This window comes from Juglans microcarpa x Juglans regia, chromosome 2S (genome assembly GCF_004785595.1).
Source record: "Juglans microcarpa x Juglans regia isolate MS1-56 chromosome 2S, Jm3101_v1.0, whole genome shotgun sequence".
Classification (NCBI taxonomy): Eukaryota; Viridiplantae; Streptophyta; class Magnoliopsida; order Fagales; family Juglandaceae; genus Juglans; species Juglans microcarpa x Juglans regia.
The window spans coordinates 5,248,742-5,311,597 of NC_054597.1; the positions used below are offsets into that span (position 1 = coordinate 5,248,742).

At 35.1% G+C, this 62,856-nt stretch overlaps 5 protein-coding genes, 1 long non-coding RNA gene and 1 pseudogene across 6 annotated transcripts; 2 read left to right on the top strand and 5 right to left on the bottom strand.

Moving 5' to 3' along the window:
* Window positions 1-8,035: 8,035 nt before the first annotated feature.
* LOC121252391 lies at window positions 8,036-11,014 on the bottom strand (annotated as a pseudogene).
* An 8,707-nt stretch (window positions 11,015-19,721) lies between these two features.
* On the top strand, window positions 19,722-23,338 carry LOC121252754 (leucine-rich repeat receptor-like serine/threonine-protein kinase At1g17230). The gene is made up of 4 exons (XM_041152550.1): window positions 19,722-20,545; window positions 21,193-21,453; window positions 21,579-22,445; window positions 22,664-23,338. The coding sequence occupies exons 1-4, from the start codon at window positions 20,122-20,124 to the stop codon at window positions 23,143-23,145; spliced, it is 2,034 nt and encodes a 677-aa protein (XP_041008484.1). The 5' UTR covers window positions 19,722-20,121; the 3' UTR covers window positions 23,146-23,338.
* A 1,956-nt stretch (window positions 23,339-25,294) lies between these two features.
* On the bottom strand, window positions 25,295-26,885 carry LOC121252755. Its single transcript, XM_041152551.1, has 2 exons — window positions 26,235-26,885; window positions 25,295-26,127 (listed from the first exon to the last, which is right to left on the bottom strand). The coding sequence occupies exons 1-2, from the start codon at window positions 26,289-26,291 to the stop codon at window positions 25,528-25,530; spliced, it is 657 nt and encodes a 218-aa protein (XP_041008485.1). The 5' UTR covers window positions 26,292-26,885; the 3' UTR covers window positions 25,295-25,527.
* Window positions 26,886-35,587: 8,702 nt separating this feature from the next.
* On the bottom strand, window positions 35,588-36,895 carry LOC121252757. The gene is made up of 2 exons (XR_005938273.1): window positions 36,117-36,895; window positions 35,588-36,023 (listed from the first exon to the last, which is right to left on the bottom strand). It is a non-coding gene; the product is annotated as an uncharacterized LOC121252757 (long non-coding RNA).
* Window positions 36,896-40,641: 3,746 nt separating this feature from the next.
* Window positions 40,642-43,384, bottom strand: LOC121252756. Its single transcript, XM_041152552.1, is given in 2 exon segments — window positions 40,642-41,386; window positions 41,389-43,384. Coding segments are annotated over 2 exon segments (2,343 nt in total). The 5' UTR covers window positions 43,055-43,384; the 3' UTR covers window positions 40,642-40,709.
* Window positions 43,385-48,079: 4,695 nt separating this feature from the next.
* Window positions 48,080-54,252, top strand: LOC121252758 (peptidyl-prolyl cis-trans isomerase FKBP53). Its single transcript, XM_041152553.1, has 11 exons — window positions 48,080-48,301; window positions 48,513-48,587; window positions 49,175-49,410; window positions 49,504-49,643; window positions 51,043-51,394; window positions 51,747-51,938; window positions 52,519-52,777; window positions 53,342-53,429; window positions 53,510-53,551; window positions 53,652-53,700; window positions 53,928-54,252. Exons 1-11 carry the CDS (start codon window positions 48,290-48,292, stop codon window positions 54,004-54,006), a joined length of 1,524 nt encoding a protein of 507 aa, XP_041008487.1. The 5' UTR covers window positions 48,080-48,289; the 3' UTR covers window positions 54,007-54,252.
* A 947-nt stretch (window positions 54,253-55,199) lies between these two features.
* Window positions 55,200-60,203, bottom strand: LOC121252760 (enolase). The gene is made up of 17 exons (XM_041152554.1): window positions 60,035-60,203; window positions 59,817-59,880; window positions 58,981-59,045; window positions 58,623-58,670; window positions 58,435-58,521; window positions 58,271-58,351; window positions 58,078-58,179; window positions 57,913-57,993; window positions 57,750-57,824; window positions 57,369-57,431; window positions 57,167-57,247; window positions 56,790-56,984; window positions 56,658-56,708; window positions 56,315-56,403; window positions 56,141-56,192; window positions 55,755-55,811; window positions 55,200-55,533 (listed from the first exon to the last, which is right to left on the bottom strand). Exons 1-17 carry the CDS (start codon window positions 60,098-60,100, stop codon window positions 55,453-55,455), a joined length of 1,338 nt encoding a protein of 445 aa, XP_041008488.1. The 5' UTR covers window positions 60,101-60,203; the 3' UTR covers window positions 55,200-55,452.
* Window positions 60,204-62,856: the final 2,653 nt, after the last annotated feature.

Consider the following 62,856-nt stretch of genomic DNA (forward strand, 5'->3'; position numbering starts at 1 on the left):
GCAAGAACCACGGTGATGACATTTGATTTTAATTGCATAAGAAATAACCATATGAATTTAGAGTAATCATCTAGCATTGAAAGATAATAACAAAATCATTTCGTAGACAATATTGAAGCTGGACCCTATACATAAAAGAAAAGTAATTGAAAGGATGAAGAGGATCGAGTTAGAGAGGGGGGTGAGGTTGAGCATGGGCTTTGGCAGAGGAACAAGCTGTTCAATGCTGAATCACAATAGATGAGCTGAGAGGTAGACTGTTCTGTCGAAGTATGAGGGAGGTAGTGTGAAGAGAGGGATGGTCCAACCGAGAGTGCCAGAGTTGTGCATATGTTCTAAGACCAAGGAAAGCATGTGGAAAAGCTGTGGAAGACTTGGAAATGGGCTCTTCATCCATCTAAAGCACATATAAACCATCCTCAACGTGGCCCTGAAGAAGAACATTCTGGGTGCATGAATTCGTCACAAAAAACAAAGAAGGGTGAAATTAAAAAAAGACTTTATTATCATGAAAAAACTGACGCATTGAAAGAAGATTGCGAGAAATAGCTGGAACATGTAAAAGATTTTTTAAAAGAAATTTGCCATTATTGGAGCTGAACTGTGCCGAGCCAATACTGTGTATGGGAAGAGAGGAGCCATCACCAATGCTCACTTGCTCAGGGCCCTAATAAGTAGTTGCATCCAAATTGAGATTCTGAAAATCAGTGGTAAAATGGTGAGAAGCAGCTGAGTCAAGAAACCATGTGTTGAGCTGTAAGGCAAAGGGTGTGAGGGAGGTATTGTTTGCAGTAAAATAGGCTGGTGGTTGTATTTGGTAAGCCTAATCAAAATGATGGTAACAAGAGGCTGCTATGTGACCAACTTTAAGGCACACTTGACACACGGCTTTGGGAGTGAAAGATGAGTAGGGAGGTCTCGGACTAGGGAGTAAGCCCCTGCCATTGTTTCTACCATGGCCACAACCACGTGAAAGATTGTGACGACCACGACCAAAATATTGCGAGTTCATGGGTTTGGTAGTGCTGTTGGCAATAAGTGGAGTACTAGATAAAAGTGATTGGGTTTGATGAGCAAGTCTAGATTCATGGTTTAATCAATATCAATTACTACTGAGTAGATAAGCCATGTGCTTAATTTGAGTCTTCGCTCTGCTAGGGTTTCTGGTTCTCGTGTCTATGCTGCCTGCCGTCGGGGGCCTACCAGGCCCTTCGGCATCGTCTTCTCGACGGTCTTTTGCCGATATGGTGGCGCAATCTCCACTACCTCTTCCTGAGGTTGTGATTCCCCTGAGGCCTCTAAAAACTTTGGATGGTGAAATATATATCAATTTCACGACAGAAGAGATCGTGCGATCTGCTTCTCCATTTACATTCTCCTTGGTTCTCAAATTTCTGACACAGCGCCCCTCTCTGGATACGATTCGATCGATTATTCGAAGCAGATGGGGATTGGATTCTCAACCCGTGGTGTCTGCTATGCCTAAGCCGAGATCTGTCTTTCTTTGATTTTCTAATAAGCTGGATTTCAAGAAGGCATCTTGGCTGATTTCTGGAGACTTTAATATCATTCAGGCTGATTCGGAAAGAAGATGTGGTAGGCCAAGGGTGCAACTAGCTATGGAAGAATTTAATTCTTTTATTGACTCTGGTGGTTTATCTGAACTGGGATACTCTGGAAATATGTTCTCTTGGTGTAATGGTCATCTAGGATTGTCCCAAAGCTAGGCTAGATTGGACAGATCTCTCTTGAACTCAAATGCAGTTATGGATTTTCCTAATGCTCACACAATACTTGCCTCGGACCAATTCAGATCATGCTCCTATGGTCATATGGATGGATAAGGTGCTCAACTACTATGGTTTTCCTTCTTTTAAATTTTAGCAAATGTGGATTTCTCATAATTCTTTCTTTGACTGTGTTAAAAAAGCTTGGGATGAAAATGATATTAATGATAAGGGCCTTGTTAGATTGGCTAGAAAGTTAAAAAAAAACAAAGGGTTATTTGAGTGCTTGGAATAAAATGTACTTTGGTAGAACTGATGTTAATATCAATATGCTAGAGGCACGTATCGAAGCATTAGAGGAGTCTATACAACATGGGCACTCTGAAGATGATGAGACTGATTTATTGACTTCTCGTTTAGAGTTAAATATTTGGCAACAAAGAGAATCCACAGGCTAGCCCAACAATGTAAACAAGTGTGGTTAAAGAGTGGTGATGCTCATATCCAATTTTTCCGGGCTTTAAAAAGCCATAATCATACTATGTGCATGAGATGTCTCTCAGGGATGGTCGTAGGCTTTCTTCTACTAAAGATATTCACAATGAGGCTATTAATTATTTTTCAGACTTTCTTTCTTTTAAACAAAGTGGCCCGTTACCGGATTTGTCTCATCTTTTAAATCTGATGCTTTCTGAGGTTGATAATTTCAATTTTTGCAAGCTCCCTTCGATCCAAGAAATACAAGAATCCCTTTTCTCCATTTCGACTGATAGCAACCCTGGCCTTGATGGTTTTGGATCCGGTTTTTTTCGATCTTGCTGGGATATTGTTAGTAAAGATGTGGTGGATGCGGTTCAAGATTTTTTCAAGGGTACCTCTCTTCCAAGGTACTACTCGGCTACGTCTCTGGTTTTAATTCCAAAGGTGGATAACCCAACAAGCTTTGATAAGTTCCGACCTATTAGCCTGTGCACTGTGATTTATAAAGTTTGTTCCAAGATATTGGTTAAACGGCTATCTCCTATCCTTTCAAAATTTATCTCTCAAGAGCAAGGTGCATTTATTCTTAAAAGAAGTATTTTTGAAAATATTAATTTGACTCAGGAAATGATTCATTGTTTAAATAAGTCTAATCGAGGGGCAATGTGGTGTTGAAAATTAATATTGCCAAGGCTTATGATAGTATCAATTGAGATTTTCTATTACACATATTTAAATAGTTGGGTTTCTCGGAACGGGCTTGTGGCTGTATAAATCAATGTGTTCGCTCACCGTGATTTTCTGTGGTGATGAATGGAATTTCCAAAGGTTTCTTTTCAGCTGGTCGTGGTCTAAGGCAAAGTGACCCTATATCTCTCTGTCTTTTTATTATGGTGGAGGAAATTCTATCTCGCATGCTTAAGAAATTTTTTCTGGTTGGCAAAATTCTTCCATTCTATCATCCTCGAGGTACGCCTATTATCTCTCATCTTCTTTATGCTGATGACATTGTTATTTTTACTAATGGAAATAAAACGTCTATGAAATATATTTCTAATATATTAGCCATCTATGAAAGTTGGTCAGGCCAAAGAGTTAGTAAAGATAAATCTTCTATTATTTTTTCTAAAAATATTTCTACTCATCGAAGACGTTCTATTCTTAACATCACTGGATTTACTGAAGGCACTTTGCCTTTTAAATACCTAGGTATTCCCATTATTGCTGGAAGATTAAAGGCTATTCATCTTGATGATATGGTGAGTAATATCCGTCGCCGTGTAGGGGGATGGCAAAAAAATTTTTTTATCTATTGGGGATCAGCTTCTTTTGATTAAGCATGTCCTTGCTAGTATTCATATTCATACTTTATCTATTGTTCATGCTCCTCTTTTTGTTATTCATAATATTCATAAATGCATGAGTAATTTCTTTTGAGGTGCTAGCCAAAGAAAAAATAAGAAACATTGGTGTTCTTGGAAGAATATTTGTAAACCATGCCAGGAAGGAGGTCTAGGCATAAAGGATCTTCAGGATGTGCAAAAAACTCTTCATATGAAGTTTGCTTGGAAAGTCATTAAGGACAATTCCCTTTGGTTGAATTTTTTCCGGGGCAAATATATAAAAAAATAATCTTATTTCCATTGTCAATCAAGCAAAAGGAAGTAGATTTTGGAAAAGTATTATGTCTTGTATGTCGGATGTTCTTAAACACTCTAAATAGAAACTAAAGGATAGAAATATCTCTTTTTGGAGGGATAATTGGCTAGAAGAGGGCCCGCTTTGTGAGAAATTTTTCCATCTCTAATCTCCCTAATCTTCGTGTTAGGAATTGTAGAATTGATTCTGGTTGGGATGTGACGTTGCTCCAAAGTCTAGTTGGTGAGCGACAAGCGGCTGTGATCCTGCGTACACTATGCATTGCCAAAACTGGTGATGACGTTTTAGTTTGGAAAGGTAATCCAGATGGTGAGTTTTCTACTCATAGTGCTTGGGACATTTTGAGAGTTCGGTCCTCCAATCTACAATGGACCAATTGGGTTTGACACTCTTCTTTACCTCAGAATATTTCTGTTATAATCTGGAAAGCCTTTAATTCCTCTTTAAATGTCGATGACCGTTTGATTAAGGTGGGTATTCCTATTATTTCCAAATGTGATTGTTGTATGAATGGGTGTTATGAAGATCAAAATCATGTTCTGGCTGAGGGGGGATTTTGCTCGCGAGATATGGAAGAGAGCTGCCATGCTTGTTGGTATGCCATATTTTCCTCGACAGAGTTGGCATGACATTATTAATATGTGGTTTCACAAGGCATCTAGTCGTTCACAATGTGGACAAATTTTGGGTGTAATTCCTACTATCATCACTTGGAGATTATGGATAAGAAGATGTAAGTGCCGCATGGAGGGTCTTCAGGATTCTATAAATTCAGTTGGGAGAGATATTCTATTATGGATAGGGAAAGTAGGAGAAAAAATGAAAGCTGGTACCTCTCTATCTTATGATGATGAGAGGATTTTGCATAGTTTGCATATTCCTATAAAAAAGCCTAAAATGAAACCTATCTATAGTGTTAAATGGATAAAACCTCTGAGATGTTGAGTTAAACTTAATGTGGATGGTAGCTCCTTAGGGAACCTGGGATGTGCCGAAGCTGGAGGGGTTATTAGAGATGATAAAGACAATTTGATCAGGGGTTTTTCTGAGCATTTAGGCATGGGATCGAATAATTATGCTGAGGGAATGGGGCTCCTTTTTGGACTGCGGCTTGTGCATAATCTGGGCCTAACTCATGTTGATATTGAATTAGATTCCATAATTGTTGTTCAGTGGGTTCAGAAATCCCAGAGTAGACTTTGGTACTTTGAAGAATTTTGGGAGGAAATTCTTGGCTTTCTTGAAGATTTAAACTATTCTATTTTCCATGTGTTTAGATAAGGTAATGCTCAAGCTGATTTTTTGGCAAGAATGGGTGCGGAAGGTGCTAGTGCGACATGAGATAATTTTACTCATCTTCTTCATCTTTTAAAAGGAATGTTGAAGACAGACAAGTTGGGTCTCCCGTATATTCGATCTGGCTAATTCCCATATTGAGGTAACATTTGGTTTATTTGTTTTATAATCTTATATTTATTTGCATGTGCTTCGGTTTTGCAGGTTTTGTTTTGGTTTCCTTCTAGATTATCGGTTTGATATGTTTGTAATTATGGATATTTTGGTTGGCTTGAATAGTATTCAATTTTGATGCCTGGGTTTTGGGCTTTTATTTTAATTGTATCCCCCAAATATCTTGTTGTAACCACGGTTTTCCTCCGCCACAAGTGAGGGCAATCAATAAAATTTGGGGTATCGTCCTCTTTAAAAAAAAAAAAAAAAGTCTAGATTCATGGTTTAAAAGGTAGCTGAAAATTTGATAAGGGGAGAGATCATCCAGTCGAGTGGTGAGAGAGGTCACAAGAGATTCATACTCGGTACCAAGACCGGCAAGAAGATAGATAGCAAGTTCAGAATCATCCAAAGGGTATCTTGCGACACTTAAGGTGGAGGCTAGAGATCTGACTTTGTTGTAATAGTCATTCATAGATTTGGGTCCTTTCTTAATAGTGGCTAATCGAAACTTGGCGTGGATAAGATGAGTAGAGGACTTGGCAACAAACAGATTTTGCAGAGTCATCCAAACCTCACATGAGGTAGAACAATCCAGCACCTGAGTCAACACCGAATTAGAGAGAGGAATTTATGGTGGAAATGATTAATTTGTCTTGAAGCTGCCATTTAGCATGAACATGGTTCGACTTGTCATCGATGGTAGCAGGAGGTTGAGGAAAGGAGCCATCAACATACGGAAAGAGTTTATGTCCTTCCAAAAAGGGAATAGTTGGGCTTTCCATAAAAGAAAGTTTTCACTAGTAAGTTTAATATTGATGAAATGAGAAGCTGAGTTGAGGGGATTGATAGGAGTATCTGTAGAAGAAGCCATGGATAGTAGGGGAAAGAAAAAGAAAAGAGAATTGGGACATTGGTCCTTCGAGGCTCTATGATACCATAATAAAACTCAAGCAACACAGATGTTTGTAAAAATGTCTTAATGAAAACGTGTATTGAATACTATGATTTTTGAATACAATGACCTCTGTACAGTAATCAATATTTATAGTCAGATATCATAACAGAATACAATGCCTTGACCACTCATCTTGTGACACTTAATAGCCTAGTCACCCTTTTTCATAACAAGAAGATTCTATGGAATTATTCTCCAAGTTTCTGGAATGTGCTTCTGATTTACTGAGTGGTGATGCTACTGCTTTGATAAACAAAAGCACCATTTTACAATAGATGTAGTGTAAGCATAAAACATTAAAAAAAATGGGCAAAAGATCCAACAAATTGGATTCGGGCCCTTGATCCTTGGCTGGGCTAAAGAAAGGACTACTAAACAAAGCTGTTTGTAGTTTAACTGATGAACTACTCAAATGCAGGTTGAAGCTGTAACTGAGAAAGGATCATTGTAATATACTGTTTCAGTATTGATGATAGAATCACCACATCCTTTACCTCCAAACTCTTAGTTGGGTAGCTAGAGTTTGTTGGGCCAAATCGACGGCAGTGCACCAAGGATACTCATGCCAATGTCCGCACATGGGCTTCATGTATCAGCGTGGGCCAGATCTAGAAGATAGGCTAGAATACGTGCTGGTGCAAGAGATGCACAAACGGTTTGGGCAGTGCATAGGCACCGGTCTTTTGGTGACAACACTTCCACACGGTTTTGAAAATCGACAACTGGTGAACATGATGCTAGAGTGCGCGTAACAGTTTGATGATCGGAAGATAAAAGATCGGACATATTCCGACTTAGTAAAGGAGGGAAAAAAAGATTGCAAAGCCTGCTCTTCGATATTATTTCAAAAGGTCGCCCACCAAATTCCAAGTCTTCGATATTATTTCAAAAGATTGCAAAGCCTGCTCAAATTAATGATACCAACAAGCTCAAGCAGCACGCTTCTTCTTCTTTGTTTTTTGTTTGTTTGTTTATTGGCGTGTAATTGAAACCAATATCTAGGCCATTGATGAAGAGACACATGACTTTATAGGTTCCATTATATCTACTTTATAAAAAAAATAACTTTATAATATGACGTATCACATTAAGTCACGCTCAAATATTTCCAATAAAATGGAATCACCTGTCTTGAAGTCATTATATCCATGTAACTTTCTAAATAGAAGATAGTGCTAGCTAGCATAATCCATGATATTGCTTCTCCAGTCCAAATGATCGTTTGTTTGCAGTATTCTTCTAACAAGATTTTGAACCAGACGAGCTCAAAGCATCTTCGAAAAACAAATAAGGAACTTTTGCTATTTGGACGGAGATCACCTTCAGTTATATGTCAAAATCGAATGACCTAAACTCACTCTAACCTAGAAAGGTTCATCCAAAACATTGATGCCAACAGCACATCAAGTTAGACAGCCTAGCAGTTTGACAGTTCACACGATTTTGCTCACAAGTTCACAACTGTGTATATATAAAAAAATAAATATATGAGTAAACAAATATATATATATATATATATATAAAAAGACAAAATGTTCAAATAAGATGACTACTAGTCCTCAAAAAATATAATGGAACTAGAAATACAAAACAAATTTCTTGATTCCGTCTAATCTCTAAAATTAAAATAAGCATAACAAAATCTTCCCATAGTTATGAATTCGACGGTCTAAAAGCCAGATATCTGCCGGAAGACTTCCTTCCTTCAGAATACCCGTACCTCTCAACCATGCCTAAAAGTGTGCCGAGCTCCATGCTATAGTTAGGCAACAAGAGTGCTAGCAGTGGTTGACTCGCTGAAGAAATAAAGGTTGAGTCAGTGACATAATTTTTTTATAGGTAAACTAAAATTTTATAGATAAATAATAAAAGGCCCCGACCAAGTTCATAGGATGTATACAAGAGAGGACGTATAAAAGAGAGGTTGAATACAAGAGAGGATTCATGAGAGAGAGAGAGAGAGAGAGAGAGAGAGAGGAGACACAGAAACAATTTGGATGAAAATTCGGCCAGTTTGGATCTCAAACTCATCTCAACTCATCATTATAACTTTTCTAAATTCCAACACAAAATATAATAAATAATTCAACTTTTTCAAATTTCAAAATAATAATAATATTAAAAAATAATATTCTAATAATATTTTATTCAACTTTTAATTTTCATCTCAACTCAACTCAGTTCAACATCCAAACACAGTCCTGAGCAAATTGGATGAATATTGGAGTCATTAAAGAGAGTCGATTTAAAGAGCTAGATAGCTCCACAAGCATAGGCAACGCATGTCCAGAAAATAGATAGCGAGAGAGTGAGAGAGAGTTACAACATTCTACTTTTTTTATTTAGAAATAACCACAAGGAAACCAACATTCTCTTCTACGCTAATGCCAACAAATTTGAGTGTGCTTACCACAAAGAAGGAATCCCATATAACCCAAATCCAAGTCCATACGACAACCACTCCAGTCTATGAAGAATCTTCTTTGAATTGGATTTGTGAAATCAAGAAAGAGTGAAGAGGGTGTGGGGAAGTAAAAGACTAAAGCTTTTTTTTCTTTTTGAAGTTTTGAAAAAGAAATACTAGCTGTTGAGACTATTAGGGATAAGACTTGGATAAAAACCCAACCTGCATGCAATTATATATATATATATATATATATATATATATTTTTTTTTTTTACAAGCAACATGCAATTATATTTTCCAGAAGCTAAATTATAATCCGGCATGAAAATAACAAAAAATTGTATCTGATTGCACGCACCAAACTAAAATCAGAGCATCTAATCCCAATTTCAATCTTTCATTTAGTGGCTCAAACATGGCCATCAAAGTTAAAATCCTACACCAATCTTTTGATAGGTAAAATCCCACTCCAATCAAATAGACAATCCTATAAAAGGTGGGCTTTGTAATGAAGCTCTATGCAGATATTCATTGACCTCATCCTCACATAAATCTTGCTTTTTTCCCCATATTTTGTAGAAAAACAAAGGTGCAGAACAATTTCATAACTTTCTATCTATAATCAATCGTTATAATTATGCAAAGGGAAAGATCAGCCATGATCTATTCAACCCAGCATTTTCAATTTGGCCCAAAACCGAGAGACGGCTTCATAACAAGGAGCTTTAAAACATGGGCTTTTGCACACAGAAAAGCGTTACAATCAGGGTATTATCTTGCGGATCAATTATGTGTTATCATTCTACTAAAGAAAACCCCACCAACCAAAGAAAGAGACCAGTAACAAAGAAACGAGAGTGCTACTGATGCCCCCATATTCACAACACTTTAATCTTATACCGGAACTGAGGACCATAATCAATTTTTCAATGAACAGTATATCAGGAGAATAAAAAACTTAATCTAGAGGCCTTACGAGAAGACTTACTATTTCCATATAGATGGAAGCTTCTTTGTCTTTTTGTAGTAGCGAGCGAGCCTGTGAATCCTGCTCTCAACAAGAATCAACCTGAACTTTGAATCCTTATCCTTCCTGTTTCTCTCCAGATGCTTACGCATGGACACTGCCTTCTTGATAAGATGATACAGATCCTCGGGAATTTCAGGTGCAAGACCTAACTCAATTGAAATAAAAAATAAAAAAAAAATTAAAAAATTAAAAATGGAATGGGGAAGAAAAATACCCAAAGAAAACCATCTGGCCTGACCGGAACTCGTACAAAATGCTAGACTATATTATACAAGCTTTGAATGCCAGCATTTTGATTGAAAAAACCAAGAAGTAAATGGGATAAACTCATTCTCAAGCTAGTTCGATTCTAACATTTCAGGTTCTATCAAGAGATTTCCTTAATTATACAAGTAGAAACCACATAACAAACGTCTTATATATGACATTTTCTCGTTATCACGCAAACAGAGCCATACGGTATTGAACTATTTCACTCTAGACAAGTAAAGACATCAAATCCAGCGGATTAAATGTTGTCATTTCCTCTCGAATCCCCAAAAGTCAAAACCTGTAGGCCACAAAGCTTCGGTTCTATCCCTACCACACTGTCTGTCAACCAACAGGGCACAATAAAAACATACCACGAGCCTTGAGAATACGCAACATCTTGCTTCCAGTAAAGCTATTGACCTGCTCTTGACCTGAGCGATACCATGAGAGTTGTTGAAAGCCATGCCGAGCCTGAGCAGTCAACAACAGCTGCTCAGCGCTCAACTGGTAAGTGCATTTGCAGTTACATAATGAATGCAAGCAGTTACATAAAGAAAAGAAATGAGTTGAGTTGAGTTGAGTTGAGTGTGATCCTCCTACTATGTAATATTTTCTTATCTTTCATTATTTATTAGTGAAGCTCTTTTATGTGGATGTAGACAGTTGTTGAACTACGTTAAATTCTTGGTGTCACTGAGTGCGTGAGTGTACTCTTTTATTTTCACTTTTATTCATTCCGCTGTGTTGATTTTCCCAACAAGTGGTATCAGAGCAATTGTTGGAGGAGTTTTTTACAAAAAACTCATTTTTAGTGTGTTGCTCAGTGTGAAAGTTTAAGTACACCACTGTGTTCGTCTCATCGAGACAAGAAAAGCGGTGAAAACTAGAGGCCAAACGGATGATGCACGCATCCTCACGCGCCTCCTGAAGATCGGAGAGTGAAGCCCACTCTCGACACGCATCACACGCGCCCTGGAAAGGACTGAGCGTGTGAACCCCACGCTCACCACGTGCTACAAAGAAGTTCTTGCGCGTGAATTCCACACGCCTCATGCGCCCTTGACTCTTGAGGGCGCGTGAGTTACACGCGCCTACGCATTCCAAGCTCACCAGTGAGGTTTCTGTGCGTGAAGAACACTCGCCTACGAGTTGTTTGTCGTGCCACGTGTTGTACGCACGACAAAGTTCCTGTTTTGTTTCGTTTGCTCATTCCTTATGCTATCTGAGTTCGATTTTGACGAAACAAGGCCTCTTGATAAGACGGCTTGTTAATTTGAAGTTAAAGAGTGACACCTCTGTTACCGAGTACACGAGCGAGTTTCAAAACCTAGTTAACCAGCTCGGGTCCGTCAAGTTGAATCTTGGCGATGAAGAACAAGTTCTGCTACTTCTCAGTTCATTACCACACAGTTGGGAGACGCTGGTGGTCTCCTTAAGTAACTCTACTCCAGATGGAAAACTTACCATGACGATGGTTAAGGATGTCCTGTTTAATGAGGAGATCAGACGAAAAGAGACGAGCATGAATCAAACTCATGCGCTTGTCACCGAGAGTAGAGAAAGACCTCAAGGTAATGATAGAGGGAGAAGTGGAGGCAGAAACAAAGGGAAGTCTCAACCACGTGGAAGGTCCAGCAGTAGGAACCAGCAGACGGGTAACATGAGGTGTTACCATTGTGGCAAAGAAGGCCACATGAGGAAACACTGCCACAAGTTTTTAAGGGAGCAAGGTCAAAGCAATAAACTGAAGAAAGAAGATGGTGAAACTCTTGTCACTCTTTCGGGAGATGTGGCATATTTTCCACCAGTGATGAGACGTGTCTACATGTTGCAAGCCATGATATTGAGTAGGTGGTAGACATAGCAACATCATACCACGCCACTTCCCATAGTGAATTTTTCACTACGTACAAAGCAGGAGACTTTGGTACGGGAAGATCGTGAGAGTTGGCGAAGTGAAAATAAAAATCAACGTTGGTTGCACCATGGTGTTGAAAGATGTTCGACACATTCCTAACCTTCTGCTCAACCTGATTTCGAGAATAGCCCTTGATCAATAGGGCTATGACAGCTACTTCAACAATGACACTTGGAAGCTGTCACAAGGTGTCATGGTTGTCGCCCGAGGACATATTTGCAGTACGTTGTACAAAACCCATGTGAAGATTGGTTCTAATAGCCTCAATGTAGTGGAAGACAAGGCATCACTAAATCTGTGGCATAAGAGACTCAGACACATGGGTGAGAAATGGTTGGACATGCTTGTGAAGAAGGCACTTATCAAAGTTGCCAAAGGAATAACGTTAAACCCTTGTGAGTACTGTTTGTTTGGCAAACAATGCAGAGTCTCGTTCAATTCCTCTACGAAGAGAAAATCAGAGTTGTTGAGTCTGGTACACTCTGATGTATGTGGTCCCATGAAAGAAGAGTCATTGGGAGGTAACAAATATTTTGTGACATTCATTGATGATGCTTCACGAAAGGTCTGGGTATATGTTTTGAAATCAAAGGATTAGGTTTTTGAGCACTTCAAGAATTTCCACACCCTAGTAGAAAGAGAGACGGGAAAGAAGTTGAAGTGCCTGCGAACGAACAATGGAGGAGAATATGTTTCCAAAAGATTTGCTGCATAATGCGCTGATCGCGGTATTCGACATGAGAAGACGATCCCATATACCCCTCAGCACAATGGTGTAGCCGAAAGAATGAATCGGACCATCATTGAAAGAACAAGATGCATGCTCAATATGACGAAGTTACCAAAGCCATTATGGGGTGAAGCTGTTTATGCTGTCTATTACCTAATCAACAGATCACTTTCTGCACCACTGAAATTTGAAGTTCTTGAGAATGTTTGGTCTGGAAAATATGTCTATTATTCTCGCCTGAGAGTGTTTGGGTGCACCTTTGGTTGATGAAGCTCAACCAAGAAGATTGACAAGAGGCTATCTACTGATTCTGTCGAGGAGATATCTAGAATCAGACTATATTCTGCTTACTGATGTGGGGGAGCCGGAGAGCTTTCAGGAAGTTCAAACTCATGCTGATAGAAGCCTATGGGTGTAGGCAATGCAAGAAGAAATGAGTTCTTTGCAGAAAAATCAGACCTATGAGTTGGTGAAACTTCTTAAATGAAAGAAAGCCCTAAAGAACAAATGAGTGTTAAAGCTGAAGAAAGATGGCCAAGAAAAGTTGATAAAGCACAAAGCCAGATTGGTTGTCAAAGGATTTCAGCAGAAGAAGGGAATCGACTTTGAAGAGATATTTTCCTCGATGGTGAAAATGATGTCAATTCGAGTCATGCTCGGATCAGTAGCTAGCTTGAATTTAGAACTTGAACAGATGGATGTGAAGACAGCCTTTCTCCATGGAGATTTAGAGGAAGAAATCTATATGTAGCAACCAGAAGAGTTTGAAGTTTTAGGGAAAGATCACTTAGTCTGCAAGCTAAAGAAGAGTCTCTATGGCCTCAAGCAAGCGCCGATGCAATGGTACAAGAAGTTCGACTCATTAATGATGAGTCATGGTTACAAGAGACTTGTTGCAGATTAATGTGTCTATGTTCGAAGGTTCCAGGATGACAAGTTTGTCATACTCCTTCTTTATCTTGATGATATGTTAATCGTTGGTGAGGATAGGTCCATGATTAACAAACTAAAGAAAGAACTATCCAAGTTCTTTGACATGAAGGGCTTAGGCCCAACACAGCAAATTTTAGGCATGAAGATTGTTCGTGATAGGAAAGTCAAAAAGGTGTGGCTATCACAACAAAAATATGTTGAACGGGTCATTAGACGTTTCAACATGGGATATGCTAAGCCAATCAATACTCCACTTGCTAACCACTTCAAGTTGAGCAATAGCTCGTGTCATTCTTCAAAGAAAGAGATTGAAGAAATGGAAGCAGTCCCCTACTCTTCAGCAGTAGGAAGCTTGATGTATGCAATGGTTTGTACCAAACCAAATATTGCTCATGCTGTAGGATGTGTCACTTTCCATCATCATTAGATTATTTATTATTTTCCTAAATATAAATTCAAAAATTGATGGATAATGCAAGTTCATCATGGTAGAATAAGAGTAAGGCTAATAGGTAATGCAACCTCATCGTAGTGAGATAAGAGTGAGATAATAATAATAATAATATAATATATAAGATTTTGCATATAAATTAAGAATTTGAAGCTTTACTTGCATAATAATTTTTAATGCTAGTTCAAGATTTGGCATTGTAAAATGTCCCATTTGGATAATGAAAGTGTTTCATCTCATCTCATCCTATCTCATTATTACAACTTTTCTAATTTTTCACATAAAATATAATAAACAATTCAATTCTTTCAAATCTCAAAATAATAATAATATTAAAAAATAATATTCTAACAATATTTTATTCAACTTTTAACTTTCAACTAAAACATCTCATCTCATTATTCAAACCATTTCTAAGTCGATTTCAACATTCAACAAAGAAGGAGTAAAGCGATGAGATGCTTCACCTCGAGAAATGTGGTTTCCCATCATGCATTTTACTATCATCAATCATACCGATTGATATTTGATATCTTGCATTTTAAATAACATTTTATTGAAACGATTGATTTATAAAATTATTTAAAATATATAACACCAACAAATACGATAAAACTTAAGATTAAGAGTTGTTGATACTTGAAAAATAAATTAGAGTTTTGTTATGTACAAGCAAGTTTGCGTATCAATCTGCATACTAATATTATTGCCTTCATATTTTAAATTCAAATTAATACTGTTTTTAATAAAATCTACTTTCTGACTAATCATATTTAATAAGTATGTATATTAGTACGCATAATCGCTTACAATTAAATTTTTTTAATAAATTAACATGTTATTTTCTTTTTTCCACCCTCCACCACAATATGTTTTTCTACTTGAAACACCCTCAAGCCCACAGCGCTCTCAAGTGAGACGGCAGGGGCCCAACGAAGCCCACAAAGAGCGAAAAATACATAAGAGTTTTCTATTAAAGCACCAATGCCTTCCAATAAGCCCACTTAAATGCCCAACATTTGGTCACAAGCCCGCGTGACAGAGTAACCATATATCCATGCACGACGTTATCGACAACTATTTCTGAAACGTACCCTTCTGTTGAAGTGTGGGATTAAATTCAACATAATTTTTGTAAGTAGTGATGTCATTGATATGATTTACAACTCTATGCCCTACAACTTCCTCCCTTGTGCAAACTCTTTTTCTTTGATAGTTCAATGATTTCCAGCCGCACTTGAACAGCTTGCTTTAATTTATGAGTCATTTTATATCTTCTTCTTCTAAAAGAGATGATGCTCCGATCCCCAGCAGAGTTTGAACTTTGATGTTGACCCTGACCATCCTCAAAGTGCCACAACTCTAACTAATATCCACACATGGGGAGGCTTATAGTGACAACGACAGCAGTTTAATGCATGCAAAATTTTAATATTTAAATTCGAACATACCATTCTCATGTATAGGATAATACTTTATCTACTAACAAAGTCATCGATAGGGGGTACCGACTGAATTTTTTTTATTATTATTTTTTTATTTTTTATTTTTGTAGTGATTGAGAAAATGTTTTTTTATTGATGTTATGTATTTTTTTACAAATATTTAAGAGTATAAAAAAAAGGATGGCTCTACAACCACCGCTCCCAACTCCTGCTGGGAGCTACCGTTAGTCTTAGGATTTGTTTTTTTTTTCTTTTCTTTTTCATATATGTATTTTTTAATACTTTTAAATATTTTTTTAAAAAAATAAAAAAAATCACAATAGTATTAAAAAACACATCCTTAATCACTAAGTAAAAAAATATATTAAAAATAAATAAAAAATAGGAGCAGGAGCTACCCGCAGTAGCCCCCAGCAGGAAGTGTATCATTTCCCATAAAAAAAAAAAAAAAAAATACCATTTGGCCTTATAGGTGACACCTCTTGGACTACACCATGTCTATATATACGAGTATAGATTGTAAGGCCACGTTCGAAACTTGGATTGAATTGAGATCAATTTAATTTTAAGATAAATTTAACATCTAAACATTCAACTTTCAAATCATTAAACTCATATCAATTTAAAATCTTTTTACACGTGAGACCCACAATTTTTTTCAACTCAACACTTATTTACATACGGGACCCACAACCTTTTTCAAATTTCTATAAATATATCTAAACTCATCTTAACATTTAAACTCATCTTAGGTGGGCCCTATAAAACTCACTTTATCATCTCAACTCACTGTTATTCATAAAGAACTTAACTCATCTAAACTCAGCTCAGCTCAGCTCAACATCCAAATGGGACCTAAGGTCTAGTTTATTTTCACAACTCTCATTAATTCATTTTATCTTATCTAATCATTACAACTTTTTTGAATTTTCATACAAAATAAAATAAACAATTCAATTTTTTTAAATCTAAATATATATATATATATATTCTAACAATATTTTATTTAATTTTTAATTTTAATGTCATCTCATCTATAAAAATAAACAAGGCCTAAGTCTAGTTCTGTATATTGCTCACTAATTTTCTAAAGTACTGCACTTTAAGTGGAAATGGCAGTTGTAGCACTATACAGTCTATATATACTGCCGCTGCTCTCTCAAGTCTCGTATATTTATGGAAGAGAATGGTAAGTAAAGACTGATCCTATATGATATAGTAAAGCTTGATACAGTATTAAAATTTGTAAGTTTGCTATTACTTTTTTTAAAAAGTAGGTTATATTATTAAAAAGTAAATTTTATTTTAGATGGATCTCAAATTTATCTAAACTTTTTCAAAACTAATATGCGAAATTTGCACAAACTAACAGGACAAATATTTTTTCTTATTAAATATTATAAGAAGTGCACTACTATTGGGGGTATGTGTTAGAAAGTGAAAAACAGTAATTTTATAAGGAAGAGATGCCCTGCCACTATGCAAAGAAATTGGAAAGAAAGCAAAAAACTTGAAAAAAAGAAAGGCTGTGCCAAGGAACGAATCTGGTATGGGCAATAGCCCTCAAAAGTGACAGCATTATATTTTTGGGAAAAATAATACTATACCGTCTCAATTTGACTGTTCCTTTTGATCGTTTGGTAAATTTTTTTTTTTACTTAATAATTAAGAAAGTATTTTTAAACGAATTGATGTATTTTTTTATTTTTTAAAAATATTTAAATATATTAAAAAAATATGAAAAAAAAGAAAAAAATTACCCCAAAGAGTAGGACGGCAGACTATTTTTGGAGAGAACCTAAAGAGAAAGCTGTGTACAGTGTACATGAGCCGTGTCAGCCAGTGCTGGTACTCTTCTGAATAAGCAGGCCAGGTTTGAGTATATATTGGTGCCTTAAAAGAAGCAAAGCAGCATGAATGCTATATATTATTAACATGCTTTAGAAAACCTTCTTTTTCGGTTAATGGGGGATATGTTAATCAAAGGAATTAAAGAAAAGCCGAAACTAGTCATGGTTCGTGGTGGATTTCCAATATATATAGCTGTCGTGTTACAGATTTCAGAACTCTGTGGATTGTGCAGCCCCACATATTCTACTTTTTTCTATTTTTTATAGTAAAAATTATTTTCATCAGTCACTATTTATTATTTCACATATTATAAAAAATATTTTCACATCTTATAAAAAAATTTTCACGTACTATAAAAAAATTGTATAAGTGAAATGTGAGAGTGAATAATAACCGATAAGTAAAATTTCTTTTTCTAATCCTAAATAAACGTAAAGACTAATCTTTGAAGCGTGCCAAGGTGCAATCCAAATAAGAACGTAAATGATTTGTATAGTCTAAGAGTTTATAAGTCGTATGCTATATCATTAAAAGACTCGATAAATTTAAAATTCATACAAAAATTTTTTTTTTAACAATAAACTCTTCTATTTTTTAAATAGAGTATGCAAAATTTATTAAGACTGTATCTAATATTATTCTTTATCAATGGTTGACATTCTTATCATTATTAAACTTTCAAACTTAGATTTTAAAAACTAAAGTTAAACTCTAAAGATCTAGGTCAAACTTTACATATTTCTCATGTGATTTTCCAAAATGGCTGACTAAGGCTAGATTCTCAGCAAAAGACTAGCCTTATTTTATTTTTAGGGTAAGCAATTAAAATGTAAGAATGTGCATGAAGTGCTTTGATTCTTAAATAATTCTATATTTTGGCTTATCTTGCTAATTAATTAACATCCAATCGAGAAAATTTTAAAATATATTTATATACTTCAAATGCTAAGATCCAAAGATGAAAAACAGAAAAAGGAATAATTATAATGGAAAAGAACAACTGGACAATAGCAGTGGAGTGGAGCCAAGTCCCTCAGACTCTGACACAGCACAATAAAGAGATGCAAAATTGTCTCTCTCTCGGGACTTCATCCTGGCCCCGACATGAAAATCCAAAATTCTTTATCATACAAATTTCATTTGAATCTCGCGAATCAGATAGGCGCTGGTCCATGACAGCCTTGGATATCAAGGGAATCTCATTGGTTGAAAACAATGCTTGTTTTCTTGTATGTTGATTTCTTTTTCTTTTCGCCCAATCAGTTAGGAACTTAGGAGAAGTACCCTGATTTAATGTAGAGTGTGTTTACATGTGATTTCTGTTATTTGAATTAATTCAAAAGGAGACTAATGCCACGAAAGCTGTGCTGGGGACGATCGAGTAAAACTGACAGTCCATCATTAACCACGTGGCGAACGTAATTGGTACTGTAGTCATGGCCCAGATATTAATTTTTCTTTTTGATCCATGGACGATGGACCATATGTCAGAGAGTCTACTTCTAAATTTCTAAATTTTCCTTTTTTTTTAATGCATTCCACCATTATCTTTTTTATTATTATTATTATTTGTTATCGTGTTTGGGTTTGATATATATTGTAGGCTATTTGTACTATTAACTTTATTTTATGAATTGTTTAAAAAAAAACTTAATTTTCTGAATTAGATTCTAGAATATTATGTTATGTTAAATTAAAATGAAAGTAACCCAAATGGTAAATATTTTCTAAAAGACATTATGAGGTTAGTATCAATCCTTTACACTATTTTTCTTAACTCAAAACCTCAATTCAAAAACTAACTTATAGGAACATGTTTTAAGAGTGATGCTAGACATAAGTTTTAAATAGACAAGTTCCATACAAGTTTTTCGTAAAAAAGTGAGTCCGACTAATAAATAATAGTTTTTTTAATATTTTTTTAAAGTGGGGTCTACTTTTTTATAAGGACTTGCATGAAAATTGTCTATTTGAGACTTGTACAAATCATTTCTTATATTTTAATATCCAGATGTGAGAATTATATGTGAGAGAGATAAAATATATAAAGTGGATTTTGTAGTATTTAATATTATCTAAAAATAATTTATAGAATCAATAACAAATATTATAAGGTCCATTTTGTGTTTGAGTGAGGAATAATGATGCCTACGTAATAATTTGTTATAAGGGTATTTTTATAAGTCAAATCTAGAGACATATCATGTTTGCTAAGCATTTTATAAGGGTATTTATATATAAGGATGTTATTTTATAAGGTATTTTATAAAAATATTACTGTATAAAGTATTGTGAAAAATTATTTATGTTTATTATTATTTTTTTTCGTTATTTCTGTTAATTTAAAAAGTTTTTTTTTTTTTTCTTTTTTCAGTGTTTCACGCACACGTCGTACAGACCAACATTCTCCCTTAAGAACTCGAACTCACTTCTACAAGGAATTTAAGAGCACACAGAGCTCTCAATCCCTGACTACTGACATCTCATCACCACAACTTCAAACTACTCTGCATGCAACTGAGAGCTCTTATAATCTTCGTTGTTGTTCAACAAAAGTCATGCAATCCTACCGCCACATCTCCATAACGTTCCATCTCATTCTTGCCCGAGGTCCGAGAGGCTGACTTTTCCCACTATAGCAGTCCACTTCTCTCATTCCTATTTCCTTGTCTCTTCCTCGCGGCCATTTCCTGCCTTGCAAGATGGAAATAATAAAACAAAGATCGAGGGAAGGGATAGAACGAGACCCTTTTTGTTTTGAGTGAGAGAGAGAGAGAGAGAGAGAGAGTTAAAAACCAGCGCTGCTTGTACTAGTTTGAGCCTGCACCAAAAATGGGTTTCACTGTGTTTCTATTCTATGTCATCTTTTTGTTAACGAGCCCAACATGGGTCTGTGCAAATCCACAGCTCAGAGCACTCATGGACATTAAGGCGGATTTGGACCCGCGGAGCCAGTACCTATCTTCATGGACCATCGATGGTAACCCATGTGACGGTTCCTTCGAAGGTGTTGCCTGCAATGAGAGAGGTCAAGTGGCAAACATTTCGTTGCAGGGAAAGGGGCTCTCAGGCAAGATCTCTCCGGCCATTGCTGGGCTCAGGCACTTAACGGGGCTCTACTTGCATTATAACTCTCTGTACGGAGAGATACCAAGAGAAATAGCAAATTTGACTGGGCTGAGTGATTTGTATCTGAATGTCAATAATCTCTCTGGGGAGATTCCTCCTGAGGTCGGAAACATAGCCGGTTTACAAGGTTAGTACCGGTGGATTTGTATTTCTGTAGTTTTTTATTTGAATATTTTTGTTTGAAGATGTGTACTTAAAAATTTGAACTTGATTGTTTCACTAGTGCGGCAGTGCTCTTATGTTCCAAGACTGGCCTTACTCATCAGCATGTATGTGGGTGTGTAAATTAAAAAGAAAATGCCTTTTACTCAAACGGGAAGTTTCTATGGATTCCTACTGATCAGTTTTGATGAGACATAATTTATAAAGGGCAAATAAAGAATCGTAAATATTGCTGCTGAAGGCTGATAACATGTTTAATGAGTTGACAAATAAATAAGCAATGTCTGGTACAACCTTTGAGCTTTTTCGTATTGGAATTCTTAATTCCTTTTCTTTTGGGCACTCTAAGAGCATAAATATATATCACGAAGAGATTCAAATATTATTTTCTTCGTTTATATCCTTAATGCCTCCAAGCAAAATGTGGGAGGGAAGGCATTTTCCGTTTTCAGTTGTTCGCATATTTTCGTACGTATCTGCAAAGGTTAGATGTAAAGCTGAATGGATCAGATGGCTTCTATGTTGTTCAATGATATTTCTGCTGCTAGTGTTATGGATTTTCTCTGAAAAGCTTCGAATTTTGCTTGACTTGGCTTTTCATTTGCTCTGTAGTATTGCAACTTTGTTATAACCAGTTCACGGGAAGCATACCTACACAGCTGGGTTCTCTGAAGAAGCTTAGTGTTCTTGCTCTGCAATATAACAAATTAACTGGAGCAATCCCTGCAAGTTTAGGGGATTTGGGAATGTTAATGAGGATAGATTTGAGATCCAATCACTTATTTGGTTCAATTCCCACAAAGTTGGCCAACGCTCCTTTGCTGGAAGTTCTAGACATTCGAAACAATACTCTCTCTGGCAATGTACCTCCTGGTAAAGTTGTGAATACTGCTCACATTACTTTTTTTTGTTGTTGTACGAGTACGTCTGTTTTTATTTTTTAAAAAAGGTAAACACAAGTTTAATCGTTGATATTGTTTTCGTTGTTGTTGATGAAGCTTTGAAGAGACTGAACAATGGATTCCTATACCAAAACAACCTTGGCTTATGCGGGATTGGGTTTTTATCTTTGAAAGCTTGCAATGCTTCGGATCATCTCAATCCGAGTAGGTCTGAGCCCTATGGACCACGTGCAACCAACCTGCCGACAAGAGAAATACCAGAGACAGCAAATGTGCAGTTACCTTGCAACCATACTCGGTGCTCAAATCCGTCAAAATCCCAACGGTCGTCTGTTGCTGTTGGTGTATTAATTGTGGTAACAATTGCTCTATCGGCTATAGGAATTCTTATCTTCATCCATTATCGCCGCCAGAAACAAAAACTTGGCACCACATTTGATACTTCTGCAAACCGTCTTAGTACTGACCAGGTCAAAGGAGTTTACAGGAAGAATGGCTCTCCTCTCATCAGCCTTGAGTACTCCAATGGGTGGGACCCTTTAGCTAATGATCGAAATTTCGGTGGGTTAGAAGTCTTCCAGAGCTTTAGGTTCAATTTGGAGGAAGTGGAGTCAGCTACTCAGTACTTCTCAGAGGGGAACTTGTTGGATAAAAGTAAATTTTCTGCAACTTACAAAGGAGTTTTAAGAGATGGGTCGGTTGTTGCTATTAAGAGTATCAGCAAAACTAGCTGCAAGTCAGAGGAAGCTGAGTTTTTGAAGGGATTAAACATTTTGACCTCTTTGAGGCATGATAATTTGGTAAGGTTGAGAGGATTTTGTTGTTCAAGGGGCCGTGGTGAGTGCTTTCTCGTCTATGATTTTGTCCCCAACGGGAATTTACTGCACTATATTGATGCAAAGGATGATAGCCATGTCCTTGAATGGTCAACTAGAGTTTCTATCATGAAGAGCATTGCCAAAGGTTAGGTTTTATCTCCCTGGTTTAGGTTTTCACCGTCTTCTTTTAATTAAGGAAAATGATCAACTTACAGCTCTTTTATAACTATATAGGTCTTCATGAATGCCTATCTTACCTTGGAAATTCAGATTATAGAGAGTTTGTGTTTTTCCTGTTCTTTTCACCAGAACTTATGTTCATTTTTTTGTCTATACTAATTCTTTGTTCTTTTCCCTAAGCAGGTATAGCATATTTACACAGTTACAAAGTGAACAAACCAGCTCTTGTTCACCAAAACATTTCAGCTGAGCATGTGCTTATTGACCAGCGATTTAACCCATTGCTCTCAGATTCGGGCCTGCACAATCTTCTGACAAATGATGTTGTCTTCTCAGCACTCAAGACCAGTGCTGCAATGGGTTATCTAGCTCCTGAATACACCAGTACAGGCAAATTCACTGAGAAAAGCGATGTATATGCATTTGGGGTGCTCGTTTTCCAAGTCATCTCAGGAAAGCGCAAAGTCACTAGCTCAATTCGTCTTGGTGCAGAGTCATGCAGGCTTCAAGATTTTATTGACCCAAACCTTCATGGCAGGTTCTTTGAATATGAAGCAACAAAGCTTGCAAGGATCGCTTTGCTTTGCACGCTCGAGTCTCCAATTGAGAGGCCATCCATGGAAGCTGTTGTTCAAGAATTGGGTAACTGTAGTAGTTGTCTCTGATTTCCCATTGCTTGCAGAGCATTTCAAAATGGAAGGCTTAGAGATGACCAACTAACTGCTCACTGATGAGGAAAACTAGGTCCTTGTAATGTTGAGTCCTTTTGCTGATCAGGACTAAGCTTTGTTGTGGATGTGACTGAACCTTGATTTCTTCTGGCCTGGAATGGAATTCTTATGGGGCATTTTGTTTTTTCATGTATTTCTAAGGAGGTGGGTGAAATTCCCACCATCAACAAAGAAAGCTTTCACAACTTCTCTCAATTCATCTTATATAATCTAATTATTATAATTTTTTCAAATTTCCACCTAAAATAAAATAAACAATTCAATTTTTTCAAATCTCAAAATAAAAATAATATTAAAAAAATATATTATAACAAAATTTTATTTAATTTTTAACTTTAATATCAACTCATCTCTTCTGTGAAAATAAACAAGCTAAGACTTAGCATTATATTTGGGACTTTATTCCTCTTGAAGACATAATATGATCCCGGGATCTCTGATAGATAAGTCACTACTTTTCTAAGAATATTAATGAGTCGATGCAGCTAGCATAGTTTTATGCATATAATACGTAACTCAAAAAGATTCAGGACTAATTTATTTGTAGTTGACAAGTAGTTTCCACTTTTCACTATAAATAAAAATAAAAAATAAAAAAGAAGAATAAATGTAATTTTTGTAATTCGGCGGTCATATCATAAGAGAAACTCTTTTTAGGATTAACTTTAATTTTCCCTAAGAAGTTGTAGATTGAACTGGGTTGGGCCGGGACTGGTTTTTTCATTTTTCATTTTTTAAATCAAACAGGTTTCTACGACCCAAGATCTAGGCCAATTTGCATGCCTGTGTCTTGTACTTCTTGGGTCATTACGATCTTTTCATTTTATGAGTGTTTGGTTTACCTTTTGTAAAGACAGAAGCAAACCCCATGTTAGTTCAGGCAGCAGCCAGCAAAAGCTGTACTAATTGCAATTAGAATCCTTCAAAACAGCGTGCTATATGTGCAGGTCCTGTTGGGTACAGGCTGTTTTGAAAGGCTAACACAAGGCAATAATGGCATGCACTGATGTCCTACGACTCATCAATGTTGATTGTTGAGTGCCTCCAACTCTCCCTTCTGATGTTTTGTTTGAGTTGGTGGAAGTGGAACCCAAAGAACACAAAGAAAGAAGTATATTCCCCAATCTAAATCCGATAACCAAGCTGTTGATGACCTTATGATCTCTTGGTAGTTGTCTCTTCTTTCATTAAGGATGTATAAAAGTTGATAATTAAGCTGTCAATGTGACCTTACAATCTGTTGATATTTGTCTCATCTTTTATGAAGGATACACCTCTTTTAATTACACAGTTCAAATGAGATGATATTAGATGTTTTGTTGAAAATTAAATAAAATATTATTATAATAATTTTTTTTAATATTATTTTTGTTTTGAGATTTAAAAAAGTTGAATTATTTATTATATCTTGTATGAGAATTTGGAAAAGCTCTAATGATTACATGAGATGAGATAGTTTGGTTTTATGTAACCAAACCAAAAGTCTGAGTCACAATATCCCAACCCTCTTACAAAGACGTGCGGCCAGTTAAGCATAAGCTTCTTGCTTGCTTAATAAGGGGTTAGGTTCTAATCATGATTTGAATTGATTGAAAAAAAAAACACAAAAAACAAAACATTGCAGAGTGGGCACATAACCACACATTGGATCTGTTTTGATCTCCTTCAATATATAGAACCCTAACTGCATCAATGATTTGGCCAAGTTAGAAGATGAATGGAAGCAGTAGTTATGGCTAAAATCAACCAGATACATAGATCAAGTGACATTTAACAAAGTTTAGACTTAAAAGCTATGATGGATATTGGCCCTAAATTATAAATTTACATGAAATCACCTCCCCAGTTGAAAATGGTGTGTATATTATATCCCATTGCCACTAGAGCCCCCATGCAATTATGAGAGTGCCAGGTGATTGGAAAGACTTTGAAAACAAAATTTTGATTAAGTATATTCTGTACACCTGAACAACTATCATCGGTTTTTTCAATTGCACTTTAAACTAATAGCTTGCATAAAACTTTCCACAGATTTGTCCAAAAGATAATTCTTTGCTTAGATGGCTTGAAATCGATTGCGGCAATCAAGTGTTTGCGGTGACCACTTGAAAGAGGAAAGGATACCAAGAGTTCAGAAGAGTATTACATTTATATAATTTGATATTTACATTGGGGATTTCAGAGCTTTTTAAGAACAGGCTCCTAATGCACTGTAATACAACAAATTTATGCTCCATTAGTTCTGGTGGGAAGAAAATGGAGGCAATGAGTCTTCTCCTATGCCAACCAAATCAAGGGAGCAAAGAAACAGAAGCTTTAAGCTTCAATCACTTTTCCTTGTGGAAATCTAACTCTGAAAACGTGCTCTTCACCTGTGAATTTATCAACCTTAACAACCCAGTGACTCTTCCCAATTCCACAGCCACTGACAGCACTTTTGGCATTTGCAGCAATTCTGGTCAGCAGCAACCCTTCTCCAATGGGCAACAACTGAGTTCTTGATCCCCCAGACCACCAAGACTCCTTGCAGAATGCATTATATCCCACAACCACCACATCCCTTTGCTTCCTTACCACTTGCAATGCCTTGAGAATTCCTCCATGATTCTCAAGATTGCAGTCAAGGAGCACAAAATCTGCATCCCTATATTGGGTTAAGACTTGCTTTTGAGCTTCCCCTATAACGAATTCAACATGACATGCATCAAGGCCTAGGACTTCCTGAGACAGATGCAGCTCTTGAAGCCCACGAAGGATGCAAACTACACGGCCACCAGTTTGGTGAGCAGCGGCCACCAAGGCTAGCGTGGTGGAGTCCGCAGCACCAGCACAGGCCACAACCATCAGCTGTGCGTTGTTGCCTGCTGCTAGTGCTGAAATAAACTCAGCTACGTCTGGTTCCTTAGCCTTTTGCCCCTACATTAAGATCACCAGAATCCAAGTGAGCCAAGATTCAAAGCCAAGAAGTATAATTCCCATTGTGTTGTGCAGGAAAAATATAAAAGGCAAATCATAATACTCACCATTTTCAAAGTTGTGAGATAAGCTTTTGTGGCATTCTCAGCAGACCAGGAAGCCATTTTATTCCCTCTGATATTTCCAATCTTTTGCTATAGCTTTGAAGGAGAAGCAGAGGTGCTTCAAGTTTCGAATGATGGGTGAGTTGGCCTAGCTAGTGTGCTGGATACATTATATAGGAGAGGAATTGAAAAGGAGGTGGTTTGGTCAACCAAGTAAATACCGGTTTAGATGGTTTTGCCTCAGAAACTCTACTGTTTGAAGGGGGAGCTTGATAATAATTGAACAAGTTTTAAAATTGAACTTGAATTGTGAACCCCTGCTCTACATCATTGCCCATGTATAATATATTTATCAACTGGCTGTCATGTCCAATGTCGTGGGGACAATATTAGTTTCAAAACAATATTAAAAAAAACAAAAACAAAAACAAAACCTCTGCAGCAATATGTCAATTTTATAAATTTTGATTGTTTCTTAGAGACAAACCAAGCAAATCCTACTAAGCCAGCTCAGGGATCAGTCCAACAAAGCTTTTCAATAATTAAGTATTTAAATCAATATACAGATTTAATTCTAGGTTTGTGAAAAACCATGTGCATGTTGTACAGGACGTCCTATCTTGTGAACGGGCTTCCTAGCTAGCAACCTAAAAGAGAAATAATGGTTTTAGCTAGTAACCTCTCTTTGGATTGTTTGGATTTAGGTTAAGTGTCTTTCTTAAGGCTGTGTACTCTATATGAATCTAATGGTTTTGATGCCTGGATTTTTAAATTCTTAGCTGATATGTACCTTCCAGGTGTCGTGTTTGTAATCAAAGTTTTCCTCCGTCACAAGTGAGGGCAATCAATAAAATTAGAATTTCGTCCTCTTTAAAAAAAAAAAAAAACCTAAAAGAGAAATAAATTAGAATGGAATCATGCATTATTAATCATGTAGTATTTTGCCTGTTGGCTTTCCACGTACGGATGATACTAAACAGCAATATTGTATTCCATATAGCATTTGTGATGTCCCCATTGGAATATTTATTTACTTTTCCACATTAAAATATTAAAAAAGAAAGAGAGATAGCTTGCTGCTTGAGATTCCCGAATGCACCCTATGTAAGAGTTTTATTTAAAACTTTATATTCCACGCACCCATATTCAATGAGATAAAATTAACTTTATATCTAATCATACTGGGATACAAAGTTTCTAGATTTCTTGATGGTCATAAGTTTATAAATAGTACTGAGGGGTTAAGGGTTCTCACCTACAACATTATTGTATTTATAACCATTAGGAGACACTTGTGTGGCTAAATTGCTAGGGTGATTATTTTCTCATAATCAGGTCAGATTCTTTATCAAATTGTAATGGAGGGATGTACGTTTTCTAATTGTTATTATTTATTATCGTAGATTATAGAAAATCGAAGATCCAATTATTATTGTTCATGTTAAAATATTTAACACCATCGGCCTCCTCCTCCTCCTCCTTAATGGCTAATTTCATATGTGAACAGCTCTTGCACGCACGAAATAGTTCTTAATTTTTCTGATCAATTTAAATTTTTTAGACAAATGTTGATTTATCGAGCCATCAATTAAATTGAATACTGCAACAAATTAACACAATGGATGTTGGAGTTGCATTGCTGCAAAGGGTTTATCGATCTTTTGACCCTACACATGAATATTGGTTATATATATTCGGGATAACTATCTTTGGATCGAATCTCATGAGCTAAGAATCCCCATGCAACGTACTACACCAGCTAGCTTTATGACAAAGGCCAAGATAGTAGTAATCCTATTTTCATTTTCCCTGCTGGGATAGGGATACATAAAATAAAGATATCTAAGTAGTTTGTCGATGATGCAAAATTTATTGTCCATCGACAAGGATGCACATGAGCGTACGTACATACTTCCTGTAATAATTAAATGCTGCATTTTATATTAATTTCATGTATTGAAGCAAGATTTTTTTTTTTTTCTCTTGAATATCTTTCCCACATGATTAAATATAAATTAAATAGTTAATTTCAACGAGTATATGTGTGTGTGTATACAAAATTCTTGATCTTTTTCCACATGATTCAATCAGCCCCTCTTAAAAAAAAACAAACAAACAAACAAAGAAAAGAGAAGTTTATGATTAGCTGGATGTAACAAGAGGTGATGTTTTTGCCCCCCCACAAGGCAAACAGAGATCTAGATCCGATCGAGACACTTCCCTAGCAAAGACATCGATAATAAGAAGGAACCAGACGTATAATTAACTATATATATTTATATATTCGGTCTGTACGTACTGGTCTCTACTCCATTATAAGATGTCCCACTTGTCTGATTTTGCCGGAGGCCGGATATATGATTCATGAATATTCATTCTGATGATGATCGACATCGAGACCAATTAGCTGTTGGATTTTCTTGATTCTTTTTCACTTCTCCTGAATTTTTATTTTCTTTTCAATTGAGTTGCATTTGGATTCCAAGAACCTGCAGATAGAAAATGAAGGGAAGGTGATGAGAAAATATGGGGGGTTATATAAATTAATAAACAAGTAGTGGGTCTGAAGATTCGACTTGATGGGTTATGCATGTCCTTTGAAGGAACATGGCTGCATGGGTCGACATGATACGCAATACGCTATACAATATACATTCATATGGTACCTTTTTTTTGTAATTTTTTTTTTCGTGGATAAATTGATCATATTATTAAACAAATATTTGCATATGTCCGTTCATTTTGCACTTTTGGAGATCTATCTATATGCAATATTGGCTAGATACGTGCACATGCACGTTCATCACGCACTTCGAAGTATTGTCTTGTAGCAATAATATTCTAGGAAAATTATATACATCATACTATATTTGTATTCTACTATGTAAGATGTGTCCAATTTATCACTATTGGATGATACTTTATCATTCTATAATGATAAATGCATCACATATATATAGTGAGATGAAAATTTATGGAATAGGAGTGTGGTGTATAGCATCACTACTCATTTCGATCTCCTTTCGTAATGCATCGCATGCATTATGACAGAAAATTTATAAACATGAACCCCAAGTCTTTAGATCAGAACACTACCATGAGAAAGTTGTGAAAAGTAATAAACTCGTGGTCCAACCTCCACCAATCAAAAATATTGTTGTTGTGATATTTTATATTAATTGATCAGTATAAGTGGTGTATGGAATTTCGCATTATCTATTAGCTAGATAGAAGTTATTCCTTTTATAATGATTTCATGAATAAAACTCCAATTATACTATATATTCATCATTTTGGAGTATAGATCCAGATCACGTGACTTGTCTTTTTTGGAACGTTACAAATGGTATAAAGCCAAATTAGACATGATGTCGAACTTGAGTTATGCCACCAGAGATGAAATTGTTACAAAAGTTTAAATTAATTGGTGTAATTGAGGATAATAAAATTTAGGATGTATTCTATACAGTGAATCCATGATCCTCCAACTCCAAAAACCGCGCTTGAAACTCAAAACTTTAATAACCTACTTAGAGTCGAATTGGTTTGTAGTTAGTAAAGCTTATACGAGACAAGATCACATGCATACACGTACAACACAATTCTGGTGTTTGTCAAAATCTTGGTCTAATTAGGCTTTGTCTAATAGTCTATTATGTGACACGTTTATATTTTAAAAAGAAACTAAAAAATTATAAAAATATAACTATATATAAAATTAGATCTTAATAATTTACTATATATACATAGAAATAAAATTTTAAAAAACACAACTTAATATATGTTTTAAATTTATGACGATAATGTTTCATGGAATAATATTAATCCATTATTATTTTTGTAATGAAATATTTAGAATTTATTTTCTTCATAGAAACTATCAAGTGATCTTTTAGAATGTCATTTTTCATTTTAGTATATAAATTAGTTTATCAAGTTTCATACAAAATCTAGATATTTTCGTGTCACATTAAGCATATAATGCTATAATTGAGACCTTAAATAATTTATTTATTTTTACTCAACAAAGTCTAGAGGATAAAACCTCTCAACTATTTTTCATATAAATCATCAACCTTAAATTATTTTTCTTGTATTTTCACTTTAGATTCCATATTAAGAAGTCTAATATTGTATAACAAAAAAATTTGAGATTCATATTAATAACTTTATTATTTTTCCTAAACTTAGTTTTAATTTAATTTTGGTGAGGCCACATCCTTGAAAATAAATAATATATAGAAATTATATAAAATTTCAAAACTATAGGAAAAAAAATTGTAGAAAGACATTTCTAAATATATTGAAATTTCAAAAAACTTTAAAAAACATATGGGGATTGTAAATTTTTTTAGGGGGAGCATCTGCTATATTTATAAAATTATAAATAAAATATAGGGTATATTTTGAAATTTTTAAAAAGCTTAGTCATAGCGTAGGTCAGTCGTTGTATATAAATATGTTTTAAATGAATGATATTTTTATAAAATAACTTATAAAAGTAATATTATTTTACATAAATACCCTCTTTCCAAACATGATTGTATCATTATTCTTATGAAAATGTTCTTTATTTAAGGTAGAGTAGTTAAAAATTATAAAGTAATTGTGTCTACCTCGTTACTCGAATATAAATATGAAGCAAAACTAAAAGCGTAGATCCAACGTCACAAACCAGACCCTCGTTTGGTTACCAGGCTCAAGACGTCGTTTGCAGAGGAAGCAGAGTTCAAGGCCTCTATAAGGCAACAAGTTGGGCCTGTTGAGTGCTCTCTCAAGCCCAATATTCGGAATCCATGTACCAATGTTTGAGGGAAGCTCAAATCTTTCTGGACTTGTAGCAATGAAGCTTACCCCCAAGAGTTTTGATTTATTAGTATAACTTCTTGATGCTGCCCTATGCATTTGAGTTGAGTGGAGTTGCAGGCCCAAATCGTCTGTTAAAAGCCTATTTATCTACTTCTAGTGTTGTTTGTTTAAAGCATAATGCTAGGATGACTCTTAAATATGTTTGGAGAAATAATAGTTGTAATAATGAATATATAAGTGTTATGTAATCATTTTAAAAAAATGAATAAATACAGAACCCACATAAAAAATAATATTTTTTTAATAGTAAACCTCACTCTTTTTTAAGGTGACTGCATAGCACTTACGCACTTCATGACTATATGTAGCATTACTCATATGTCCTCTAGTGTATGTAAATTTCCTTTTTATTTTAATTTTTAAATATTTTTTAAACATCTTTAAATATTTTTTAAAATTTAAAAAAAAAACGCACAAATTCACTAGTAGCACTTCCTTCACTATTAAGAAAAAATAAAAAATAAAAATAAAATATAAGAGGGGGCATATTTAGTGGGCACATTTGAAAGTTATACCAGTATTTTCCTTGTTCAAAAGAGTTTTTTTCTTTTAAGCAAATAGAAAGAGAAAAATTAACAGAGAGATTACAAAAATTGGAGTTTTTTTTTAAGAAAAAACAGAGTTGAAAGAGAAATATTATTCTAAGGCTTTTAAACCACACACCATTTATATGGTATAATTTAATCTGTAAGATTCAAATTTTAAAATTTATCTTCCAAATCAAATTATGTCATGTAGATTGTGTATAATGTAAAGTTCTTAGAATAGAATTATTCTTTTCAAAATAGAAACCTATATTTTATTTGAAATGTAGTGCAAAGCATGTGGCGTTTTGATCATATCATCTCATCATCTTTAACTTGTACAATAATCAAAATACCACATTTTTTTTCTTGCATGAGTCGATATTATATGTTTAATGTAAAATGGAGATAATATAGTATCGAGAGATACCTGGACCAACCTTAGCTCAAATTTTAGAAAAATCTATCAAAAGAATCTGTCAATTTTTCAAGTTTCACTTGTTTGATCAATGAATCTGTCAAAACTTTGCCACCTTCAAATCAAACAATCATTTCCCACAAGAACGTTAGCATTTTATTTTATTATTATTATTATTATTATTATTTTCACTTACTTTCGGTTTTGGTCGGAAAGAAGGCTATGGGTTTGCTAGCTATAAGTGGCAAAAGCAGCCCTAATAAGCCAAATAAACCTATAGACCCTAGCAAAGGTCAAGATGAGAAAGAGAAATAATTTGAAGTTTTAATAGATAAGTCTCGCCTTTTGTTAAAAAAAATATGTATATATTATAATAAAAAAGAGTGAAAAAAATACTTTTATAATAAAATTCAGATTTTTATAAAATATCTATACGAAACTTATCATTTTAAAAATTATATTTAATATTACTCAAATAAAAAGTAGAGTCATAGGCCGTTGAAGGTGGAGGGAGCAGGGTAATTTTGTCTGCTTGAGAATGGATAACAATAATATGTTTAGTTGACCCTCCATCTTGGAGCCATACAAGAAGTAATTATGGGTACTGAGGAATACAAGTAAAGTATAATTGCATTTGTAATGATCATTAATGATGGTTTATGGATGTGATTTTTGGAGATTTGTTGGAGCACTATCATTTTCCTTTATTTTCGAGGTTTAATTTCTACCTGAAAGATGGAGATTTATTTATAATTATTTATTTTGGTGAGATGCAATTTTCATGCATATGAGGTTGTATGACCTAGGGGTGAAAATCAACCCTTTCGGTTCGATTTTTACACAAAATCGACGCCAACCAAAAGTTAATTTATGGGGAAGAAAACCGGCTGAAACCGGTCGACGGGGAGAGAAACACCGACCAAAACTATTGCTTCATTTCTCTTGCGGTTCACAATCGATTCGCAGACCGAGCTTCCTCTGAAGCGTCGTTCTACTTAAATTTTTTTTTAATTATTATGAATTAAACGACGCCTACCAAAGACGTCGTTTAAGTTGTGTTTAAAACACACCTAAGGCTTAAAACGACAGAACGACGTTATTTTAAGTACAAAATATATATATATATAATAGTTTATTTAGTCGGTTGGTTCAGCGGTTTAAATCAGGTTCGAACCAACGCCAAATCGGCCGATATCGGTTTTCTCTATTTTATGCCGCACGCCGACCGGTTCTCCACCGGTTTCAGCCAGTTCTGAGCTCTAGCGGCCGATCTAAGTTGGTCTAGGTCGGTTTTTCGATTTTTTGTACAACCCTAGTATGACCTTTAATACATACCTTTCTTTTTAAATATATGGAGAACTCTATTTGAGTTTTATTGAACACATCCATAATAATAATTTTAAAAACTGGACTTTTAATTTTATTATAATATTAATATCTTATGATGTTAAAAAAAGAAGAAAAAGATATATAGTAGCTTTTTTCTTTTAAATCGTAGAAAGAAAGAGTCAACTTTGACAAACTTTGCAGGTTGGTGCTAACTCTTTGTTCAGACATCACATTTCAATTAATTTTATATTCAAAGTCATCTTTTGTGGGCAGATTATTTTTAAATTTATTTTGGGGTAAAAAAAACTTTCTCCTCTCCAACTAACACAAACTTGCATAGTCAATTTAAGATAGAATTTTATCCACCATCATTTTAATCATTATTTCTTTATATAATGAATGAATAATAAATAATTTTTCAATCATTTAATGCCAAAGAAAGTGAAAGGATAATGGCAAAATTGACGGTATATGACATTTCTCCCAACTTAAAATGACACTTTTCATCTAAATTCGGAAAAATTAGGTGCTATAATACAATTTTAATCGTTGAATCTTAATGAAAGATGTTAAATGATAGTCGTTAAATGAGTGCAATGTGTCAATTTTGATAGTTTAGAGTGCAAAATGTAAAATACTTATTAGTTGAAGAGTGAAAAGTATATTTTTATTTTTTGAAGTATAAATACAAACCTAAGACTAAAATGGTTTATCTTCACAAAAATAAACAGCAGACTCCATTTTAAAGTGGGAGGGAAAAACAAGCAAATGAGAATTATTTTAGACACTCACATTATTTTATACCTTATTTACCTAACAAATATTTTACACTTCATACTACAAACTTCTACCACTTTCTATTGGGTAGTACCCATAAACTCAAGTTTCTATTAAAATGATGAAAATAGATGACGTGGCATGATCTTGGTAGTTAATTTAACGATCAATAATGAGTATAAGGTGTAATGAATTGATTTGAATAATTCGACATACAAATTATAAAATACCTATTAATTAAATGATGAGGAGTATACTTTACTTTGGCTTTTTTTTTTTTAATCCGTTGATCTCATATCATGGTAGATGGGTGTTAGGATCTAAATCTTTTTGTTTCATTTCTTTTCTCTCTTTCTTCCCCACTTCAAGCATAGACCCACAAAAGTAGGCTTACCAATTGTGCAATGGTTAAGTGGGAGATGGGACTTCTAATGGACAAAGTATGTCGGGAAAGGGCCGAGAGGTGCTCGGCAAAAGTAGCCTAACATCACCATGTGATGTATCAAATATCAATCGGAGCGTCTTTAGTTTAGCAGGTAAAAAGCTTTCAGCCTTGTTTCAAAGTTTGATGTAGAATCTCACCCATCTCTACATGTAGATTTTAGAAGATAATCACTTCCACCAAAACACCAACATTTACAATCTCCCCCAACATTTATTGTCCAAACTTTCGTTACCAAAAATTGACGTTGTTGTAGAAGATGATGGAGAGAGTAAAATGGAATGAGAGCAAATTGAGCAATGCCCATTCTGTATTTTGGTTGTCATTCTCAATCATTGACTGACATGTTGCATTTTAAGAGGTTGACTAATTTAGCTACTTAAAATTTGTCGAATCGGTCGGTATGAACTAGGATGAAGAACATTTCTTCTCGATCAAGTATATATGAGACCTTAGTAGAATCAAATTCGATCATAAAAGGTATAAACCTCTTAATTTAAAGCTAATCCATGAAAAAATAAAATGTAGTAATCTCTCTCGGACAAACATGGCATAATGGTAGTAATCCATGACAAAATAAAGTTAATCCAATATGACATGTGGTATAGAAAAATCCAATATCTGCTTAATGAACAAGAGATCCATGAAAATCTATCTTGCCTTATGATATAACCTGAAGAAGGGAATACTTCCCAAGATCGTCGTGATATGGAAGCCTAGCAGGCTTGGGCAAAGAAAGATCGGTGAGCGCACTTTACCATGCTTAGCAACATGCACAATAATCTTATTTGAGAGTTTGAGAACTGTCCAATTACTCAAGATATGTAAAATCAACTGAAAATTACCTATGAAATGACATCAACTAGTAGCTGAAAATTAATTAAGAATGATAAAGCGCGCACACCGATCATTCTTTGCTCAAGCCTGATAGGCTTCCATATCACGACGATGTTGGGAAGTATTCCCTTCCTCAGGTTGTATCATAAGGTGAAACAAATTTTCAAGAATCTCTTGTTCATTAAACAGATATTAGATTTTTTTATTGCACATGTCATATTTGGTCCCATCCAGGTTCTCTCCTTTATACCATAACAAATAAAATGTAGTAATCCATGACAAAATAAAGTTAATCCATGACAGGCGAGATCTGAGCTCTTCATGGTTCAACTCGTGGCGTAATAAAATCATTTGGTGGAACTTTGCATCCATCTGAGTTGGGATGTTCTCAAAGGTTTCTGATCTTTATTGCCAGTACGACCTCATTTACAATCATTAAAGTTCATTATTGCCTGGTACTATTAATAAGATAGGAAATCTTTGAGAACATGCTAGACTCTTATGGGTGCACAGTCTAACCATGAAGAACTTTTGAGTCTCTCAGGGAGTTGCTCTATAGCGGCAAATTTCCAGACTTTGTTTGGGACCTTCAATACCTAAATATAAAGTAATACAGGTAATGAGATAAAAATAAAAAATAAAAATAAAAAGCCGTTTAACAACATGCTAGCCACGGATGCAAGCCTCACCATAGGACACCATTTTGAACAGCGAAGAGCAGAAGACCATCCTGGAAGCCCCAGGGAAAAATGGAGAAGCATGTCTCAACTCATTTTCACCTGCAAGGACGAGATTTTATATTTCAGAGACTGGGCTTTTTTCCCCCCCAAGGTACAATGCCTTGGATATTTTACAAAGCCTGTAAAAGATTCAACCCAAAACTCAAAAATCAACCTCAAGAAACTGCTTAAATTAGAAGAATATTTAATCTTAAATAGAATTTTCAGTTCTTTCCTTTTCTTCTCTTTCCTTTTTATTATTGACCAAAATATACCACGTAAGACAGCTTAAATATCAAGCGATAATATTTTCATGCAAGATTATGTTTCATTGTTGCTATTGTATTCCTATCAAATCTTTATCATGTTAATATATAATATTATTTTCATTCTAACTAGAATCTCATAATTGGTATACAAATGCATAATGGACACAATGTGACATAAAGGAAGGAAAAGATGGGCTTCATTATTTCATAATAGCGAGCCATGAAGCACATAAAGAAAGGTCACAAGCCGTGAATACTGCCAATCGATTTCAATATCATCTACATTACATGGATGGGTATCAGATTTAAAAACAATCAAGAATGTATAAGTGGAAAGGAAAAGAGAGATGATATAAGGAAAGCTCATTATGAAGGACCACTAAAAGGGTAAAGATTCTTGTAGAAAGAGAGTCTTGTCCTATACTAATCATTATATCTCCTTCCACTCTAACAAGAACATGAGTGGAGTGAACAATGAAGGCATACCATACGAGTGAAAGAGCTTTTATTTCTAGTTGGTAAGCAGTCGTCAGCATTGCTCAACCTTGCCGACAGGATCCATTGTCTCTTCACCGATTTGAGTAGAAAAAGCAAATACACTCACTCTACTCTACTACTGCTTCGCCTAGCCATTAAAAAGGTGAGGAAGAGAAACTGTTACTTCACCTTTTACTCAACACCCACTTCGTAAATTTCACCTTTTACTGCTCAATGTGCATGGAAAAATTTAAAGCACAAAACATGAGAGAGAGAGAAAGAGAGTCCAAACGCTTTGATGGGGTTCCAATAATAAGATAAGGTAGGACAGGGTTTATTGAAAAATTCTACTGAGATAACCATCCAAAGGTGTGAGATATAGAGTGCAATGCCATATGCTAAGAGCACCGCATCACTGCACAAAGGTACATGACAACTCCAAGCAAATAATATCAACACCTCTAGAATCACCAACCTGCTGGCTTTTAGTGAAAAATATTCACCAAAATGTACATCCAAAATTCAAGTTTGTTGCAATATCCTTTTCAGCCATCTTATGTGCCTCCTCATACTGACAGCTCTCCTTGCTTCCACTTTGCTCAAGAATTTAGTAATCATGGCAAGCCAAACAGATTACTCTGCAGAACTTCAATTTTCAATGTTGAGATCAGAACTTTTAAAAATGACTTGACTTAACATGAAAACATCATGTAAAAATGGAATGCTGAAAGATAAGTAAACTCAAGAGATGTAATAAAACCGAAAAAAACATACATACATATATACACACATTATATATACATACAAATATATAAATATATAACTAAGGAAAGAGGATCATGGAAAAGAAGAGCCCAATTATAATAAAAAAATCTATTAGCAAATCAAGAAAGGCTCCTCTGTAGCTCACTTTTCTTCGACTATGACACGATCACTGGGATTGACCTCCACCCTTCTGGTGGCGCTTTCCAACTTTAAAAAAAGATAGCAGAAGCTATGGCCAAGATAAATCAATCAGAAGCGATTCCTTTGCTACAACAATTCACTCTTGAGTTCTTACAAGGTTGACCATCGTAGTGATCAACTCCGGTTTGCCATTCCCCAACCAGTTCAAGCAAATCCAGCCCTGCAGAAAAAGATATTTAGAAAAACTCAAAACCAATGCTACTTTTTTTTTCTGTCCTTGTGCAATTCCTTTTAACCAGCTAACTCAATATGCTCTATGTTCAACCAAACTCTATAACGGCTACTGCAGTCCAAGTCTATACCTGTGTGACTGTGTCACCTGTTTCTATCAGTAAAAAGTCCATAAGTGACGAACAAATTCTTCCAGAGGTTTATTGAGGGACGTATATAAAAGATTTTGGCAAGGTTCCCACAGTGTTGAAAGCCCTGTCTTTGTTCCAATGTTGCATTCTCATAACCGATGCTCCAAAATTATGTTCAATCATTTTCAAAAAATTTGAAGGCCTACATAGGTTGACTATAAGTGTTTACAAACTGTTAAGAACTGATAAAGGAGATTTACTTTGAAATGTTTCCAATTGCTGTTTATGACACGGAGCCTGGCCAATTCAGTTCTTTAGACCCAACCATGGGGAGTAAGACCTGACTACACAACCTCAACCACTAGAATTGTGTATCAAGTAATCGCTCATCCTAAACCCACCTTTTCACCACTAGGCTGCACCCTGACGAGAAAGAACAGCATCCTAAAGATCTAAAAAGTGAAGCCATGGAATAACTAGTTTTGGTCAAGCGTGTTGGATGGTGAAGTTGGAATTCATACCTACCTATTCACATTAGCGTTATCAAATTGGTGCAGATAGGTCTGAGAATGTAATGATGCAGAACATGTTTGAAATGTCAATTTTCTTTGTAAAATGAAGTGTTAAACATTAGAGTTCGGTTTTTTTTATCGAGACTATGCCTTCAATTCCATTCAGCCTTTCATTTTGAAGTGTTCTTTTAACATGGAAAAATAACAAAATATAGATCACCCATCTTTCCACAAACAATTTCTGAAACTAATGGTGGAGAAAATCAAAGCTCTATTGCCGGCAGTCAGGGAAAACAATATAACCTTTATTCTTTAGTCATCTTAATAAACATTACAACAGCATATAAGTAGCACTAGGACGATAAAAACAGAAAATAATAATAATAATAATAATAATAATAATAATCGGTTTAGGACCAAAGAAGGTTGAATATGACGGGCAGCACCTGCGGCGAAATGGTTGGACTTTTCATCTTTGATTTACTCAGATTAACAAAAGTGTGATAAGAAGCCTAAACTCAGATAATTTATTCTGTTTTTCATTGGTAGACCAGTAAAATGAAGGGCCTTTAGCATGGAAAGCATGGTTACTATATCAGGATTCATGCCAATCAAGATGGGTCTAACAACTCTAGTCTGCCTTATTTCTGCACCATGGGTAATCTATTCTAGAAGGTTGCTCCTATTCTAGGCTGTTAATTGACTTTATGTTTTTCCCCCTTTGGGAGTTGGACACCCTGCATGTAACGGATTCAATTATGTAAGACAGCTTGAAACCATGTTTAGTGCTAACAACCAAACAAATCTTGGTTTTCATTTCCCTGGTGATGGACCTGGAAGGGGGGGATCTCAGCATAATTTTTTACGTTGATAGTCATGGAGACTTGAAAAATAATTGATAATTAAACATTTAACATAGTTAGGGCAATCTACATAGCAACTCTGAAAATTCTAGTCATCAGCCCATGGCCATACATATGTCGGATGTGCGTTTACACAATATTAAGCACGTCTATTTGTTTACAGTAAGTGTTTTTTCTTGCATCCAATAGAACCATTGATCAGATAATAATCGTGAAATAGTAACTAATTTTTTTTTATAAGTAAAATGGTAACTAAATTTTACTTGTTTATTTTCTTTTTACCTTTTTTATCGACAAGATTTGGACTCCAGAACTAACTTTATCAAACCCCATCCTTTACCACTTGATCCAGGGCCTAATATGTGTGCGCGCGCGCATGTGTGTTTGTTGACAATATGTGTAACACGCTCAGGATTCTGTATACAGTACACTATCATAATGGTTTCCTATGGTGAAGGTGAAACACTGATGAAAATGTGTCATGTCCTCAAGTATCCTAGATGCCATGCCAATTGGAAGTGTCCTACAAATTATCTGTTAGAAAAGAGGACTTGTTCACATGTAAAATCATCAGAACGAAGATAGATTCTGCATATACAATGAAGAGAATAAAAAGCCACAAGTTTTTCTTGAAAATATTACTATGGCTGGTTCTTATAATTCAGAAGAAAGGAAAAAAAAACTAATAAAGCCTTTTTCTTTTTTTTGAAAAACTAATAAAGCCTAGCGTTTGAATTTGATGAACAAAACTTAATAGAAAAAAAGGTAATATATACCATATTAGAAATTACAACATCGTTCCTGTTAGACCATCTTTAAGGAAACCCCCCCCCCCCCCCCCCCCCCCCCCCCCCCCCCCCCCCCCCCCCCCCCCCCCCCCCCCCCCCCCCCCCCCCCCCACACACACACACACACAAAATAAAAAAAAAACAAGAACCCCAAGTCAAGTCTGGGCAGGAAATTTATGATTCTTTCAAATCACACAACTATGCGAGTCCAAGTAATACAACTTTCAAACTTCAACTCCTTCCCGTTATCCTTACCTCCCATCAATAACTCTCCAAAAATCTTCTACTACGAGTAATTAAAAGAAAAAAACAAAAACAGGAGCTCTGCAAAGAATTTCTATAAGTCCTACAGTATCAATATTCTACAGGAGTGAAAAGAAAGAAAATTACACTGAGGATGCATCGAAAAAGACCTCGTTGAGCACATCACCATCACTGCCTACCACTGCAAACAGCTCTGCATCCTTTTCTTCCTCATTCGAAAAATCCCGTCTTTCAAGCTTTGCTTGAGATGCAACATATATCATTTTTTGAGCCCTTTCCAGGCCTACCCTTGGGTGTCTTTGGACCCAAACCCATTTCATGGAAGACCAACTACACTTGAACGCGAAAGACGTTGCATGGAGGAAGAGGACCCTCACTGCAACCTTACCCAGACACTTAAACTCACTTAAGCAAGTTTCCCACACAAGTCTACTGCTCTGTGGGTTTGCAATTTTCATCTTTCCAGTAACAGGATCTCGCTGTTTTACCTGAACGGCCTGAGCATAAAGAGGGTCGAGCCCTTCTGACCTCCATTTCATGAGCTCCATCAATGCAACATGAGCTTCTTCCCTGGAAACCAGCCTGGTTATGAGCTTATCGACATCCTTCTCCTGCTCATGCGTCAAACACTTGAATGGTGGAAGGTATTTTCCACTCGTGTCCCTCATCAAGTAAAGGGGGTCCAGTATAAATGCAGCCGACCATGCTGGGTGGTAGTTTTTTCTGAATCGCTTTTCAGCTATTTTTTCGACGGGTCCCTCGGTAATGTTGAATTTAGCACACCAGTCCTTCACTCTCCCCTCAACTCCTCCCAAAGAGGTAGGCATTGCCCAATTAATGGCCTGTCAGCTGCAATCTCCTGAACCATCTCTCTGATCAGCTTGACAAGCGAAAATACTGCCTCCAACTCATTCCAAAACCCCCCGGTTTGAATCAGCCCAGCAACCTCTCTTGCAATTGAATCCTCCACACATGCCACCTTATACGTTTCATCCAGTACAACCATTTGGAGCACCTGGGCACAGCTTAGTATATCTTCCAACATCGCATAAACCGGTCCAAAATTCTTGGAAGTATCACATTTTGGCGAAGGAACTCGCAGCAACCCAGCATACTCAAGTTCCTGCATCTTGTACTTGAGGAAACTATTCCTAATTTGAGAAGTATTATTTACGAAATTTGCAACTTTTATGCAATTCTCGGTGACAGTCCTGAAAAGTGGAAGTTCTTTGTTAAAATCCTTGATCAAACTTACAAATCCCTGAAGCTGACAAGAGAGATTTATCATCCAATGATTCTGAATCTCCAAGTTCCTCAATGCCTTGGCCTTGTACTTATCTGCAACTATCCCTACACATCTCTGCACACCACTCCCACACACACCAGTTACCGCTTCCCATAAAACCTCCTCTGCATACTTCGCTGACACCCTTCCTCCTGTGAACACCACCTTTTGAAAATCACTTGTCCCATTCGGAAGATTAACCGTAAATTTAATCAAATTCTCTCCATCACAAGTAAACCCACAACAACTCTTTCCCTTCCATCCATCACTAGCAACCTGAAGAAACATAGCGTCTCTTATTCTAGCATCCGACTTAGTCTTCACCTCATCGAACTTAGCATCAAGCCGAGCACCCGTGAGCTCGCGCCGCAATAACCCAGGCAAACCCACCTGGTTTAGAAACGCTCTAAACTTGGGGTGCTCGAGGCTCGAAACTGAGACAGACCCACATGACTCGTAGAACCATTCTGCGAGCAATTGAAGTGCGGAATCAATCTGGTCCTTGCTCAAAGCAGGACCAGATGACCCTTTAGGACTCTTGAGCCTTTTCACACTATCTTCCAACAATGCCAATGCACCCAAATCCTCTTTCCCACCCGACAGGACCAAATGGTGCTGATTCAGCTCCAAATTACGCGCCGTGCCAACCGTGTTCTGGCGTGGCGAGAAATGCGATCCGTCGTGGTTTTGGTTGTGATAGAACCGCGAAGACTCGACCCAAGGTAAAGAACTAGCTTGGTACGAAGAAGAAGGGCATGAATGCAAAGGATGAGTAACCATTTGAGAGCTTCGCTTTCTGTGATTGTGTAAAGACGGTAACGGCGACGGCACCGAGGATATCGGTAAAGGCGAGAGAGAACCGCTGCTGGGTCGGGAAACGGAGCTGTAATTAGGGCAAGCGCCCTTCTTCAAGTGCTCCGAGGCTGTTCTGGAGGGATTGGAGGCGGAGAAAACAGCATCGCACAAGGAGCACTTAAGTTTGACGGCTTTGGGGAGGTTCGTGTCCGGGTTGCGAAGGAGAATAGGCTCTAAGTGGGTCCAGTACCAGGCTCCTTTCCCCTTGATGGCCTTAGTTCGCACGGTAACGAGGCCTTCATAGCGTTTGTTCAAGGCCCTGGCGGCCATGTCCTCGGGTAGAGCAAGAGTGGAAGGGACGATGGGCGTTGAGCTTGTAGAAGCCATCTGACGAGAAAAAAGAAAGAGTTGGGAATTGAAGGAGTGAAAGTGATGGGTTTTGGTAGGAGAGGGTTAGTGCAGGGACTGACTGTGGGCGGTGGAGTTAAGGGGTGGAACTTGTGGATGCGGGTGGCGTTTCACGGTGGTGAAGGTGGTTGTTGCATTGCCTTGCTGGCAGCGAATAGAGTGAGAGAGTGTGTCAACTGTTCGTAGAATTGTCTAACCGAAGCGCGTTCTCACGCCCGACGCAAGGGGAGAAACGGAGGCGATCAATGGAAGGTTGGCCGAGACGACCTGTTAGAAAGGCGTGACGGAGGCTATCGGCTACTCTATAATATAATATAATGGAAAATGATAAATTACTGCTAAATCATAATTTGTATACAATTATGTTAAAAAATAATATTATTTTAAATTTGATTTTGACTTTTAACTTTTAATTGGATGTGTTAAATATAATAAAAAATATTATTATATTTAAAGTTGTCTATAAGTTATGAATGTGTGATTAGCCTATCACTACTTTAATATAATATCTCGGGTTACCAGCACAAGATTATAAAAGAATCTTTATTATTCGAAATATTGCAGGGTTTTTTTTCTTTTTATTTTGAAGAAAATGTTGATAATTTCGAGATTTTTTTTTTTAAATTTCTATATGAGTTTTTTATTTGAGTTTGTGAAGGTAGATAGAAAATTTTGATTTTTTTAATAAGTTTTGTATTGACATTTGTAAAAAAGGATGGCAATAATTGAAAAGTTATTTAAATATAATTTTTTTGAGATTTTGTTTTGAAATTTGTAAAAAAATATTGGTGTGTGTGTTTTTTATTTCTTGTTGAAATCCATGTAATTGATTGGATGCACAGTTAAAATAGCAATTTTTAAAAATGTTGAAAGATGTTTAGTTTAAATTTATAGATTTTTTACAAAAATTTGAAAATTGGTTGAAACCAAACATGATTGTATAAAGAATGCTGTCAATACAAACGAATGAATCTCAAGCTTCAATTATAAATTATTCTATGGATAGATTGGTATTGACTCCATCCCAAAACCTATCACGGTTTGAGCTGGACATTTCATATTACATATGTTAGCAGTAACAAGTCCGCCAACCATTTTAAGGTAACTTTCTCCATCATCCTATATTTCTTCAACCAAAAATGGGAAATATTTGATTGCTGGCCCTCTTTAGACAGTCCCGCCTTATCCATTTATCGAAGTCGGATTGCTTACGCTATTATATTAACGAGAATTCTATACATTAGTTACTATTTATTTTTACATCTCATGTCGATATTTTTTTTTTATAAAGTGTGAAGATATTTTTCATAAAATGTAAGAGTATTTTTCATATAGTCAGTGTGGAGTATAAGATAGTGAATAATAACTTATAAAAATATTTTTTTTATATTAATACAATATAATAAAAATGAAATGAAAATGTAATATATGGCCTTACTAAAACAAAAGCTGCATTCTTAATCATTCAAAACAACCTAAATAACATTATTACATCGTTGTCTGATTCTTTGCCATGAAAGGTGCCGAGTCACTAATCCCATTTATATTTCTAAAAATAATTATGCAATTCATACCAAAATTCAGTTTTTATCATATGATATGGGCATTGAATAGGTGTTGGCATTTGATACCATCTCAACTTCCAAAGTTTCCCATATCCAACTTTTTATGTCTTAACGTGTTCATTAGAGGGATATGATGGACAAGATTCCATATCATATCATGGTAGGGGAGCTTCTTGAGTGATTAAAAGAGTAAACAATAATTATATTTGTATTATAATTGGCATCGATTGAGTTAATTACTAGGAAAAACCCATGTTTAGTTATTTTAATGATATATTAATACTTAAAATACCATACCTTGAGAGAGAGAGAGAGAGAGAGAGAGAGTTGGTAGATACGTGGGCGGGAAAAATGTCAAAAAGTATGCAAGTTCGGGTGACGGAGGAAATTGCAAAATTACTTAAAGTATAATGTCGATGGCTAGCAGTAAATTACACCTCACAAGGTCTTACCCTTCGCTTTATCAAGAGAGACTGTTTAGGAATGAATGAAATCGACAAATGCTCTTGAATTTTAGAGTTTTGTTACAAATCAATAGTTGTTCACATCACACATTTCACACATGACGTGATTTTTTTTTTCACAGAGTATGAGAGTGTTTTTCATAGAATGAGATAGTGAATAGTAGTTGATGAGAATTTTTTTTCTAAATTTTAAGCTTGTGTGGTGAAATTATAGCTAACTTTATTTTATTTTTAGATTCTAAAATTCATGAACTACTCTGGTACTTATGGACCACTTGGTTGAATGATGAAGAACATGATTTGAATGGGGAATTAACATTTGTATTTATGCTTCTTTTTGTTCCAATGTTTGAGAACTCATTAGGTTTGGACCACTCTATTTGATTGATAAAAATAACCAAAAAAAAAAAAAAAAGGTCAATGGCAGCATAGACAACTTCCTTCTTTGGGTGTTCCAAAACTTACGAGCTGAATTTGGTTATGGACCACATGAATCATGAAAAAAATAATAATTTATTTTTGAAAAATACTTTAGCTACAAAAAAATTATATAAAAAAAATTTATAAATTGATATGACTTGATATGGTACATCAAATTATAAAGTTATTTTATCGTAAAGTAGATCTAATAGATCCTATGAATCAACATCAGTTCATAGGTTTTTTTTTTTTTTTTTAATACAAATTGCAACTTCCTCTGCCCATAAATTTTTATTTTTTGGTTTCTCAATTATTAGGAAGTAACTTATCATTATATTTGACACACATGTTTCAATTGTGAGCATTATTATTGCAAGGTGGGTATGGTGGAATCCAACCACTGAATGTACTTTATAATATAAAAAAATAACTTGATTATCTTTTGCTCTACGTTATTAACTCTTTAACTTTTAAGTTTTAACACATTATTCAATATGTGAAAGGAAATAAAGGACCAACCATTGCGGCTGATTCCCTTACCATCACGTCTGTCCACTCGAGTCTTAAAACCAATTAAAACGGTAAGGGGCGTGTACAATAGATGTAAATAATAAAGTCGGGCTACTCTGTCAGTCAGAGTAACCCGCTCAAAATACCGATAGTATATATATTTTCTTTTAATATATTTAAATATTTTAAAAAAATAAAAAAAACATATTAAAACATTTAAAATTACTTTCTTAATTATTAAGGCTGCATTTGAATGTTGAACTGAATTAAGTTGAGATGATAAAAAATTATTAGAGTATTATTTTTTAATATTATTATTATTTTTAGATTTAAAAAAATTGAATTGTTTATTATATTTTGTATTAAAATTTGAAAAAATTGTAATGATGAATTGAGATGAGTTTATGAAGTAAACGAAGCCTAAGTAAAAAAAAAATGTCAAGCAGTCAAAGTAAGAGGTAAAATAGTGTTTCTTAAATAATAATAGGTAAATAATATATATATTTAATTTTTAAAAGGTAAAAAAAATAGAAAAATTATTATACTCTTGGAACGTGTAAAACGTGTTAATAAAAGCACTTCCATTCATTTAATTTTTCGTAATATATTATATGATAATAATATTATATATTCACAATAATTATATTAAAAACATTAATCTTAGCCCTTTTCATACTCTGTGGCTGGTCCGTCCCATGGTTTTCTGGACCTTAGCAAATGGGATGACAAATGGGCGTGGAAATTCCGTCTGCAGCAAATGAGAGCAACTCTTCTTGGACTAGGACTGGCCTGCATGTCTGGACAATATTGGGCCAACGGCCCAACAGTGAGACTTAGGGTGTTATTTAGATTTAAAGATGAGTTGAGATGAGTTGTGAATACAAACCTCTCCTTACTTGGATCTATTATTTTACCAAAAATAAAAATTAATAACAAAGACACAAATAATAGAAATCAAATATAGATATAAAAAGTTCAGACGTTGAGATTTTTCAGATTTTTTTGCTTCATTTTACGAAATTTAAGAGATGCAAAATCGGATTTTACCGATATAAGTCTATTTTTTTTAATGTATTAAATACATTATTGACTTGAAAATCTACTATATCATGATCTTCTTTCCCGGCTAGTTCTGCCAGCTGCCAGACCTGTTTCCTTGGTTGTGCTTTCGTTGGATAATAAATAGGAACACTTGAAATCTCATTAATCTATTCATGTGCGTCACTAATTAGATGACGAGATATTTGATTATTTTAAGGAAGTCATAGTTACTCTCACCTTTTACCTACGTTTAGTTGAATTTTTTCACTTTGACATTCATAGCATTAGGCAAAAATCACAATGCCGAACATCCGTAGAGACCATTGCAATGTTTTGCTTTAATTAAATAGTCAGATTCTGCCCAATGTCTTTATCTAGCCTTAAGCCAAAGTAGATTAGATCTCGTTTGGTTACATAGATGTGATAAAAAATCTGTTAATATTAGTGAAATAGTTTGTAAATAGTAGTGAAATTATTTAAGTTAATATATTTTATGAGATTTTGATAAATAAGAGATAAAAAAACTGAATAAAAATATTATAAAATTAAAATATTGTTAAAATATAAATTTTTAGTATAATTTTTGTTTTGAAATTTAAAAAAGTTGAATTATTTTTTATGTTTTGTTTGAAATTTAAGAAAATGATTTAAATATTGAGATGAGATGTGATGAAATTAGTTGACTATAAAACCAAATGGGACCTAAATAACCAGAAGTCATCTAGCCTTAGAAAGTTTGGATACTGAGATGAGTTGAGATGAAAGTTGAAAGTTGATTAAAATATTATTAAATATTATTTTTTTAACATTATTATTATTTTGAAATTTAAAAAAATTAAATTATTTATTATATTTTATATAAAAATTTAAAAAACTTGTAATAATAAAATTGAATTCGTTTTGGCTCAATACCAAATGAAAATGATCAAACCGCTTTTAACGGATTTTGTAGGTAAAAAAAATGCAATACAAAATAGGTAAATTAAGCCATTAAAAATCTGGCCGCATTGGCTGGTGCACGAAACTTTTATAGTGGCATGTCTCCTGCCATTACCAAGGTCACGTTCATTTCACGTTCATTGTCCGTGACTAGAAAGTAGAAACCCTAGCTTGCGGCTTAGGGGTTTTAAAGCCAGAGCGACGGTCGTCTTCTAGGGTTTTAGATAAACCTTCGAGCTACATTTCCCTCACTGAATCGATTTTACCCGAAAAATATGGGTTTCTGGGTCAGTTTCCGAGTCGATTTCCTTTACTTCCCTTTAGTCATTTGCTTCAATCTCTTCTTCTTCTTCTTGGTTTTATTTTTGTTTCCTTGTATATGTTTGATATCTGAGAAACCGCAGGAAAAATATCTGAGAAAATCAAGGGAGCGTCTAAAAGTTAAAGTTATACATTGTATGTACTTATCTTTTTGTGTGTTTATCTTTCTGTTTCTCAGGAATTGAAGTGAAACCGGGCAAACCGTACCCTTACCACTCGGACAATGTGCAAGGAAAGCTTCACATAACTCAGGTCCGTTTCCGTAGCTAAATCCAACCCAAAGTTATTTCAAGTTCTTGAAATCTTTTACAAAACTCGATACTGAGATTTAGACAAGATTAATTCTATGTCTATTTTTTTACAAGTAAAATTATATAGCTATTTCTTAAAAAGAGAAAAAAGTATTGCAACCATGATTCAATGGACACTTTTGGCTTTGATTGAAGTTATACGAGACAGACTATCTCATTTCTGTTAATTTTGATTGCAGATGCAAAAAGGTGAAAAGTATTATTAATGAACCAATCTCCTTGTTTCTTCTTTGATAGAAAATAATTCCTTGCTCACAGAGTTTGTTTGCGCATTTGTATATAAACTATACGTTTCCGGGGGTTTGATGCTTAGCCTGAATTGGTTATTTGAAGTTTGAAAATTGGGTTTTGAACTTGAATGGCATATGAGCCAATGATGTAAGTTTTGGTACAATTGATAGGTCTTGGGGATTTAAAAATTTAATGGAACTGGTTGTTAAGAGACTCCAGTCTCCAAGGTTGTAGATATTATTTTCTAATTTTATATTTGTGAATTTTCCTGTTAATATATGATGTGTGCTAATCCAGGCAACATTAGGCCTCGGCTCTTCAACAGAGAGGTGCATAATTCAGTGTTTTGTAGGACATAAGAATCCAGTTTTCTTGTGTTCTTTGTTACCGGATAAGAATGAGTCGTGCCCTCTAAATCTTGAATTTGATAATGATGATTTATTTGCCTTCTCGGTGATTGGCCCCCGTAGCATTCATCTCTCTGGTTATTTTGAGGCTGATGATGGATATGCCATTCAAGATCACTATGAATCGTATCCTTTTGATTAGTTCCTCTACCCCCCTTTAATTGGTTGGATAGATCTTGTTTCAGTATTATTTTATATTTCCCTTACTACCTCCTGAAGTGATTCTTCTGGGGAGGATATTGGTGAAACACAGACAGAGGATTCATCTGACTTTGATTCTGAAGATGACTATGATGAAGACTTCATTGACGACAGTGATCTTGAGATGTACTCACCTTCACATATGCCAAATAGTGGAGGTAGCTTGAAATTTTGGAAGACTTCTCTAACTTTGAGCAACATAAAATTTGAAGATTCAATGTTTTTTCTTCTCTCTCTCTCTCTCTCCTTTTCTTGATACTTTTGGGATCTACTTGCTCATAGTACTATTGCTGATACCAGTTGGTTACGTGTACTGTATACACTCATCTTGTGTGCAATAGGGTGGCTGAGAAGCTTTTTGCTGTGCTTTCTGGTGCCCACAAAGCACAGACTCTACTCACTTACTACTGTTCTATGTAACATTTGATATGTTTCATATAAATATTATACCTCACTTACTGATAAAAAAATAGTATAGTCTCACTTGTGCCTAACTAAAAAGATTTGGTTTTCATTTAAGGGGAAGCATCAAATTGATGGGAAGTTTTTTTGAAAAAAAGAGTGGTTTCAGAATTTGTCAAAAAAATTCATTTCTTGAATATTTGATGGAGAAACTTCTCTAAAAATGTTTTCGTATGTGGGCCAAGAAATAAAAGATGATTATTTTCAGTTGAAGGTTTTGGATATCTTTGTAATACATCTACGGTTCAAATGTTATCTCTTAACAACTCAAAAGAGGTGAACAGAAAAGAGTTGCTAAATTATGATGTAAGGTTATCGTGTTGGGTCAGAAGGTCACTATACAGAAACCTTAATTGGTTTTAAGGTATATGGAAAGTTGATCCTGAGAACATAAGGCCCAAGACCATGAAGCTTGGATGGCATTGTTGATACTGAGTACAACTTTATTAGCATGTTGTTATTATAATTATTAGTAACTCTTTCCAAGACAATGAATGAATATTGAATGGAATGGAAGTTGAACATTGGAAAAAAGTAGAGAAGTGCCCCTTCCTTTTTTATTATTAAAGTCCCCATCTGCTGTTGTTTCACTGCTGCATATTGTGCTGTCTTCCTTTGATCAAGTAAAGTCTAGCCCTTTTTCATTTGAAGGAGGCTAATACCTTCTGATTTATAATTTAGGATGTATTCGCCGAGTCCAATGTAATGTGTACATGCATGTAACTTTTCATTGTATTGTTTGGTTTTGATTCTGATTGGTTCAGTTTCTAGAAGTTCTTGATTTGGTGTTGGTTCGGTCTTTGGAACTAATTGTGGTTTTGGTTTTGAAAATAGCCGACCTGACCCAACATGCATCTCCATCGAATATCATGTGTTCTTAGGCTTAGCTGATATTATAATGATTTTCTTTTCGTTAGTGTTGTAGATTTGAACTACTTTTTTGGTCATGTACTTTTGCCTTATAAATTTGGTGTTAATTCTTCTTTATGCAAGGCATGCTGCAAGCTTATTTTTGTCAATATGTTATATAATGTGCATATTTGTCGTCTCTGATTTCGTTTCTTCCTTTTTTGTCATTTTTTATTTTTATTGTAGTTGTAATTGAGGAAATAGTGGACAATGAAAAGCCTACAAATGGAAATGGTCAGCTAAAACGAAAAATGAAGAATCAATCAAGTGACTCCGAGAACCATAGAGAATCTCAACAACAAATTATTGTCAAGAGTGGTGTTGTACCTGTTTTGGAAAGTGAAGATGATGATGGTTTTCCAGTTTCTGCCGCACATAAAAGCAATGCTAATATTCAGAAGCCCGAGACAGAAGCTGAGATTACAGAAAAGAAAATAACCGAGAAAACCAAGAAGAAGACGAAAGCAAATGATGGTGATCATGCTGCTGGCTTAAAAAGAAAGGTTGAAAGCAATGACCAAGATGATCATCCAGAAAGGTGATGGATCCACCCATTTTCTATTATCATTGATACTTGCTAACAATTTATATTGTATGTGTGTGCGAGTATGTCTATTTTGTCATTTCAGTTGGGACTTCTGCTAGTTTTTCAAACCTGATAATTATAACAAAAAAATTCCAGCCTTGATGCATGGGTATTGATCCTTAATTACGTTGTTCACAGTAATGTAACTTAAACTGTTTCTCTTTTATATGGGTCAAGTATTTTTACCTATCAAAAAAAAAAAAAAAACTGTTTCTCTTTTGCTAAATGTCCTTTGAGCTAGGAAGCTTATGAAATATTTTATTGGTGCATCCATATGCTAAGCCATTCCTGAAATTAATGTTAGGCAAAAGAGGAAAAACAAGAAGAAGGGGAAAGAACAGGCTAAAGAGGGAAATGCTCTTTTATCTGGTAAGGACACTGAGATGAATATTCCTGTTGACAATGAAAAGCGGCCGGAGGAGTTGAAGAGGAGCCCCAACCTGGACCAAGTTTCTCCCGTTGGGAATGACCATGATCAGAAGCTGTCAAATGAGAAGTGAGGAGATTTCTCATTGTTTAGACTAGTAAAGTTCATGCAGTTCAATATTGTTTAGCATTAGTGTATCTATGCTCTGTTTTTTGTTTTTTCTTGAGTTGGACAGCTCAGTTCCTCAACCCCCCATTATGTATGGAATTTCACTGAATTTCTGCAGTTCACTTTTTTTTTTTTTTTAAAAAAAAATTTTATATATTATTATTTTTTTTAACGTACATCAACCTAGCTGTCCAAAACAGGGCCTCAGTACTTCTACTATATGGGGTTGGCTATATGAATCCATTTCCAACCACATCTGATTCCTTTTTTATAATGATAGATTATGAATAGGAAATATTTTAACTTATGAGATATTGTATGCTGCATGGCCCACTGATGAAGCCTTTTCACCTAGGAGGTCTGATTTAATTATATATATACATATCCCTACCTCTACTAGATCAATTAAAAGATTGTGAACAACACCCACATCCGTAATGGCTTTACTTTTAATTTGTAATTAGTCTCTCACTCTCCCTCTGTCCACTATGCCATTATCAACATGTTATGTATTTTGATGTTTTGCTGTCTACATGCACAGGGGCCCTGACCTTGATGTGGACCTTGTTCCTGGAAAAAGTTCAGCAGAGAAGAAAAAAAAGAAAAAGAAGAAGAAAACTCAGGAGAGTGAAGGGAAAACTAATGTGGATCAAACAATTTCAGCAGTGGGAAATCAGGAGTTAGATGAAACGCAAGGCAAAGACAAGTCATCTCAAGTGAGAACATTTTCAAATGGGTTGGTTATCGAGGAGCTAGCAATGGGCAAACCAGATGGCAAAAGAGCTTCGCCTGGAAAACAGGTTGCTCTTTGTTTGTCAACTTTTTAAATGGTCAAATGACCCATTTCCTTGGACGTTAGCTTTTCACACGCAACAGATGATATTGTAAAAGATGTTCTGTGTTGCCTTGTTTTCAGACTTTTGTATCTTTCCCAATGTTCAACGAGGTAAGATCTTTAAAAGAAAGATTCTTAGATGGAGTTACATTGCTCTCTAGGCCTATAGCTTGATGGGGCTTGGAGTCTTCTATTGTTTGGACCCAATCAGTAACATATGATTCTCTAAACACCAATAAATTACATGTTGTAGTTTGGCTTGTTGCATTTTGGTGTCTTTCCGGCTGCTGTATCATGACCATGTCTCTGAAATTTGTCCATGTCAAGATTTATGACAGCATCAAGTGAATATTTAAGATTTTATGCAGTTCCTGGATAAAAGTGTTGCCTAAAGGATAACAATCAGATATTTTTATAATAAGCACCTTTGAGTCATATAGAAAAACCTAGATTTATTTGCTTATTTTTGTTGATGTCAAATGTACTATTATTTTCATTTGAGTAACAGGATGCTATGATTTGATTTCAGGTCAGTGTCCATTATATTGGCAAGCTAAAAAATAATGGAAAAATTTTTGATTCGAATGTGGGAAGGGCACCCTTTAAGTTCCGCCTAGGTAATGCATTACTTTATATCACAAATGACAGGTACCCAATTTGTTATCTGTGTTAAAATTATCTTCTCTTGGTCTTGCAGGTATAGGACAAGTTATAAAGGGGTGGGATGTTGGGGTTAATGGTAATTTTCTGAAGACTTAAGACTTGATTCTACTAATCTGTACATTTGGTATCCTTTGCTAAGCTGTTGTTACATATTCTTGCGTATACTGAATCCTCAGGCATGCGTATTGGGGACAAAAGAAGACTCACAATTCCACCATCCATGGGGTATGCAATATCTTTTGCTTTCCATTTTAACGTCCTATTTTCTTGTCGAGTTTGGCACTGTAGCATCTATAGCTTTTTTTTGGCATTCTCTCACTCATTGAAGGTATGATAAGTGTTAGTTCACGTCCCCTTGCCCTCTTGTTTCTGTGTCCAATAAATGGTTTTCCCTCTACAAAGCTTTGGGCAGCCAAATCAAGAGATATTGATACTCAAATCTTCTTATGCAGCTATGGATCTGAACGAGCTGGGAAGATACCGCAAAATTCATGGCTCGTGTTTGATGTAGAGTTGGTCGATGTTCGTTGATCCCACCGCTTTCATGTTTTCCATCAGTTTTTGGAGGTTTTCGCTTGCTGCAAAAAGATGTGAAGAAGTGTTTCATCATAAATGATTGGGTCTTTGAGAAAAATTAAAAACTTTGTCCAGGATTGTAAATTTTGGATCCATCGGCTCTCAAATGGGGAACTGTTTGAGAAAAAAATTTTGTGAAATTTCAGGTGTTTTGAAGAATTTAGTTACTTATAGTGAGTTATGAAAGTTCATATTTCCTAACTACGATGTGCTAGGGTTTGGCAATTTATAACTCTTGAGGCTGGAGAAAAATAGTTTCTGGTATGCACTAGCATGCAAAATTGGGCATTGTTGTCGACTATGGGCTGTAGATTTGAACTTCGGGATACGTGAAATTAAATTAGAAGCAAGAACTTTGAAGTAATGTTTTAATTAATTGCTGTAACAAGCTGAAAGCCATGAACTCGGAGGGAATGTTATTCTACTGGATGAGATATTGAAGCTAGCTTTTAAGATTGAACGATATAATTATTCTTGTTTTTATCGTGTGCTTTATTTTTTTTATTATGTCATAATTAGTAGCTTTTAGCGTTTCAATAATCAAATCGATTCCACACGGATTAATATTTAGTTATTACTAAGGATGGATGTGATTTTAGTCAGACGAATTAGCTCCTTGACATTGTAAAAAAAGCCACTATTGAAAGTAAAAACATATTTCATCTTCTTTATCCTTGATTTTAGTCATATTTCTGGATGCTTGATGCTCAATTGCTAAGGACTGTTGTTTCCATTGTTTTGCTGTTACATTCTGTGGCGTGCTCCATTACGTTGAATCCCAAGTGATACCATAATGGCATTAAAATTTGAGAAACGAAATCAGATGAGCATTGGTTTGTTAAAAAAACAAATAACCAGTGCCATTTGAGAGAGCGGGGAGCATGAAAAACGTGTTTTCTAGTTTTGAGAATTTGAGCTGACCATGCAGGCCGGGGTGTCGTGTTCAATTATCCGATGATTAAGCAAAGAAGCCAATCAAGTTTGTTGAATGTTGCAGTCTTCCAAGTGCCCAGTTTTATGCAAAGCCTATTTCAATTACTTGGGCCATAAATTTCACTTCTGGCTGAATTGTTTTTTTTTTTTTTAAACAATATTTCAGGTAGCAAAGAAAGAAAGATGGGGAAAAGCGAACTACAATGCTACGATCATGAAGCAGCAAAACTACATACTTATAATTAAAAGAGGTTTGGCAAACAAAATACATTCAAAATTACTATAGCCTCAAGACATTCATAATCCGTAGCACGTTCACTTATTATAAATTTCTCAATTCACCACACTGTCATATTCCTATGCGTGTACCGATTGCTTGAGTGACCACAAAACTGCAAAACCACACATCATAAAACCGAAGATCTTAGAAGGTTGTCGAGAAATTGCCGAATGACATCGATAACAACTTCAGTATGGTTTCACGGGTGCTCTGAACTTTGATCCAGCATAGACAGCTGCAGATCCAAGCTCTTCCTCTATCCTGAGAAGCTGCAAATCAGAGAACAATCGTTAACTTTTGTCCTTAATATCACCATTGTGTGTTTTGTGTCCTTGTGTTCACTTGAGAGACGCAGATGGATAAAAAGCAATGATTTGGAACTACCGAGCCTCATCATACTGTTAGAGAATAAGGTGTAACGATGAGCAAGCAGATAGTTGAGGGAGAGAGAGAGAGGGAGCAGCAAGCAGATCCCAAAGTAGAAGTTTACCTGGTTGTATTTAGCAAGGCGCTCTGATCTGCAAGGAGCCCCAGTCTTGATCTGGCCCTGTTTAGCAAGAGATATGAGGATAAATCATATCACAGCTTAAGCAATGGCATACACAAAGTTGTTGGACCACATAGGATGTAATAATAAAACCTTGACGTTAAGCACCTAATATTGTAACCATAATTCACAATAATTTTTTTTAATACAAGTAAATATTATTCACAAGATAAATGGTGTTCTTTACAAAATGGAATCTTTTGTCGCAAACAAAACCTAAATATCAAATTCTCCAACTGCAGGGAACAACAAAAAACAACAAAAAACAACCAACCTCCACCCAAAGAAATTTAGAACTCCCAACAGAAAAGTGGTAGGATAACACTTACCGTTGCCAACCCAACTGAAAGGTCCGCAATGAAGGTATCCTCAGTTTCACCACTATATTAAACAAAGATAACCAATCAGAAACACCATAGCACAAGTAAATTTTAGTCACAACCCAAGTTACCAACATCTTATGGGAGAGTGGGAGATGGGAACATAATGAGCATGCTGTGTACCTTCGGTGACTTGCCATGACACCCCATCCAGCATGTTTAGACATTTTCACAGCTTCAATACTCTCAGTTACCGAACCAATTTGATTCACCTGACCAATCATTAACATGGGGTTGAGAATCTTCTACTTTCAGGCACATGATCATCCACTTAATTTTTATATGGGTGCGGATGTAAGTCAGTGGTAGTGAACCAATGGCTATCAACAAATTATCAGAAATTTTATGTGCATGCAATCCATGGCAGTAGTAAACAAACAGACAAGCAGAGACCAAACAATTATCGTCTAAGATTTACAAGGCAATCCTTAGATGCCCCTTTAATGAGAAAGACAATGAATGCTACCTTCAACAAAAGGGCATTGCAGGCTTTCTCCTGAATTGCTTTTCCAACACGCTGTAGCAACAATAATTAACAAAGTCAGGCCAAAAGACGGCTCTTCCAAATTTGAATTAACATAACTGATACTTGTTATACCTTAGGGTTTGTGACAAGAAGATCATCACCAACAATCTGCACTTGCTCGCCAATTTCACTGGTAAGCTTTGCATAGTGCTCCCAGTCATCCTGATCAAATGGGTCCTCAATGGACACAATTGGATAATCAGCCACAAATGACTTGTAAACATTCTTCAAGCTGTCCCCTGATATTTTTTGTGATCCGTCATTGTTCTACAGCAGACATTCAATTGTTCAGCTAACTTAGTTGATAACAAACTCATGAATTGATATGCTCCCGACCAAACTTATTTTTATCACACATATAAAACAGATATATAAATCATTCAAAATGATGTGAATCCGAGGCAAAAAAAAAAAAAAAAGATGTAACATTATGTAAATAAAGTAATTACCTCTTCCTTGAAATTTAAATCATAGGTCTTATCCTTGTTATCATAGAATTCAGATGCAGCAACATCCATACCAATCACAACCTGTTAGGAAAAAAGAGAAAAAAATAGCCACCAAATTGTTAAAGTAGTATTGCTACAAGAGGAGGTGAAGAAGTAAGAGGGCTAAATTTGATTAAAAAATGAAAAAGATCCAAGAACCGACCTTTCCAGTATATCCAGCTTTAGCAATAGCAGTCTTTAGCAGTTCAAGACCCTCTTTGTTTTCCTGCAAAACCAAACATCCTGACATTATTTTTATCCACATAATACTTGCTTTCTGACATCTTCTATAAATGAGACAAAGCAAAATTGTCATTAGATGTGATACCAGAAACTTAAAAATAAAAAATATTACAAATAAACTTAAAAATTAGTTATGCTACATGTCAGCCTTCCGACTTGTTAATTTGGTTTTCAATCAAGGCATAAGGTACAAAAGAAAACAGGAGCAATTTCATGTTAAAAAGAAAAGTTCAGTTAGTTGACTTCTTGCTTTTCTATAAAATTTCCTGATAGGCGAAAAGCATACTCAGACCATACCGACCTGAATGTTAGGAGCAAAACCACCTTCATCGCCAACATTGGTGGCATCTTGCCCATACTTCTTCTTAATTACGGCCTGGACAAGCAAAAAAGTAGAAATAAGATAAGCCTTATAATCAATGCCAATTTCTTATTAAAGACATGAAACCAAAAAGAACAGCCACCTTTAGATGATGATACACCTCTACACCCATTTTCATGGCTTCCTTGAAACAAGATGCCCCAACAGGGAGAATCATAAATTCCTACATAAAATATAAACAGTATAAACTTCAACTAACTAAATTTCATTAACCATTCATTATATAAATGCCCCATCATCAAATTACCTGCATTGCCAGTTTATTGCCTGCATGGGAACCTCCATTGATAACATTGAAAGCAGGTACGGGCAGCACTAAGGTCTTGTTACCAGCAAGATTGGCAATGTGCTGCAAGGTTAAAATACAACAACAATGAACCACTAGGCATGCTGCTAAAATTAGCAGGAATCATAATGTCAATCTTAAAAGACAAATATACCTGGTAAAGGGGAATCTTCTTCACCAAAGCACCAGCTTTACAAACAGCAAGGGAAACTGCCAAAATAGCATTCGCTCCAAGCTATAAAATCAAGAGAGAGAACATAAATTAACATGAGGTTCATGAGCGTCATTAGGGGAACCACTGAATAAAGCTCAAAATACCTTTTGCTTGCACCAACCCCATTCGTTAACGGTTCCATCAAGCTCTTGTACCATAAAGTTGTCGATTTTAGCCTGCTCTGTTGGGTCCTGCATAAAACCAAAATACCAGGTGTAGGGGCATCAATAACACTTTTCTGAACTCCAAAGACATAATAGTAATATCTCACAAAACACAATAACTATCATACCTTCCCTATCAAGGCAGGTCCAATGATTTTATTCACATTCTCCACAGCCTAACCATCAAGAAATCAAATCATCAATATCAGTTTCACTCCAAAATAAAGGGGCAAGAAAGCAATAAAGACGCTTGATGAGACCAAACTACAAAGACACTCCCACCATGCACAACATCCAATTGGAAAACACACAAACACCATGATTATAGGTTCTGCCATTAAAATCAAAGCAATAGAAAGCTTACGCCACTGGCTTTGAAAGATAAGATTGCGGCAATGATGATTCATCACACAACAATAAATAGGATTGCAGTTAATATGAAAGAGTTTAAAATGAATTCAGAGATCATAAAAAGTAATCGAATACCTTGAGGACACCTTTACCAAGGTAGTCTGATCCCCCATCCCTCAACTCCAGGGCTTCGTAGACACCTTTTGACAATAAATCAAGTCATGTATGGGTAAGCACTGGTTTTTTAGCATACCAACCAAGATAGACAAGAAGCACAAGCACAACAGTACATGCATACGAATACACATATATAAATATATGTGCAGAACTGTAAGATCGGGTAAGAAAAAAAATAGGCCTAGTGAAAGTGTTTCACCTAATCATTATAACTTTTTCAAAATTTCACATACAATATGATAAACAATTTAACTTTCTCAAATTCCAAAACAATAATAATATTAAAAAATAATATTCTAACAATATTTTATTCAACCTTCAACCTTCATCTCTTATCTCACCATCTAAACGGCATCTAAATTAACATCCAAAAAACCAGTCAAATACAAACAGTAAGACGAAGTCAAATAACCAAAAAACAAGAAACGAAATACTCGAAATGAATTTAAAATTGAAAAATCTTAAACACTGACCCCTCACAAGGCAGGCATGGCGAAAAATAATAAAAATAGACCTAAATATATGTGCATGACTGAAAGATCAACAAGAAAAAAAAGGTAAAAAAATCATGAAGGAACACTACTAAATACATAAGCATACTTACACAGCAGATATACATATAGATACGAAAATATTCCGTATACAGAGACATACGTATTGCATCCATCCATCCAACCATCCGCCCACACACATTAAAATAATGAAAAGTGACGAACGAAATTCACGATAAATGAGAAATAACTAAAAGTAAGAAATATAAAACAAGAAAATGGAATAGAAGAATAAACGTTCACCTGTAGAAGCACCACTTGGCACAGCAGCTCTAGCCAGGCTATCATCAGAAAGAATAATATCAACCTGAAATTCAGACGAAAGCATTAAAAACACTCATCGTAAATTTCCTTTCTTCTCTTCGCGTTTTCTCAGCAAACAAACAACGCAGTAAACATCATGATAAATAATATAGTTATGATAGAAGAAAAGAGATCAGACGGATTGAAGGAAAACTCACTTCGACGGTTGGATTTCCACGGCTGTCGAAGATCTGACGGGCTTTAACAAGCTTGATCGTAGCCATGTTTCCGATTCGCAAGGGGTTTCTGTTAACACTCAAAAAACTCTTGTTTCAGACTTTCAGTTGGTTCTGGGACTCGAAGCCGACGGTCATACGTGTATATAGTCGTGTAGAGCACATGGTTTTCAACCACGGATTTATAGTTTCCACCGTTGATCGGGGAAAAGTAACATACTACGTGGGTGGCTGCGATTGCTTGTTTTTTTTTTTCCCTTGGGCATCACGAGAGAGGCTGAAGTGAAATTTGAGTGAATCCACAGGCGAAAAGAATAATCTCAGAATATGCGGTAAATAGGATTGGAAGTTAAAATCTTCTTAATTTATTTTAATTTATTATTATAATTTTTTTAAATTTTAATATAAAACATAATAAATAATTTATTTTTTTTAAATTTTAAAATAATAATAATAATATTAAAAAATAATATTTTATTATTTTAATTCAATTCAACTCAATTTAACATCTAAATACAGATTAATATTTAAAAAAAAAAGTTTACATTTTAAAAGAGTTAAAGTTGATTTTAAATGAATTTAATAAAATATTATTTATTATATTTTATATAAAAATTTTTAAAAAATTATAATAATAAAATAAAATAAATTAAGTTGAATTTTCAATCCAAATCCGACAGAGACTCAGAGCCAGCGGACCAGCAGTACGGCTGTACCGACTTTTGAAAAGGAAACTGCAGGGGGCCAAATAAGGTAATCAATGTAATTGACCAAGATATTTTTTATAATTCTTTAAAAATATTTTTGTTATAATTGAGAGAGAGCAGGGTTAAGAGGTTATTAAGTTTTCGTTTGAAATTATAATTCCTCTCAATTTATCATTATAATTTTTTTATATTTTAATATAAAATATAATAAATAATTTAATTTTTTTAAAATTTTAAAATAATAATAATATTAAAAATAATATTTTAACAATATTTTATCATCTCAATTCAACTCACTTCAACATCTAAACGTAACTTAGATTGTGTTTGATGAGTTAAGTAATTTTATATTATTATTATTATTTATAAATAATTTATTATTATTATTTATTTATTATTATTTACAAATCATCTAAATCATCTCGACATCTAAATAAAGTCTAAATAAACTTAACAATGATTCATGAATACCATAATTTTTATTAAATGTAAGTTGTACGCTACAAAATATTTTTTAGAAAAAATTTATAAAATTAAATTTATAAAATGACATAATTTTATATGATATATTATATCCATTTTTCAATACAAATTCTCTTACATTAATTTACGAGTTTACTCGCAGATACCATGACTGCAATATGTATGGCGTGGTGGACGAAACCCATATCTTATTTTGAGTATCTTGATTGTCGATGCACTGCCGTGCGCTTGGAACAACTTGTTTATCCTTTGTACAAAAACCAGACGAGAGATTTACACACTCTTTTGGTTTCTTGCAAAACAGCAGGAATCAAAAGTCGGTAGCGAACAGCTGAAACTTGAAAGTGATTGCATAAAACCAGTATGATTGATTGCCTGATCCATAGGATTCTCATCACTTCACTTGAGAAACAAATATGCTCCAGAGTTTCTTCTTAATTCCAAATTGCAGAGAGGACAAAGCAAATATGCTACTCTCTTAAAAACTCATTCCATGACTTTGAATCAGAATTTCTTCTTCTTCTTCTTTTTAGTTGTCTTTTGGATTATGAGTTGAGATGATTTTAGATGAGTTGAATAAAATATTATTAGAATATTAGTATTGTTTTGAAATTTGAAAATGTTGAATTGTTTATTATATTTTATATAAAAATTTAAAAAAATTATAATGATGAAATAAAATAAGTTGACATCATTTCTTAACAAACAGGACTCTAAAAAGTCATAAACTATGGGTTTGGTTTGGACGGTGCTGTCAACCTGATGACATATAGGTTAGTGAGTGACCAGAAAAGTTCCTTGTAAGGTTGCTGGGCTGTACAATGGACTTCCAATAAAGTTTCTGAAATATCATGATATTATCTCCACAAATCACAATAAATTGAGTAAGAAGCTTCCCGACCACACCAATACGCCAATGATTAAATGAACAATACAGTATATAATATTTCATATTTTATTATCTTTCACGGAAAAAAAAAAAAAAGCATCTTCTGCAATTTTTCCATCCATTTTGTCTATAAATAGGCTTAACATGTTCCCAGTTGTCTCATGTAGTGGTCGTCTCTCTCATTCCCTTCCAACCTTTTGGCTGGCTCTTCTTTTTTTTTCCCCTCCTGTCAATCTTTGCAGCCATGTTTGATTCCATTTTAGGTTTTATAACTCAAGCTGTTTCCAGCTCTGTCTTCATCTTCTGTTTCTGCAATTTGATTATTGTCATTATCATTGTGGGCTCCAAATCCAGCTCCAACTCAGACGATCAAGGAGGTGAAATCCCTCCCTCGGTACTAATCATCGACGCAAGCACAAATCATAAACATGGAACAAACAGTGAGCAGTTCTTCAGTGACAGCAAATTGTCAAGAAATATCAATGAAGATTCACGTTCCCAGGAAGCATCTGTTGCTGACGGGGAGGAAAACAACAGAAGTAACAACAAGAAGGAGGATGATCATGATCAAGGCGAAGATGAGGAGCTGAGGAGAAAAGTAGAAGAATTTATAGACAAGATCAACAAAGGATGGAAAGCAGAGTTGTTGGGTTCATCACGCTTAGTCTAGTGTGGCATGGTCCTGCAATGTGAATTTGTATCAAATCTTTTGGATAAAAATGCCT

Coding starts and splice junctions, on each gene's coding strand:
- LOC121252754 (XM_041152550.1), top strand. CDS start 20,122: ATGGGTTTCACTGTGTTTCTATTCTATGTCATCTTTTTGTTAACGAGC. Junction 20,546..21,192: donor AAACATAGCCGGTTTACAAG/GTTAGTACCGGT, acceptor TTTGCTCTGTAG/TATTGCAACTTTGTTATAAC. Junction 22,446..22,663: donor CATGAAGAGCATTGCCAAAG/GTTAGGTTTTAT, acceptor TTCCCTAAGCAG/GTATAGCATATTTACACAGT.
- LOC121252755 (XM_041152551.1), bottom strand. CDS start 26,291: ATGGCTTCCTGGTCTGCTGAGAATGCCACAAAAGCTTATCTCACAACT. Junction 26,128..26,234: donor ATCTCACAACTTTGAAAATG/GTGAGTATTATG, acceptor ATCTTAATGTAG/GGGCAAAAGGCTAAGGAACC.
- LOC121252758 (XM_041152553.1), top strand. Junction 49,644..51,042: donor ACATATGCCAAATAGTGGAG/GTAGCTTGAAAT, acceptor TTTTTATTGTAG/TTGTAATTGAGGAAATAGTG. Junction 51,395..51,746: donor CAAGATGATCATCCAGAAAG/GTGATGGATCCA, acceptor AATTAATGTTAG/GCAAAAGAGGAAAAACAAGA.
- LOC121252760 (XM_041152554.1), bottom strand. CDS start 60,100: ATGGCTACGATCAAGCTTGTTAAAGCCCGTCAGATCTTCGACAGCCGT. Junction 58,180..58,270: donor AGAAGATTCCCCTTTACCAG/GTATATTTGTCT, acceptor TTAACCTTGCAG/CACATTGCCAATCTTGCTGG. Junction 57,432..57,749: donor GTTTTGCTCCTAACATTCAG/GTCGGTATGGTC, acceptor TTGGTTTTGCAG/GAAAACAAAGAGGGTCTTGA.